Source organism: Cololabis saira, chromosome 11, assembly GCF_033807715.1.
Source record: "Cololabis saira isolate AMF1-May2022 chromosome 11, fColSai1.1, whole genome shotgun sequence".
In the NCBI taxonomy this organism is placed as follows: Eukaryota; Metazoa; Chordata; class Actinopteri; order Beloniformes; family Belonidae; genus Cololabis; species Cololabis saira.
In genome coordinates, this window is record NC_084597.1 from 29,130,890 (window position 1) to 29,202,978 (window position 72,089).

Below are 72,089 nucleotides of genomic sequence, written 5' to 3' on the forward strand. Positions count from 1 at the left end.
CACAAAAACTCAGTTTTCAGGACCTGTGGAATATTTCATCATAAATGTGGGCCAAGAAGGTCCCACAAGACTTTCTTCTCATTATAGGTCATTGTTACTACAGCTGTTCCTGTCCTGTACGAATATCTGGGATTTTAGTATTTGATATCAGTTTGATTATTGTTTTCTGTCTTCTGGCAGAGGATTCCTGCCTTGGCTACCCTTATCTGTCCTGCATGTATTAAAAACATTCACCTAAACCATTAGAGGTCTGTTTGCCTGCCTGTACTATTACCTCTTGTTACATACATCTTTTTCATATTTACCTTGCATGCAGTTCCTAAATCGAAGACTTATAACGGAATACGTATTTAGATTTTTCAGTTTAGGAAATACTGTGTTAATCTTCAGCTACATTAGCCACATGGTAACTGACAATGCAATTTGTACAACAAGCTACTGTACAATCTTCAGCCGCAGTCATGGTGCTCACTTGGCCTTATCATCACACCTGCATAGATGGAGCTAAACAAAAAACAACAAAAAAACACATAAATGAGTGATACACACCTGCTCTGCATCCGTGCTCTCATCTCCCAGTCCCGGATTGTGATAGCCAGCAATTCTTCTTAATGTTTCTGTCTTGATTTTTGACCCTGCCTGTTCTATGGCTGCCACCTTCTAGTAAGCATGTGATCTGGTTCCTAATAATCGGGTTTATTGCAGCTTTATGGTGGTAGTTTGTACTCACTCCAAGGGAACAGGCTTCCTTCTGTGATACCTCACATCTGAATCGTACCCTGCCTGCCCGTCATGTCTTACATCTGAGTCCTCTGTTCCTGGACAAATTGCATTACAGCATTTACCGTTAGTGTGCAATCATACTGTTGTGTAATGGCTTCCTAAATGGACTGCAATACACTGGAAAGGGCCGGACAAAGATATTTTAATGGATGGATCAATGGGTGCTGAAAACAGTTACATGAAATTTTAATTGGAAAAAATGTATTTATTTTTTTCTTTAAAGGGGACATATTATGGCATTTAATGTATATTTTATACAGGCCTTGAATGTCTTAAAAACAATCTAAAGCTTGTTTTTTCTACATTAATCAGAAATTCAGCCTGTGGACCATGTCTCTAGTTTTTCCGCTTCTAAAGCCTTTTTCTGTGATTCATTTTCAGGGCGGGGGGGGCTATGATAATGAGGATCTGTGCTGATTGGCTGCTTGAATGACGTGTAGGAGGGGAGGAGACAAAGCCTCGCTCCGGGGAGAAGAGCAGCGGCTGCGTAGCAAAGCGTGTCCACGATTCTGCGTTAAATCGACACGTACCCTACGCCGTAGGCTCTGCGTTGGTGTAACGCGGAACCATAAATCAGCCTTTAGTCACATCGTCTTCACACAGGAAGATTGAATTTAATTCTAAACGGGTACACCACAGTTATTTACTCCGATTCCTTATTTCATTTATGTTACAAGACAAATGAATCATGTTAACTGTAAAGAAATCACAACACTGAATTTTCACAAATGGCAACTTTATTGTTAAAATATATAAATAACATTGCTGGCTCAAGGAAGGACCGTGTGTTTTCTGAATGTGTCGTTGAACAGCTCCAGGTGCATTGCTTGGAAAATCTGAAACCATAAAGAGAAGAAAAATGTATTACGGTACTAATAGAGCCGCCGGAGCCCCGAGTCCGGAACTCCGGGCTTGGGATCCTCGACGGTCCGGTCCGTGAGCAGCTCCGGCAGCAGCTCCGGTGCTCCGGAGCTAAGCTAAATACTTAACCCATGCAAAGATCATACTTTTTAGACAAATATAAATAACATAAAAAAAATAACGTCACTTACCGCTGACTCGTGTGCAGTTGCCGGGTCCGTACTGTGGGAACTGATCCTTTTATGAGGGTAAGTGTCGATGCAAAACCTCATTTTTACTGTCCCCTCGCTGTTCAAACAGCCACCGCTTCTAAACAATGGCTGAAGCTCCAGCCGGCGGAGAGAGTTGTGGGCGTGGTTTCAGCAGCAGAGGCCGACCTATGGAAATCTGCTCCCGTCGTTACGTAACGACGGGAGCAGATTCTGAACGGCTCAAAAAAGTCACATGACACTGGGGGATTCTGCCGGGCGGGGGTCACAGACCTTGCAGAAATTCATGGGATTTCATCTCCCCTGTGTTGGCTGGGTGAGGGGAGACCACTTTATATATGTTGAAACAAGAAAAAACGTGTTTTTCATAATAGGTCCCCTTTAACGTTCGTAGAATAATTTTCCTTCTTTAATGATGAAACTGTTACAAGAAGCAGCTGTCATTTGTGACTAGATTTAAGAAGACTGGGGAACTAAAATTGAGTGTCTCCACAAAGAAAAATACTAACATACAGCATTAAGAACCATTATGCACATTTGGGGAACTTAAAAAAGGGTTAGCTCTTAGTTCATGGAATTCGTTGCAACCAGACACAGACAGCTTGTGGCAACATGGTAGAAATGTACATTTTATATTAAAGCTGCCATATGTTGGCATTGCATATCAAAATTGTTTTGATTTAAGAATTAGCAAAAATACTCTGCTGATAAGTGAGGACAGACCCTCAAATCATGTAATATCTCCTTCTCCTTCTACAAAGGATAAAAATCCTTGTAACTGTTGTACAGTCAAATGAAGAAAAATAAGTGATGATTGCTGAGGGTGGCTTTTGCTCATACAGTTGAAACAAAAAACTGACAAACCCTACAATCAAACACTGCAACAATCTTTTTTTTCTAACTGCGAGAATAATGAAAAAGTTTCTTCAAATGGAGAAGTTTACATACATTTCCTTAGACTGTATGACTAAGGTCACACATTTCCGGTACCCTTTCACAAGCTTCTCCTAGTTCCACCTGACAGAACTGGTGTAAGTGAGTTAGGTTTCTAGGCTCGTACTTGCCTTATCAGCTCTCCCTACAGATTTTCTACAGGATTGGGATCAGGGCTTTTGTGATGGCCACTCCAAAACAGTGACTTTGTTGTCCTTCAGCCATTTTGATATGAACGTGGTGGTATGTGTATGGTCTTTGTACATTTGGATGACCCATTAGTGCCCAAAGCTTTAACTTTCTGGCTGATGCCTTGAGAAGTTGCGTGAGTACTTTTACAGTACTTTTGATCAGATTTTATGCCTTTTCCAGCTATCACATACAGGCACTGTAACCAGCAGAAGGGGGAAATGTTCTGCACAGAAATCAATCAATCAATCAATGACTTTATTTGTCCCCAAGGGGGCGATTAGTTTCGCGACAGGAGAAGAACACAATGGGTAAATATACATAAAATATACATAATAAACTACAATAGTAGTATAGACCTAAGCTTCCCCCACTACCTTTTCCATCCCACTACCTTTTCACCCACTACCTTTTCCTTCCGGCATTTAAAAGAACAATAGCGGAGGGAACAAAGGAGTGTTTATATCGGTTTGTCTTTGCAAAAGGGAGTCTAAGCAGTACCTGATGGTAGAAACTGAAACTGTTGATGTAAGGGATGTGAGCAATCAGACAATACGGAGTTTCCACGGAGATTCCACGCAGAGACTTTTGCTTGGGTTGAGCTCGGGTTGAGCCGCGGACGTCCAGGACTTTCCTCGGGTTCCCGGTCCGACTCTCCCTGGGGCCTTTTCCCCCCCTGACTGACGCCTTGGGTGGGTGTGGAGCTTTGGTCGTCCCGCTGCAGTGGAGCAACGCTGGTGGGACGCTGAAGAGGAGCGAAGCTGGTGCTGCGGAGCTGGTGCTGCGGAGCAGAGCTGGTGTTGCGGAGCTGGTGTTGCGGAGCAGAGCTGGTGTTGCGGAGCTGGTGTTGCGGAGCAGAGCTGGTGTTGCGGAGCTGGTGTTGCGGAGCTGGTGTTGCGGAGCTGGTGCTGCGGAGCTGGTGCTGCGGAGCTGGTGTTGCGGAGCTGGTGTTGCGGAGCTGGTGGTGCGGAGCTGGTGGTGCGGAGCTGGTGGTGCGGAGCTGGTGGTGAGGAGCTGGTGTTGCGGAGCTGGTGGTGCGGAGCTGGAGGTGCGGAGCTGGTGCGGAGCTGGTGCGGAGCAGAGCTGGTGTTGCGGAGCTGGTGCTGAGGAGCTGGGCTGAGGAGCTGGTGCTGAGGAGCTGGGCTGAGGAGCGGAGCTGGTGGTGCGGAGCTGGTGTTGCGGAGCTGGTGTTGCGGAGCTGGTGGTGCGGAGCTGGTGGTGAGGAGCTGGTGTTGCGGAGCTGGTGGTGCGGAGCTGGAGGTGCGGAGCTGGTGCGGAGCTGGTGCGGAGCAGAGCTGGTGTTGCGGAGCTGGTGCTGAGGAGCTGGGCTGAGGAGCTGGTGCTGAGGAGCTGGGCTGAGGAGCGGAGCTGGTGGTGCGGAGCTGGTGTTGCGGAGCTGGTGCTGAGGAGCGGGCCTGCGGCTGGTGAAGAAGGAATGCCGAACAGAAGAAACAGTACGCGGGGCAAAGACATGACAACTGCAGATGACATGGAAGAGATTAAAAGATCTCTAAACTTTATGTCAGGTGAGCTGACAAAACTAACATCACAGCAGGAACGACTAATTGGACTAGTGGAGGAGGTGAAAACACTGAAAGCCATGGTAATAGAGAAAGAAAGAAAGATAATTGTGCTGGAGCAGAGGGTGGATGAACTGGAACAATACACAAAAAGAGACAATTTAGTATTAACAGGTCTGGAAACTCGACACCGCACATATGCTCGAGCTACTGCAAACTTGGAGACTACAGAAGACGCCCCACAGGAAGAACTGCTGACATTAGAGCAACAAGTGGTGGGCTTTCTGCACAGTAAGCACATACACATTCAAAATGATGCTATTTCTGTTTGTCACACATTACCAAGAAAGACAGAGAAGGCAAAACCTGCTATCATCATAAGATTCATCAGTAGAAAGCAGAGGAATGATTTATTAATGCAAGCAAAGAAGCTGAAAGGTACAAATGTATACTTAAACGAACATTTAACAAGAAAGAATGGGGACATCGCACGAGAAGCAAGGATGTTAAGAAAACAGAAAAAAATAATAGCAACATGGACCCGAAATGGCAACGTATGGATAAGAGAACAAGAAGGTTCACAGGCTAGGATGATAAGAGACCTTAAAGAGCTAGAAAAAATTAGAACAGGATAATGTAGCAAGGCTGATGTAACTGATATCAAATATAAGGTAATGGATTGAAGAATGGATACAGAATGTATGGATATACAGGAGCATGGATGATAATACAAACTTAGATGCAGATTTAGAGAGTAAAATATATGATGTAGATAAGGGTACAAACAAAAACATATAAATTCCTGTTCACAACAAATGTGAGTATTACACGGAGGAGCAATTTAATGATAAAATAGTCATGAATGGAACACTGTCTATCATCCATTTCAACAGTAGAAGTATAAATTGTAACTTATCAAAAATAAAAGATTACTTAAAGCAGTTCAGAAATAGTTTTAGTATAATTGCAGTATCAGAAACATGGTTGAAGGATGGGGATATGGATGAATTTCAGATAGATGGATATGAGTTATATTATGTAAATAGAAGGATTAAAAAAGGTGGAGGAGTAGCTTTGTACATCAACACTAGTTTGAAATGTAATGTCATTAGCAATATGACAACTGTTGTTGACAGTATTATGGAAATTATCACAGTGGAAATTATCAATGAAAAAACTAAAAATGCTATAATCAGTTGTGTCTATAGATCACCAGGTTCCTGCGTAGAGACATTTACAGACAAAATAATGGAGCTGTTTGACAGAAGCCAAAATAAGATTGTGTTTTTATGTGGAGACTTTAATATTGATCTTGAAAATCCAAATTCAATGAACACAACAAGTGAATTTATAAATTCAATGTATACCTTGAGTCTGTTTCCAGTGATAACTAAACCAACGAGAATTACATCACAGAGTGCAACTGTTATTGACAATATTTTTACAAACGCAGTTGATGGAAAAGTAGAGAGTGGGATCTTGATAACTGATGTAAGTGATCATTTACCTGTTTTCACAGTTTATAAAAATTATCAATGTAATACAACGGGAATCACCTCAGAAAAATTAATAAGAAACAGATCTAACGAAGCATTGGAGGCGCTGAAAGCGGACCTTAAAAAACAGAATTGGGATGGAGTGTATGTAAATGATGTAAATATAGCTTATGATTCATTCATGACGCTATTGATAGAATTGTATGAAAAACACTGTAGACTCAGGAGTATTGCCAAGAAAAATGCTATTGACAAACCATGGATGACCAAAGGACTACGAAATGCCTGCAAGAAGAAAAACTATTTATATAGATGTTTCTTAAAACTAAGGTCAAAAGAAGCAGAAGAAAGGTATAAGAAATATAAAAATAAATTAGTATGGATAATAAGAAGACATAAAAAAGAATACTATGGTGATTTACTAAATAAAAATAGAAACAATATAAAGGCTACATGGGGAATAATAAATGGTGTAATAAAAAATGATCAAATAAAATCAGCTCTCCCAAATTATTTTGTGAAAGATAACTATGACATTAATGACAAAACTGAAATAGTAAGCAAGTTTAATGATTTTTTTGTAAACATAGGCCCTAGTCTTGCAGCAAACATACCAACAATAAAAGACAATACAGATGAAAACACAATAGTGGATAATGTGAATAGCATTTTTCTTGGTAAGGTAGAAAAAGAAGAAATACTGAATATTGTAAAAAGTTGTGCAAGTAAAGGATCCACTGACTGTGCAGATATGGACATGATATTAGTAAAGAATATAATTGAATTGGTTATTGAACCATTTACATATATATGCAATCTATCATTTTCAACGGGGATATTTCCTGATAATATGAAAACAGCAAAAGTAATTCCACTCTATAAAAATGGAGATAAACATGTTTTTTCCAACTACAGACCAGTATCCTTGCTTCCACAATTTTCAAAAATATTAGAGAAATTATTTGTAGTTAGGTTAGATAAATTTATTGACAGATACAATATTTTAAACAATGGTCAGTATGGATTTAGAACCAATCACTCCACATCAATGGCACTTATGGAATTAACTGAAGAAATTTGCACTGCAATTGATAAGAGACATTTTTTTGTAAGTATTTTTGTTGACCTCAAAAAAGCCTTTGATACCATAAATCATACCATACTTCTAAAAAAATTGAGCAAATACGGTATCAGAGGGGTGGCACATCAATGGGTCTCAAGCTACTTGGAGAAGAGAAAGCAGTATGTGCAGATAAATAATGTCAAATCTGAATCACAATATATTAAGTGTGGCGTACCTCAGGGGTCGGTTCTTGGGCCAAAACTGTTTATTTTGTATATTAATGATTTTGTTTATGTTTCCAAACTGCTCAAATGTATTTTGTTTGCAGACGACACTACTTTATGTTATTCTGGGGAAGATTTAACATATGTGTTGAATGTGGTTAAAAAGGAATTTAAAAAAATAAAAACATGGTTTGAGGTAAATAAATTATCAGTGAATCTTGAAAAAACAAACTTCATGATATTTAGTAACAGAAAAAAAGAAACAGACACTTCAATTAATATAGATGGTATTGAAATTAATAGAGTAAGAGAAACCAAGTTTTTGGGTGTCATGCTGGATGAGAATTTGAATTGGAAATCACATATCAATTATACAAAGATAAAAATATCAAAAACAATTGCTCTGTTACACAAAGTTAAGGATTTATTGGACAACAAAGCATTGTACATTTTATATAACACTCTGATTGTTCCATATCTGACCTACTGTGTTGAAGTTTGGGGAAATGCCTGTAAAACATATATTCAATCAATTTTCATTCTGCAAAAAAGAGCCATAAGGATAATTAGTAGAAAACGATATAGAGATCCAACAAATCCATTATTCCTTCAGTTAAATTTGTTGAAATTTCATGAACTAGTAGACCATAGTATTCTGCAAATTATGTTTAAAGCTCATAAAAAAACTTTACCAATCAACATTCAGAAAAGATTTGAAAAAAGAAAAAGCAAGTATAACTTAAAAGGAACAGAGATTTTTATAAAACCAAGATGCAGGACAAAATTGATGGAACGTTGTGTTTCTGTGAAAGGAATCAATTTATGGAACAATCTGAACAAAGAAAACAAAGAATCCAAATCAAAAATTACATTTAAAAGAACAATTAAAACCTGTATGTTAAGGAAATATAACGAAAAATGTTGAGTTTGATTGACATACCCGTAGGCGGTGGTAATTTTATTTAATGTTATTTTAATTTTATTTTAGTTGTTTTTATTCACTTAGTTTTTTTTTTTTTTTTTAATTATTATTAAATGATGTTATTTGTGAAAGGGGCAGATCAGATAAGATTCTTCTTCTTTCTGCTCCCTTTTCATTCATAAGTTAGGAACATTTGTATTTGTGTTTGTATTGAATTGTTTTGTTTTTTGAATGAAAATAAAGAATAAAATGAAATGAAAATGAAATGTTTGCCTTCTTGATCAGCTGTTTGTTATAAAGATCTTGTAATGTTTGTTGAGCCGACCCAATGATTTTACTGCTTAGACTGACAACCTTATTGAGCAAGTTTCTGTCTTTGACTTTTAAAGATTGAAACCAACAAATGAAAGAAAAAGTGATGACAGATTCGATGAAAGAACGATAAAACATAGACATCAGGGAAGAATCAACCTGGTATTTAGAAAGTTTTCGGAGACAGAAAAGGCGCTGCTGGCTTTTCTTATATAGCGAGTCTGAATTTTTTCCAAATGACAGTTTGTTGTCAATAATAGTGCCTAAATATTTGTAAGACTCAACTATTTCAACTTCTTCACCCTCAATCACTTTTCTTACAGGAGAGGGCTGCACGCGTCAGTATGTAAGCACCACTTCAAGAGATGGATTCATAAAAGAAGAGGTAACAAGTGCATCAACATACCCTCTACCCCTTGCTCCCACCGCACATATGCAGGAATACTCCTTTGCTCTTTGTTGTGTCTCATGTCAGGGGCTGTCACATACATTTTCATATGCTGCCCCCCATTAGTCTGAAAGGACACACTCAGATGGTGTGCCTTTAAATGAATTATAGCACTTACAAGAATTATTCAATAGGTCATGGTTTACCACACAGTATTGTGAAGATGTATAAAAGTGATCACCACCGATGCATAACTTTCAACTATATTTATATATTTAGAACTTGTTGCATTATTGCAGTTTGAATATGTTTCAACCTCCTTTTGGTAAAGTTGGGCCATGTCAATGGATTTCATTTTTATTTTGAATATCCCTATAATATCACTACAAAACAAATCAGAACATGTAAAGAGAATAAAATAACTGATCTGATGTATATTTTTTCCATGTTCAAAACACGTCTTTATTCTGGTACAGAGTTGGTGTAATAGGGAGTTCTGCCATGTGATCTTCCCAAATCCTCAAGCACAGATTTAAGTCATTAAAAAAATCCTGATTCATACAGATAATGGTGTAGTAGTGCCTGAAGACGTGGTTAGACTCTTAATTCTAGCCTTTTTTGAAGCAGACCTAAAGGATGATCCCCTATTTCATAAAAGGTGACATGTAAGATTACTCTATTTATTTAGACAATGTGCAAGGAGTATTTGCACATTGTCCAGTTACTTTCACTTGATTGAGTAGTTGATTGCACACAATACAGCGTGGCTTTATCCCTGGCTGTCTGTCTAGACTGTCAAGCCCAGCCCAGACTTGTTATTAACAGAAAGAAAATTGTGCAATTTGGTTTGCAGAGACCACTGAATGCACATGTACCTCCATATATCTGCACTACACCACAGCATACAGATGTTGATATATCAGTTTCATTCTAGTCAGGTATAAAACTTCTTGCACAATACTCGTCTGTCCTCCTTGTCAACACCTCCAGCTTTTATGGGAGGACACTTCTTATGGGAGGCATTCTCCAGCAAGCCACAAGGCCTCCTGTCAACGGAACATGCTCAGTGGGTTTCAAGCAGCTGGGATTCTTATTTGTTCAGCCCATTTGCCTATTTTTTGAATTAAGTTTGGAATTAATGTATAATAACCTTTACATTAAAAAGATTTATGACTTTGAACTTTGACCTCTGAAAGGTTCACCATAAAGTAATTTGATGTGTGTGAGGAAGGAGGAGAGTAGCAGTCGGTGATACTGTCTGAATAGAACCTGCTAAGTGGATTTGTTAACCATGAAATCATTTTTGAGGGATTTTTTCCCTCCTGAGCAAGAAAAGCTTGGGTTAAACATGATGGAAACAAAAGGGAGATGTGAACTCAAAGAGGAAGAGGAAGAATAAATGAGGAACTTAACTTCCGTTTGTGAAATACTTGTGAAATACTCCTAGTGTAACTAAATTAACAAATACATAATAAAAATCCTGCTTCTGTTAAATGCTGACATATGACTCACTATGGATCACAGGGGATTCTTCATTCAAGACATCAGTGAAGCATGCAGGCAGTATGAGTAGGAGAAGTGATGCCTTCATCAACAATACCAAAGAACTCACACTATATATGTGCAATTACATTTATATGATTTTTTATTTTCTTTAAGGTGGCTTTCTGCTTTAATTCAATTCAATTCAATTTTCTTTATACAGTATCTATTACAGCACAAGTAGTCTCTAGGCACTTTCCAGAGACCCAGAACATGACCCCTAAGCAATTATTACTGTAGCGGCTAAGCCTAAAACTTAAAGCCACTGTGGGGCTGCATAAACAGGCTAAATTTAATCAACGCGCTTGCTGCTGCACTACTGAAACTTTGTGTCTAGTGAAACAAGGGTCTTACAGCTTCACTTCTTTATTGATGCTTTCTTTATTGATCACCGTTTCAGGATCTTCAATATCGTGCAAGGATCCATTACTAGTGCATATAAAAGTCCATTTATCTGTGACTTGTTTCACTACTACCATAACAAATGTGACAGAGCGGAGCGGAGCAGAGCGCAGCGGTTGAAAAACTATGTGCTCCTCCGTCTAGCAACACCTGACACCTGATTGAAAGCTCTCACCTATACAACATTTACCCCTGAGACAGTGAGGACACCTGCTGGCTCAATTTGGTACCTTACACACACACACACACACATAGAAATGGCTCCTACAATTAAATTAACAGAAAACATAAACAATGGCAGGTAAAAACTTTCCTATTGGGAGAAAAACCTTAGGCCAAAAAGTGGCAAGAAAAAACTCCCCTTTAGGAGGGGAAACCCGTGAGCAGGTTAATCACCTCATTGTAAACCTAATCAGCACCTTTGCATGGTGTGATACCTTGTACTATCTTGAGCATGATCAAAAAGTCTTGTACTTCCTGAGGAAGCTCCACTATAGACATCGTGACATTGTGTTCTTGATGGCCAGATTGGTATTGTGAATAATTGTGTTTCTTCTAAAGGGTGTGGCTGTCAGCATTTGATTTTAACACTACAGTTAGTTATGACCAGGTGCTCTTTGGGATGAGAAACATTCCTATTGTAGTTTTTTGGTCTATACCTGCCAACAATAAAGTCAGTGGAATAACAGTGATCATTTTCCACCAGAGGGCGCTTCTCCAGTTGAGACTCCAAAGGGAGCTATAACTTAATTTTGAAGTATCTCATCAGTATAATTGTGCTCCATTGTTCTTGTAGTTTATTATGCTGGTTTACACCCTATTTTTCTCTTCTGTACATGTTTGCAGGCCAGAGCCCTGCAGTCCCATGCCCTGACCATCCCAGCGTTAACCTCCATCGATCTATATAGATGTCTCTGTTGGATATCTGAACATCCTGACATGCAGTCCAACCATCTGACCATTTCAGTGTGTGGTGTCTACACCTGTTTATATAATGGTCTCTGTAGTCCATCAGCTAACCATGTATCATCTAGTACTCCCTGTTCTTCATACTCCCTGTCCTATCGTCCTCTTCTTTTCTTCCTTTACCCGACTGGTCTTCAGGAGGAGGGTCGCCCTAATGATCCAGGTCCTGGTCAAGGTTTCTTCTTCCCTAAAGGGGAGTTTTTTTCTTGCCACTGTTTGGCTTTAAGGTTTTTCTCCCACCAGGGGAGTTTGCCATTTTTTTATTTAATATAAGCTCGAGGGTCATGCTCCAGGCCTCTGATAACTGCCTACAGATCACTTGTACTGTAAAATACGGTATATAAATAAAATGAATTTTAATCAGCACCCCTTCCATTGTGATATATGCCTTATTTATTTTTTGTTTTCCCTGTCTTTTGTATTGTTTTTACAACAATCCAGCTCAGCATGACACATTTCTGGAGAAATGCCTTATTTCCATCAATGGGTTTTGCCACTCAACTATCCTCTCTGATGATAGTTGTCACATGTTTCTTCTCACTTTTTATGCTGTTGCATGATTTCTGGTAGTGTGCTTTAGGTCCTTACTGGAACATAACATACAATGACAAACAGGAAACAGGAAATCTAAATCTGATCTAAACCCTCTGAAGACTGCAAGAGACACTATCAGCTAGTAACTGAGCATATTCATTAGACCATATATAAATTACATCTTCTCAACACTGTTTTCCATTAAGTTGCCTCAGATCATGACAAATATCTCTTTGCTTCACTGGCAAATGGCTGCAGCATTTTGATAGTTCTGGCAAAATTCAAGTCAAATGATGAATGCTAAATGCCATGGTTTTGCAAGACCTCTTAAATTGGAACTGAAACTTGACTTGACTTTCCATTAAAACACATTTTTATTAAAACAAAAAACATTTATTCCAGTTCTGTTGACGTGGTGTAAAAAGGGTAAAAATCATAAAAACTGTTGTCAAAATCCTTGTGGACCTAATTGTAATTGCCTAACCTCAGTCATGAGCAATGATGTCGGGAACTGGCAGGGTTACATAGCCTGTGGTATTTACCATCACAAGACACTGACAGTTTACTTATGCAATTGCTCATTTTTTTTTTCATACAATAAGTGCCAAAAGTTAACAGAACAAAACTATATAAACATGGTACACACATTTTACAGATCTGTAATAGTTTTCCTCAGCAACACACACACACACACACACACACACACACTACAACCCAGCTTGCAGGGGAAAAGGGAAACAACACAAAACCCAGCTGGTATAAGGTAAGGTAGTTTATTCGTCACTCAAAAATGCCGGAATACCGGTTAACAGATTAACAAAAAGAACAAAACTAACCAAAGAAGAGGGCCGGTGGGTGCTGTTTAAATCAAAAACAAAAATATAACATAAAGACTCTCTAAGAGCTAAAATGGATATAACCAAACTAACTCAAAACAAAAAGGAAAACAAAGGCTGTCTACACTCACTAAAAAAAACCAAAGTACAACCAAAAACAGCACCCCTGCACCTAGTGTTTCTAGACATGAAGGTACTAGGTGAGGGAACTTAACGGAATCAGTCACAGGTTTTCAAACTAAACCCTGGCCACACTTCACAGGTTTAGCAAACTAAAAAAGCAACAACAAAGGACCACACGGTAGCTGCTAGCTAATGTTAGCTTTCTCTCAAACCAATGTTCTGTACAAAGAGGCGAACTGTCACACAATCAGCCGCCCAGACTGACAGACTGGCAGGGGTTTTGTAGCTGTTCACTTCTGATTGGGTGGCTGGGATTGGCCAGCCCCAGACACGCCGCACCAATCAGGAACCCAGGTGAACTGAGGGATGGACTGCCAGGAGCCTGGAGGCCGCACCAATCAGGTCAAAGAGGCCGGAGCTTCTGTGGTGAGCTGTGCAGCTTGGCAGAGTGGCAGAGAGAGAAAAATTAAGACACAGTAAAGGAGGAAAGGGCAGCGGCCGTAACAACATGTTTTAAATATATAACAGAATCAATATCATAATTTGGCACAAACTACAGTCTTGCAAAAATGAAACTATCAATGGCAGCACATATTTAGGGAAAGTTTTGTATCACATAAGACATGTATGTTTCTGCATTTAGATATTTTACATATCTAAACATTCATTCACTCCTCATTCATACTTGGTGGTGGTAAACTACATGTGTAGCTACAGCTGCCCTGGGGAATACTGACAGAAACGTGGCAGCCAGTCCACGCCAACAGCTTCTCCAACCACCGCCAGAACATTCATACGTATTCACACACCAGCGATGCCCTCACTGGAGTCAAGGAGGGTGAAGTGTCTTGCCCAAGGACACAACGACAGATGACTGGGGGAAGCAGGGTTTGAACTGCCAATGACCATTGTCCTTCCACCAGTCCTTCCGCTGCCGCTTTGGGATTTGTTGTAAGCTAGAAATCCCCAAATAGTGAAGAGATTCTACCAACCTGCTGCTGGAAGAAATTACTTGGTCTTTCATTGGAAGTATCACAAAATCATATTTTCCTGACAGTCATGTGCAAGAGGCTTCTTTGTTCCCGTGTGTGTGAAATTATTTCAGAATACTGCTCCTCAGTGTAAAATTGCAAAAACGTGTCAACAGTACATAATATCGTCAAAATAATCTAGATAAATCTGCAAAGGCATGGAGTCCCAGTGCTGAACTGGCCTGAGACATGTAGCTGCCATAAAATTCAAGATTGCCTCTCTTTTACCCTTACGATTATGCAACTATTTGCTTTCAAAATATTTTTTTTTTAATGGTGTAATATTTTATCGCTTCAACTTTCAGAGAGTAATGAGTCATCCTGCTTGTGTAGAAAACTTCTAACTAGCAGCCTGTATGTTGGATTTCTACTTTTATTCTGTAGTTCTAAACACATGCACGCACGCACGCACGCACGCACGCACGCACGCACGCACGCACGCACGCACGCACGAACGCACGCACGCACGCACGCACGCACGCACGCACGCACGCACGCACGCACGCACGCACGCACGCACGCACGCACACACACACACACACACACACACACACACACACACACACACACACACACACACACACACACACACACACATGTGTAAAGTGAATTTCCAGCACAATGATAGCAGCACAAATCACTTCCTGGTTGTCTGCTCAGTACAGCAGGGGAGGTGAAAGAGTGAAGCAGGCTCGATTAACTACTTACCCTCCCACTGTAATGTGTTGAGGCAAAGAAGTAGAAAAAAGTGGAAAATAATTATGTTTGTTGTTTAATTATTCATATGATTTGGTGAGTAATCTAGTCAGGGTTCAGGCTCCGCAGATATATATTGCGCTTCATATAGTTTGGTCTAGATTCTTCCTGTTAATGTCTTAAAGAGGGATGGGGTGAAGGTCACTAAGGCAGCCAGTTGCTCTCGATTGTGGTCTGAATTAGTGGGCCTCAGATAAAGTGTCAATCTGTATTAATAGAATACAGATTAACATCTATTTAAGACTCACATGTATTTATCTAAAATTCAAAGTAGCTTTAGAACTGACTCAGTCCTCTAGATCAGAGTAAATTTGGTTCTCAAGTAAATTCTCGCACTGACACACAGATCACACAGATCACACAGATCATTCCAGTTTGTGTTATCTCTGTGTCTATAATTATTTAATGTTCATTTTGATTTTCCTTCATACCAATCATTACATTATGCTGGAACAGTAACTTTGTGAAATTACTTATATGGTTGATGCCAAAAAGATGTGGTTATGTTTCTAATGTGTCAAACATTTTGGTAACATTGGCAATTTGCTAAAACCACAGAGATCCATATTTATATCGGGGCCTTGTCCCAGGCATCAATATCTGAGTAAACTTTGTTCTGAGATAAATGGTTGTCCTGAGAGCAGATCTTGCACAGTCTTTCCCTCCAGTCTGTGTGCAGTCTGACCATCCAATGTTGTTTCCATTTAAAATATTCAGCATATCGTTTCTTGTCTTCTTTAACCTGTTGCAGGTACTGCCCCATTTCTTTAACAGATTTAAATTCATCAATATGGATGAAGGAGTTTGGTGGAGCCACATCTTTGTAATGACTCATTGGTGGTCCCAGGACAACAGGCACGGCCCCGCCTTGGTAGGCATTTTTCCAAAGTTTCTCAGTGATATAATCTTTGGCCTCAGAGTTCTCAAAAGCCAAATAAAAATAGCAGCGAGAGATTGTTGGTAGGAGGTCTTTAGAAGAGAGAGGTTTCTGTTTCCAGTTCCCATAAACCTGCACAGGAACTACAGCACTGAGCTCTTTGAACACTCGGCTTCTTTTGTGGTGGCTCTGGTAGTTGCTAACCACCCAACAGACCAGGGAGCTCTTATTCACAGAGTTGTCTTCTACCAGACTTCCTTCAGACTCCAGAGGCAGCAGCTCCCCATATGGTATTGTGATGTCCGCATCCCTCCTGTAAGATATGGTCATATTGAAGATATTTGCAAACTGCTGCAAGTTCCCATTGTGATGTGGTGGCTCCAGGGACATCCAGGCCCACCTCTGGCCCCGCGGCCGTGGGAATTCAGTGGGCAGTTTCTGGCTGCCCTGTATCAGTTCTCTGTTGTGGAACACTACAACATCAGCTGAGGGGAAGAGGGAGCGCCGGTCCACCAGTTTACAGTGAGGGATGCGGTAAAGATCCCAGCATACATCACCTCCCAGACTGTATGGTATTTCAAAAGGCCAGTGCCACAGCAGGATGGTCAAATTTTTACCAGTGTTCCAGTGGCAGCAGGAGAAGCCCTCGTTTCCTTTTAGCCACTGAATTTGGATAAACAGCCAGAACACACAGCAGGGAACAGTGAGGATGATGCCACACTTCATGGGGCTGCAGAAAATCCTTTTAGAGTTAAACCACACCTGTAAAAAAACAGAATTGAGAATGCAATTCCAGTCAAGTTGCAATATCTAAACTAATGCTAACAGGATATATTATGATTACAATTTATTTTAAAACGGTGAATTTATTTTAAAATCTGTGAACCGTCAGTTTCACCTCCACTTACTGATTAACAATGCTCTGCAGTGAACACGTATTACAGGAGGCATGGGAAATAGATTAATGCCTGGGTTCAATTCTTTATGGACTCTGGAAACAAATACTAACTAACTATACTTTCTATGACATTTAAAAGAATTCTGGTGAGTCATAAAATGAATACAAGCCACTCTCCAGCAGAGGTTTATTATATGTGGCACACATACAATAATGTGTGACTTTATACAGATTCTCATATGCTTTGAAAGTAATCATTTCAAAAGACAAAACTATTTTTACTGCAAGACAGGCCTGTAGACATCAGACCTATCGATATATGAACAGCAGGAGTGAATAAACACCAAAACTAAAGGAAGAAAGTACGGTATCTGATTGAATTCAATTCAATTCAAAATACTTTATAAATCCCTGCAGGGAAATTGATTAGGATTGAATGATAATGTAATTTATACTGAAGGAAAAAGGAATGTCCTTTTTTTCTCTCTTTAATCACAGATACTAGTCCACCATATACACTGATTTAGAATAAGTGAATGCAATTCCTTTCTGATCATCACTAAAGAGCACTCACCATCAGGAACAGCCAGTGAAACCCAGATTCACAACTGTTTACAGATCATTGACCACAACTGCTCGTCATCTCCCGAGGAACTTGCACAAGCTTCTTTTTTTTCTAAGAACAAAGACAACATTAAAAAAGAAACTGAAATGGTTTTCTTCTACTTATTATTAATATTCTCATTATTATTATCTTTTTATTCTTATGTTTGTTTGTTTCATGACACTTCTGAAAAGTCTGAGTCCCGAAGAAAGAGAATAAAACCGTTTCTTTGGTGAAAAAAGCTACAGTAAGTTATTATTTGGGTGGCATGAGTTAAAATACAGGCTGTAGAAAAACTTTAAAAAAAAATGTTTAATTACAATTTCACATTTAACGCACTGTCAATAATATAATATAATATAATATAATATAATATAATATAATATAATATAATATAATATAATATAATATAATATAATATAATATAATATAATATAATATAATATAATAAATGAGAAACAAATGGAGCTGTGCAACAGATGTAAGAGCTGCAGCTTTGTGGTTTCAGTTTGCATTAGGTAAAGGAAAAGACCTCTTTCTGAACCAGGACAGATGAGGAAGTCCTCACAGTTGCAAGAAACTCGTGAAAACACCGGAAAACCAAATGTTTAAAAGTAGATTTTTGTACTATGCATTTTCCCGCCAGATAAGAACATATTAAAAAATGAGCTATTTTACAATACATCGCATCATTTAATATTATATCATCTAAAATTTGACAAAAATTTATGAAAAGAAGCAAAAGAAGTGTAGATAACAAAGATGTCACATATTCTGATACCAGTGCGTCTTTTTATTTTATTTTATTTCATCAAAAATCTTCTCCTGCAAAAATAGATACTTTTGAAGGAGCTTTTATAATTCAGTCTATTGGTGAATCGCAATAAATGGAGACATGCTACATGTTTTTTTTTTTGCAGATTTTGACTTCTGCCTCAGAAAGGAAAAGAAACATTTTCACTAATATAGCACGTCAGTATAGTGTCAGGACATAAACTCTTTCAGTTCTCCCTTTCTCTTTTTGGATACAATAATTGAATGATATTTAGCTACCACTGTCATGTTTTGCAATATGTTCATACTTTACATTTTTGTGACATAAAATAATCAGGAAACAAGCAGAAACATCACATTTCCAAATGAGAGCCTAAGATGAAAAAGGGAAAATCTACACTGAACAGGATGTGGTGAAAGATTTTTTGTATGCACTGTAGTTGGTGGCATTGCCCTCTATACCAGTTGCAGCCTCAACGAAAATAAGGGTGCGACTGGTATTGAGCAAGCAGTCAACGGTAACATACTGATTTTGTTCAGGTATTCAAAGTGACATAGAGTAAAATGAGAATACATGTAAACAAAGATCTTTCTGAGGTCAACCCACAGAGACCATAAAAACATGAAAGGAAAACCCCAAGTTTCCACCACTTACCTGAGAGCAAGATGGCTCACCTGCGGTCCTTCTTCAGATGATACCAGCACTAAATATTTTTTGCTGTCTGCTGCAAGATGGTACTGAGCTTCAAATGTGTGAAACACCCTTTCAAGGAAACAGAGGTGTGGTATCTTTAATTACACTTTTCAAGTTAAGTGTGATGCTATATGCTCTCATGCGTTAATGGAAAGATATTTTGCAAAAGCGTCTAACACTATGGCTGAATTGTGAAGACACGCACTGCATGAGTAAACTGTTGAGGAAAGGGGAAGTGCTAAACGACATCTGAAACATAGGGTTTGCTCAGTGGACACCACACAGGAGTGAACCAATCAGAAAGGTTTTCCTGTAAAGACTTTTTTTTTTAACACACAACACTTAGTTAAAATAATAGATACAATTAGATGGTAAGTGAAATAGTAAATTATATGCATTGTTTTTTTTCAAACTATTTAGCAAGTAATCTATTTTGGAAAGCAAAAACAAATAAATAAGTACTCTGAGCTGAAAGTGTATGACGTTTGTACCTGTAATGATAGCATGCATGGTGCATATTTAGCATCGGCCACTGAGTTAAAGTTTTATGATAGCAACTATCCATGGCTTGTAAAATGCCAGCACAGCCAATAAATCCATGCCTCTTTTTTTGCAAATCCCCCCCCAAAAAAACTGAAATTTATTGTTGTATGCTTTTATTATAATTTCTGAAAAAGGTTTTCTCATGCAAAACCCTAAACTGAAGCTTAAATGCATATGCAAAAGGAAGTTTCATCTTAGTTAGGTCACCAGTTCATCACAGCACCGCACCCAATGAGCCCAATGAGGCTAGCAATCATGCATGCTGTGTCATTTGCTTAAGGAAGATGATCTGTCTTATCTGCCCCCAAGTGTTTGTTCAAAAGAAGTTTTGTGGTCGGAAATAACATTTGCAATTTATACTTGAGACTTGTGACATACACATATACAACATGTGAAGCATAAATACAATACAATTATGATCATTAGATAACATCAAAAGAAAGGAAGAAAAAAAATGTCAAAGATCATTCTAAAATGTAAATCAACAGAAAATCTTGCACAGAAAACGCAACAAATCTGAAGAAATTTTAATTTGATTTCAGACGTTGGGGCAGACATCCTGTGTGGCATCAGCCCTTAACACAATCTTCAAAGAAAACACTTTCATTCTTACTTTACTTAGAATCTGATGCATTATGAAATCCTTTCGGTGGTTAACGGGTTTAAACGGCAGGCATGTCATTTTAGCACCAACGCTTTTGCCGGAATTACCGTATGCTGATCTTTTGCTGCAGTGTGTGACTTGTCACTTGTTAAAATACATAAGGTATTTTTTGCCTCAGTATGTTGTTTCAGAACTTGCTTGTCTTTCAGTGGCATTAATCACTGCACAGACTTGTGTGCTCATGCACCTCCATACCATCACAGATGCTGGCTTTGGAACCGCAAGATGATGGCCCTCTTTAGCTACAGTGAAGTGATGTCCATAATTTGTAAAAAAATGTTTTTTCATTCATTATCTACACCTGCTTACTCTTATTCTTAGTCAGAGGTGTCTTCTGAAGTGTCTGAGTTTTAACACGCAATAAAGCACCATGAATAATCATTATCAATATACACCTTAATTTATAAAACACAGTCTATATGTAAACCCTCTAAAAAGGCCAATATTAATATCCCAATATCTTCGTAGACAGCGTAGAAATTGAGTTAGTACAAATATTAAAATATTTAGGCATCGTTCTTTACTCACAGCAAAGTTTTAAACAACTGATTGTGAGTCGGATAAAATTCATTCTACCAAAACTGATGTGATGATTATCCCAAATATGACTTACTATGGGCAACAGCCTGTACATTGAAACCAACCGAAATTGTGTATAAACAAGCCTTTAAAGTATTGGATTAAAAAAGAAAAAAAAAAGAGAAAAGGCCATCACTGTCAGATCTTAAAGAAACAACTTAATTGAGATAATACTGTTGAATATTCTGTACTGGTCTATAGAATCCACAGCCAAGCTCCACCGCTACAAGAAGTTTTCAAGACGATATCAAATGGGCCAACAAAACCAGGCTCTAAAGGTGTAGTAAAAGTACCTTAGGTGATTCTACATTTGCTTTTTGTGCATCTCAAACTTTAATCTTAAAATATCAGCAACTACCAACTCCCTTTATTTACTAAAAGCCCCGCTATTGGAAGACCTGCTGTGGTGGTCGTCCTGGCCGGTGGAATTGTCGCCGCCACGGCTGGCAGGCTGCATAGGGCGGGGGTCCCCTGTGTCGTGGCCCTCAGTCGCGCTGTTGGGGCGCAAACTGGTTGGGGGGTTGGTGACTCGTGGCTGCAGGCCCCACCGGGGCTCTACTTAGGGTTGCCATCTTTCAGAAATTCAACTAGAATATGGTGTTAAAGGTTAATTTATTTCAATAATTCAACCAGAATATGGTGTAAAAGTAAATTTATTTCAATAATTCAACTAGAATATGGTGTAAAAGTTACTTATTTCAATAATTCAACTAGAATTTGGTGTAAAGGTTAATTTATTTCAATAATTCAACTAGAATATGGTGTAAAAGTTAATTTATTTCAATAATTCAACTAGAATATGGTGTAAAGGCTAATTTATTTCAATAATTCAACCAGAATATGGTGTAAAAGTTAACTTATTTCAATAATTCAACTAGAATATGGTTTAAAAGTTAACTTATTTCAATAATTCAACTAGAATATGGTGTAAAAGTTACTTATTTCAATAAATCAACTAGAATTTGGTGTAAAGGTTAATTTATTTCAATAATTCAACTAGAATATGGTGTAAAAGTTAATTTATTTCAATAATTCAACCAGAATATGGTGTAAAAGTAAATTTATTTCAATAATTCAACTAGAATATTGTGTAAAAGTTACTTATTTCAATAATTCATCTAGAATATGGTGTAAAAGTTAATGAAAATACGGTACAAATCGCTTCCCGTATTAGTTCAATACGGGACGCAACATTTTTTTCTCAAGACAATTCTGTATTTTACGGGACGGGTGGCAACCCTAGCTCTACTTTATGTAATTGCTATGTATCAATGCATGCCCACTTAAATATACACTTAAATATACTCAAAGGCCTACATTCATTCCAAACACATACTACACACACAACGCACACACTAAAATTAAACAACTGAAGAAAAAGGAAGACCAGCACTGTGACCATAACTTTGATTGTACAGCCATCCGTAGATACTGGAGATATATTTTATGTATGCATATTTGGTACGATAGACCCTAGTAGGGCTGGCAATAAGATCTCAAATCAATATCACGATAAATTGGGCAGTTTTACCTTGATAACGATAAATACGATAACCCTTAGCCTGCATAAAAAAAAAAGTTCTATTTTCAGATTGGCTGGTCGGTAACTCCAGACAGCTGCTCTGAGCTGAGAGCTCAGCGCTCAGTAGCGTACCGTGACTCGTTTGTAAAATGGGCTGTTGCAGTTACTGTGCAGTGAAGTTAATTTCTCAGCTGAAAAGATATGCCGTTTGTGGCTGCATGTTTTAGATGTTGCCTTGCATCAACACACCTGATTCAAATGAATGGTCGTCACCAGCTTGTCATCAAGGTCTGGACAGCTCTGTTGGTGACACAGCTCCTTTTATCACGGTGTGCTGAAGTAGGTAAACATCTAAAACATGCAGGACAGGGGCCCACGAGGACCAGAATTGATAACCACTGCCCTAGATTATCCACATATGTGCGTGTATTTAGTGCAGTGCATTACACACACCTGCAGGTGCAATTGTGCGCTATGAAACTGTGTGCAATATAGTTTGTGGACATTGTGCAATGTAGCCGATGGGTCGTGTGCAATATGATCAGTGAGAAGTGCAATAGTCTAATGGCACTGTGCAATCTTTAGATAATGTAATTTAGCTTTTTAATTTCTTTTGTTCCCCTTACGTCTGATTTACTATTCTGTGTACGGAAGGCTGCATGTTATTTTCTTGCTCTTTGTTACTGTTACCCTTTATTTCTACTTTTTTCTTTTCCTTTTAATTGATTAAAATCCACCTACAGATGAAACTAGAGATGACAATTCTTCATCTGGCTATAATCATATACTTTTGCACATGTAAATGTTAATATGTGTTGTCCCATTTTAAAAATAGATCATTCATTCATACTTTTATCCTTTCATTCATTCATTCATTCATTCATTAATTCATTCATTTGTGACTGCAATAACAGACCACATTTATTTCACTTCCTTCAGTTTGCTTCCTTGTTTTTCTTTGTATCACTTTGCTCCGGGCTGTTTAATTTTCCGATTTCTATCCAAGGTAGATACCTACTGCACGAGTACACATTTCCTCCTCACCAGGAATGTTGAGGAACAACGGAAAAAAGGAATTTGGCGTAAACACAATAATGGGACCCCAATCCAGAAGAAAAACAAGGAAATAAAGACATAGTTGGCAGAAATGAAAGAGAAAAATTAGAGCATATTATTTTAGGTGAGATCAAGTTGTAAATGATACATCTGTTGTGTAATGTGTTAAACACTGAAAATGACAATTTGGAATATATTTCTCTTTGCATAAAATGCAAAGACATTTACAAGGAAAAATACTTTCCTAGGATTGAGATGACAAAAGTGAATAAATGAATAAATAAATAAATAAATACATAAATAAATAAATAAATAAATAAATAAATAAATAAATAAATAATAAAAAAACAACAACACACAAACAATTTTTCTTCTGTATAACCTATAAATCAAAGGCCCTACCACTCTCTGACCAATCTCCATATTCGGCAGAGTTGATGTTGTTCCAGAGACATAATATTGAGTTCAATTCAACAATATTTTATTTGTCCCTGAAGTGAAGTTTCATAGACGTTTATATGATTAAATTTCATATATTTTCTTTTTTTATGGTTTCAAATTAATATCCATTTCATGATCTCCCAGTTTTTCTTGAGAAATCATTGTTCAAGCAGCTCGATGCTATAATACTCCCAGAGGGAGGAGCTGTCCTTTCAAAATGCATGTTTTATTTCTGGGCCTCTGCAACCAGAAACCTTACCTGTCGGCTAGACAGGACAGCACCAGTCGGGTTGCATTTTCCTAGGTGTAGTTTTGCTGCCTCCTGCGAAGAGATTGCGCAGGAGGACAGAAACAACTGATCCAGATTTGCTGGTTTGACTGGTAAGGCCAGAGGAGGTGTAGCCTGGCACTCCAAACTGGAAGGTGTGGTGGGAGATGTACAAAAAACAGAAACAGGTGGAGAGAAGAGTTGAATGAGAGGACATGGAATAAAATAATTCAGGTGGATCGCACGCAAAGAAGTGGTTTTGTGTTTAGCAGGAGCGTGGTCAAAGTGTGAGTAAAGACTTCAACACAGCATCTCACCACCAGGTACATCTTGAAAATCAAAGTTTTGACTTATCTTTGCGTTAACAGAAGGAAACCATAGTGCGGAGACAGAAGGACATTACAAGACGGAAGGACAGAAATGGCTGAGGCCCCAAAGATTGAGCTGTTTGTTAAGGTAAGATCTTCAAATACACAGTATGCGTTTGTAGTTATAAAAGAAATAACACACTATCTTTTATTCCTGTAATTCACACAAAAAATAGATGACAAGGGTTGTTCTCTTATATTTGATTGCCTAAAACTGTAGTGAAATATTCAGAAATATGTGGCAGAGATTACATGCAAAAGTCTTTGAAATTGATTGCTTGCTTGATATGGTTGTAATGCAGCCCCAAGCCTTTCTTCTGTGCTCACAGCTGTCTTTAGCAGAGCAGGCTCGACAACATCCTCTTCTTTGTGTATCAGAGTGCTGACTGCAGAACGAGTCGTCTTTGCAATGTTAATAGTGCAGTGTAGTAGTGTCCTACATAAGAAAATGATCTTGTGTTATGGTGTTATCTTTTTTTCCCATTTTTATCACTGAGAAATGTGTATATTGTCTTTATCTGTCAGGCCAGTGTTGACGCTGAGAGTGTGGGCAACTGTCCGTTCTGTCAGAGGCTCTTCATGATCCTTTGGTTGAAGGGCGTCAACTTTACCCTCACCACTGTGGATATGAGGAGGTGAGAGCATTATCTCCAAAATCGTTTTGGTCTTGGCTGCTGAGAAAAGGAATTGTGTGGAGCTGGTAACTTTGCAGGCATTTTTACACTCAGAAAAAATATAATATTACATGCTGAGGGAAAGGGGGTAACACATTTAAAAACTATTGTATGATCTGTTTGCTGTTAGAAAACAAATCCACATATTTGCCCTCTAAGCTAAGTATTGCAATTTGTGATAAGCAGACGTTAAAGCAGGCAGGGTCCATTACAAAATAAAAATGAGGGGCGGGTGTAGCCTCAGCACGTCTTCCTGTTTGTGCTTGTTTTCTGAATGGAATTAGGAGTACCAGTAGATATATAAGAGCCACAAGACCACAAGATATAGTATCGATAGGTTAAAAGCAGAGGATTAATTTTGGTGTGTTGCATGAGATACATACCGACAAATAAAGATTATAGAAAAAAAAAAAAACATGTCTCTCAATGTAATTGGCCAATAATTCCATTAGTGGGTATAAAATAATAATGAATATAATATGCATAGCATCTTCCTTAAAACCTCCAGGATTGGCCTTTTTTGTCATTGCTTGTCTGTAATGTAAGGTTCTGCCTTGTCAACATTGCTGCATTTGGCAAAAACTGAACAGACATTATATCTTTACATCTTTCTGAATTTATCAAGTTGCTTCTGTTTCCTGTCATTAGAAATCAGGCATGCCTGCACCATCACACTGCCCCCATGTGTCTCACAGACAATACTGCACCCTCTACTTATTTTATCTGAAGCGTGGGAATTCTAATTTAATATGTCATAAACTTCTATTTTGGATCTGTTTAAGATTTTTAAGGTTCAAATCCAATATTTATATTTAATTGTATTCTTGAGATGTCTGTTAAACCATCTGTATTTATATTTATCTATCTATCTGTCTATATAGTACGACGGAGTATTAGGGCCAAACTAGGACGAAAAAAAAATTTGGAAATTACGAGAATAAAGTCAAAACCTAATGTTGAGAGAATAAAGTTGTTATATTATGAGAATAAAGTCGTAATATTACGAGAATAAAGTCGTAATATTACGAGAATAAAGTCGTAATATTACGAGAATAAAGTCATGGCCTAATGTTGCCAGAATAAAGTCGTAATATTACGAGAATAAAGTCATAAAATTACGAGAATAAAGTCATGGCCTAATGTTGCCAGAATAAAGTCGTAATATTACGAGAATAAAGTTGTAATATTACGAGAATAAAGTCGTAAAATTACAAGAATAAAGTCATATTGTTGCGAGAATGAAGTCGTAATATCACGAAAATAAAGTCAAAACCTAATGTTGCAAGAATAAAGTTGTAATATTACGAGAATAAAGTCGTAAAATTACAAGAATAAAGTCATATTGTTGCGAGAATAAAGTCGTAATATTCCGACTTTATTCTCGTAGTAATTACGACTAATTTCCTTTTTTTTTTTTTTCTTAGTTTGGCCCTAATACTCCGTCGTAATATAGAGTTGGAGATAGAGTGATATCAAAAATGCAGAATCCGAGAATCCAAGTTTCCATATTATCTTGTCCTTGTGTGTTTAATCTCTGTATACTCCAGTGTCCTCCTAAAATCCCAAACATTGCACGTTATGTTGACTGGTGATTTGGTGAGCCATACCTCTGTGGCTATGTCCTAGCTATCACCTCAGTGACAAATAGGAAATGCTCCAGCACCCCCTGACCCTGACTGGTGCTGACGTTACTATGGAAAATAAATAAATGAATGAAGTGTACAAGATACATTTTACTGGCTTTTGTCTCACTGCAGGGCCCCTGATGTACTAAAAGCCCTTGCTCCAGGCTCTCAGCCTCCTTTCCTCATCTTCAGTGGTGAGGTCAAAACAGACACAAACAAGATCGAGGAGTATCTGGAGGAGAACTTAGCCCCCCCACAGTGAGTGGATTGTATCCAATCTTTATTCAAACATACAAACACAGAGATATGTTTGAAGCCACATGTTGACCATCAAAGCACATTAAAGGGATTATGGGTGGAGGGGAAGGGGCTGGACGGATGGGTGGTAGCAGCTGTTTTTATTGTTAGGCACTTTGTGTTGCATTTTACAGTACAAAAGGTACTACATAAATAAAGTTTGATTAACAACAATATTTATATATCTATTTATTTGACCAGGTACCCAAAATTGTGCTGTCGATACAAAGAGTCCAACGGTGCAGGAGAGGACATTTTTCGAAAGTTTTCAGGATACATCAAGAATCCCAATCCTGGACTAAATGAAAGTGAGTCAAATGTCCAATGTTTAAAATGTAAGATTCATATTTGTTATATTTTGATAAACATAACAAATATCCATTGTGACTGTGTTTCTAAGTGCTAGAGAAGAAATTCCTCTCAACTCTGGTGAAGCTGAACATGTACCTTGAGACGCCTCTCCCTCACGAACTGGATCAGAACCCAAATGCTAATGAATCTCCTCGTCTGTACCTGGATGGTGACCGTTTCACCTTGGCAGACTGCAACTTACTTCCCAAACTCAACATTGTAAAGGTCAAAAAACCATTTGTTCAGAATCTGTTCAGAAACCATTTGTGTCTAAAAAGAAAAAAAAAAGATTGTAAAAGTCATTGCTGAATCATTTTCCTCCAGTATTCATGAAATTTTCTTTTCCTTCAGGTTGTGTGTAAGAAGTACCGGGACTTTGAAATCCCTGCAGAGCTGAAGGGTCTGAAACGTTACCTAGACAACGCATACAAACAAGACGAGTTTCGCTACACCTGCCCAAATGACTCAGAGATTCTCATTGCCTACCAATCTGTGGCCAAGTACCTGAACAAATAAAGTACCTGAACAAATACATGATGAGTGAGTGATTAGTATATGTGCATGTAAAAAAAAAGAATTAAAAAAAAATTAATAATAATAAATTAATTAATAATAAATTAATTAAAAAAAGAATTAATTAAAAACATGGACATGTTGTGACAAGCTGTCCAAAATCTGTCCATGATATACTTAAATTGTACCAAAAGTACATGCTTTTTGATGACTATAGTATTTGTAATTGCATGTTTAATAAACTCATTAACTTCCAAACTGTTTGTATCAGTACTATTCCATTGATTTCCTAATGTGGATTTGTTTTTCAGGCCGTTACTTATAGATGTGGAAACATTTTTATTCTGACAGGCTGTAAGAGTTCAAAAAAAACAAAAAAAACGCTGAATATACTACATTATGTTTGTATGTTTCATTGTGCATGTATGTATTGTGACCAAGCATCATAAAAAAAACAACGTATTCATACTTTGGATTTTCAGGTGAACACTAATGTAAACATTACAAGGCAAATGGTCTTAGAATGCTTTATTCTTCCAGAAAATCGTTGAAGTTGAGAGCAGTTATCTTATTTGTTTAATGACAAGTGCACCTAATACACCTGCATGCCTTTAGTATGTAATACAGTATACCAATAAAAGTATGAAATATATTGTCTGTTGTTTCTTTTACGATGACAGTGTAAAAAGAAATGCATGGACAGATTGGTTGGTACACCTAAAAAATGTAATTATTACTGGCGTCTGTCTGCAGTATGTTAAGCAGCCATTTTCTCCATTTAAAGGGAGAAAGCTTATCACTGTAGGTTATCACATTAAGAGCTAAAGGATTGCTTGTTGGCAGTAGTCCCTGCTAAAGGTGTGGAACAAAAATGATGGGTGCTATTAACGTTACTTTCCGGCTATTTATTGTTGAATTAGACAGTTGTGTATTTTTTATTGTGATTTTTTACTTCATTTTTTTAATTTTTGTAATGGGACCAGCAAATGTGTTCACAACTGTGAGTCATCACTGTTACTTTAGTGGGGACTGGACTTTGTTTAATTACAACATACATTTTATATACAATTTATTTAAGAAAACTGAACAGGGAAAGATAATATTAGGGTTTTTTATATCAGAATCAGAATCATGTTTATTTGGCCAAATCAGGTCAAACAAGACAGGGATTTTGACTCAGTTATTTTCGCTCATTGTACAGTAAATAGACAAATGACAGCTCAATTTTTTAAAAAGTGAAAGGTTCAGCAGTATGAGGTAGACATGGTTATTGAAATGTGCATTGTTACAGCATATGATTGTGGTTATTATTATTATTATTATTATTATTATTATTATTATTATTATTATTATTATTATTATTATTATTATTATTATTATTATTATTATCATTATTATTATTATTATTGCACAGTGATTGATTACTCTGAGACTATGAGTGATGAGAGTTCATCAGAGCAACAGCTTGGGGGAAGAAACTGTCTCTGTGTCTGGAGGTTTTAGCGTACTGTATGCACTACAGCCATGAAAATCATGAAAAGGTTTCATGGTTTGATGTATTTAATTGCTTGAAATTTGTCTGAATTTTTTTTTTTTTTTTTTTAATATCTTTTTATTTCACAATAATTTTCACAATTCACATTTTCACATGCATGATTTCTATTATACCCACATTCCTACCCTCCCCATAATTACCCTAGGGGGAAAAAAAACATACATTAAGGGAGAACAAAATTAAATAAATATTAAAAAAAATTAAATAATTTGAAATTTGTCTGAAATTTTAATGATTTGATAAAACCGGTCTTTATTTCCTCTTTATTTGTTGTCGACCTACTCACTTCACTCCATAATTTTGCAATCTGTAATGGACAAATTGGTTAGTCTTGTTGACCGAGTGCAGGTTTTTCTTGTGATGCATTTACATTTAGCTGGTTTAACTAAATTAACAAACCCCAGAGCAAGAAAACCAGCAAACAAATCCCAAACAAAAACTGCTTGTGATCTGATTGGATACTTGGAACAGGAAACCATGGCAACAGGGGAGGGGGCGGGGCCAAGGAGGAGGAAAACATTAGAAAACTTTGTTAGCTCGTCGCTCACTTAGAAGGCTGCAAAGATGAAGTCAGCGACATGTGACAGCCTAGGCATCTCCACGGACTGAACCCTGTTCTCTGTTAATCATAGAGGATTTCATAATGCTTGAATATTAAGTTTCCTCTGGACATTTATCCGTAGTGCCAAGACGGCGAGGCTGCTAGCTAATGTCATTGAAGCTAACGTCGCTGACGCGGAGGATTCTCTTAAATCAGGTAAACATTAACATTAACAAGCTGTCACTTTGGGATTAACTTTCATTTTCTGTCGTGACATGGACCCTATTATTAAAATGTGGTCTCGAATATATATAATATATATTTGAGTGGTTGTCAAATGTTACTAAAGTACGTACAGCAGGTTCCTCTTTTTGTGTTTTTCTTTTTGTCCCGAACAATTTAAGATATAAAACAAATGACCCCCTGTAACGAAACTTTCTCTTGTGCTCATGGTTCAGGTTGTATTTCTCTGTGAATCTCATCTTTGGCAGATTTTTTAAAACGTGGTATTTTACAGGATGGAGTGTCATGAAGATGATGATGAGAACCCACTTCAGTGGACCACTGCAGTAAGATTAAACACTTTAGTAAAATATACATTAAACACGAGACATGAGCAGCGGTAACCTTATGTAAAGAGACAATTTCACAGTCAGATTAAAGCTGTCATTATTAAACTTTGATGAAAGTCTCAAAGTCTCAGAGTAACCAAACACGCTGCACCTCTCACTTTTTTATTTCTTTTGTACAATTTTTAATTTTTTAATTTGTATTTTTGCATAATTCTTGTCTGTAGAAATTGTAAATAGGTCATACTTATTCTCACTACCTCAAACTGCTGCACCTTAAAATGTTTATAATTTTTGTACATAGAAATTCCACATTTGTCTATTGTCTATTTGTCTATTGTTCATTTGTTTATTGTTCACCTTATACCATAGAGAGCGAAACTACTGGAGTCAAATTCTTTGTTGGACAATATTCGAACCTGGCCAATAAAGATGATTCTGATTCTGATTCTGAACTGCACATTTGAGCTAGTACTAGGGTCAATGACTAATAAGGATTTTCAACAGGTCAATTTTAAAATAATAAATAAAAGAATATCTATTGCAGTAGTTCAAACATTAAGAATGTTGTGTACACAAATTCATATACAAATGTGATTTCAGAGTTTTTTTGTCAAGATGAATTAGCCTTAAAAAACGTCATGTGGTGCAACCATGATTCATATTAAAATAAATTAATTTCCTGGAGTTTTCAGTATTATACAAAAATGGTTGTTTTTTAAATGGTCGCACCACATGATATTTCATCAAATGGACATAATCAGTCAAACTTTGTTTGCATATTATGATGGAAATATAAATACAAATGTGTTGCAATCTTACACACTACAAAACACTTGGAAATCTTGCCAGATAGAAGAAGATTGATTTAAATACATTTAGAGTGATTTCAAAAAGGTTTTCAAAACAAGTCTTTGGTCCTGGTCGGACGGTCGCACCACATGACATTTTGACGCTTAAAACAACAACAAAATCCCAAATAACTAGTATTTTTTGTAAAATTCAAGTGAGTCCATATGTGGGAAAGGTAGGTCATATATCTGGTATTTGTTTTATCCATTTAAACCTTTTTTGAATTAAAAAAAAAGTCTGTTTTTCAGAAAATATAGGTGTCACGTCACTGACCCACTAACCTAAATCTCGTTTAGATGGTGATGAACAGCAAGAGTAACCTGAAAGCACGAGTGCAGCAGTTTGTTGAGGACAGGACGCAAACCACCATGGTATGAAATACACATTTGTTGACAGCTTACGATTTGTTTAAGTTTAATGACAAGTGCAGCTAATAATTTTTGTCAGACTGTGGATTTCCGACCAACTTGTTTCAAGTAATATTGAGAATTGATGGAGGTAACTTGTTGTTTTGTGCATTTTGGGAAGCTTTTGTTGTAAAATTGAGATACTTATTCTAACCACTGCATTCTCAAACCCTCCTACATCGCTAAACATTGTTTAACTGACTTCATTTTGGACTAAGAAGGCTGATGTTATAAAAGCAGCAGTTTAAATATTTTGTGAGCTACAAAACTGTGTTTTCTCACACGACTGCACTTATTCCCCCCTCATCTGTTGTTTAGCTTACAGGTGTCTTGATAGGAGCTGCTATCACTATGTCGTTGATTGGGATTGTGGTGCTTTTCCTTTACAGGAAATTCAAACTTGCCCGTGAGTCTTTTAACATCGTTCTGACCATACTTTTTGTATTTTATTTATTTTTTTATTTTTTTATTTCTATATTTATTTGAACATACCTTACATAACTATCTACATTTTATGTCTGGATTCTCTAATAAGGTGAACAGCGGGCTGGTGTGCCTCAATATCGCTTTAGAAAACGAGATAAAGTGCTCTTCTATGGAAGGAAGATAATGCGAAAGGTATGATTCAACTTCAGATGACACTTATGATTTTCATCAGAAAGGGAAAGAATAGACTTAAGTATTTAGGCTAACCGTCCTATTATATTGTCCATATCAGACAAAATGTAATAATTTTAATTCAGTTCATAATACTTAATTAATCCAGAACGGAACTTGGGTACATAAGCCAACTTATATATTCATTTAATCAGGCAGTTTAAAAAGTATTTTACTCTTTACCTCTCAAGGCATTAGTTTGTTCCCTACATTGCCCCACCTAGAATAACAAACCTGATTGTGTTTCTCTTTTTCAAGGTCCAGACACTTTCTTCAACTCCTTCTCCCTCTACTACCTCAGTATCAAAGCAACCACGCATACGTAAAAGAACCAAAGTTCTGAACATAGCTCACAAGTATGTACTTATTAGTTCTATCAAAATGTATTTGAGTCCCATTATTATTGGTAATTTGGTTTTATTTGGGTTTATAAATACTTTTTATTCCAACAGAATCTTAAGGATCCGTAAAGACCCTCCCACTTTACAGCCTAAGGAACCCCCTCCCTCCTTGCTAGAGGCCGACTTGACAGAGTTTGATGTGCAGAGCTCAAACCTGCCCTCAGAAGTCCTTTATATGTTAAAAAATGTCAGGTAGATAAATATACAACTTTCCCCTCAAATTCGGCCTCCTCAGTATTTTGTTTTATGATGTTTTTGTTTGGCAACTTCTTAAAGGGTTTTGGGCCATTTTGAGAAGCCATTGTTTCTGGAGTTATGTCGCCACATGGTGTTGATAGAGCTGCAGGAGGGGGAAAGTCTGTTCAGACCAGGAGATGATGACGACAGCATCTATGTGGTCCAAGATGGTCGACTTGAGCTCTGCATACAAGAGAATGTATGTGACAGCCATTTCGGGTTGACCTTCCTCTTGGTTAATGAAGAAATAGATTTGGCTTTTTATTATTGTATTTTTTTATTTATCAAGTTTTCTACCAATAGTTGTAATACATTAGAGACAGCTCTTTCACATATTGGTGATTTTTGTGTAGGTATGTGCTCTTTTTTTTTTTTTTTTTTTTTAATTTATTTTTATAAATGCAGTGATTGTTTGTGCTCCCGTCATTGTTCCAGTATCAACCTGCATAGCTTAAAAAAGTATGAACAACAAAGGGCACCAAGCCTGTTTTTAGTCAGATATGTTCTCCATTTTTTTTAAGTTGTTTTATCACCCGATTGAAGTACTGTGTGCACATATAATATACTGTATTATGTTTAAATGCATTTATATTTCCTCTTTTTTTCTTCAGGATGGTACAGAACCAGTGGTGAAAGATGTGCTCCCAGGAGACAGTGTCCACAGCCTGCTCAGTATTCTGGACATCATCACTGTGAGTTACTACTGTATTTATTCCTGTATTGCAGATCAGACTAGAGACTCTCCTCTTATCTTACCGTGTCGGTTCTGTTGGCTTACCCATTTCTTATCATAATTGACATTTGTTCAGGATATGCATACTTGGTCACGCATTTAGAAGGCCATGACTAAACGCTGCTAGATTATTTGGGCCATACTCTGACTCTAACCTGGACTTTACTCCATCTCCATTGTCTTCATGTGACAACTTGATCAATGACATTAGTCGTTTAGTGACGCAGATTATTGATGACATAGCGCTTATTAAAACCAAATTAATTTCTGGCAAGACAAAAGCACCATGGAGGAATGTGAAAACAGTGAGGGCCCTTAAAAGGAACTGCCGCAAATCCGAGGGCAAGTGGCGCAAGACCAAACTGCAGGCAGACTATAAGATCTATAAAGATATGCTCAGCACTTATAACAAAGAAATAAAACAATCTAGACAGCAGTACTTCTCTCAAATCATCACTGACAATTCACATAACGCTAAGTTTCTCTTTAGCACAATTGACAAACTCATTAATCCTCCAAGACCAATACCCACTGAGTTCCACTCCTCTGATAAATGTAATACATTTGTATTATACTTCAAATATAAAATCCTGAACATTAAGAATAATATTGCGGTTTCCTCTGCTGGTGGACGTGACCACTCTCCCTCTGCTCAGCACCGTAGTGCCAGCACTCTTTCCAACTTCACCCTTACTCAGTGCAGTGACATACAGGAAGTAGTACAACAGCTGAGCTCTGCGACCTGCTCTCTTGATCTTATGCCCACTAAACTGTCCAAAGATGTTTTTAACTGTATTGATGATGATGTACTCAAAATTGTAAATACCTCCCTACAGTCTGGAATCTTTCCCTCATGTCTCAAACATGCTATTATAACACCATTGATAAAAAAGAGTAACCTTGATCCATTCACTGTTGAGAACTACAGGCCCATTTCAAACCTTCCATTCCTGGGGACAATTCTGGAGAAGGTTGTCTACCAGCATTTACACAGGTATCTGTCATATAATAGCCTGTTTGATGCCTACCAGTCTGGTTTTAGAAAAACCAGAGTACAGAAACTGCCCTTTTCAGAGTTATCAATGATCTGAAGATTAACACAGACAACCACAAAGTCTCTATTCTGTTACTTCTCGACCTTAGTGCAGCTTTTGATACTGTGGACCATGTCATTCTACTTCAGCACCTGAATCTGATAATGTCAGCATTCAATATGGAGTCCCACACAAGGGTCAATTCTAGGTCCCCTACTTTTCAATTTGTATATGTTACCACTTGGGTCCATCATTCGGCATCATAATATTCAATATCATTCTTATGCTGATGACACACAACTATATGTATCTGTTACTGCCAATCATTTGAGCCCAGTCAATGACCTCATTCAATGCATTACAGATATCAAGTATTGGATGGCAACAAACTTTTTACAGCTAAATGAAGAAAAAAACAGAGATTCTTTTAATTGGTCCAAGTGCTCTGAGGCAACATATTCTCCCTTTATTAACTCCTCTGTCAGTAAAACCTTGGGTGTTATGTTAGATGCTGATCTTAACTTCCAGAAACACATAGCTAATGTCTCCAGGACTGTCTTCTATCATCTCAGAAATATATCTAAAGTAAGATGCTTTCTGTCACAATCAGACTCTGAAAAGTTGGTTCATGCCTTTATCTCCAGTAGATTAGATTATTTTAATGCACTTTTTGCAGGACTGACAAAGCAAGTGTTACATAAACTCCAGCTTATTCAAAATGCTGCAGCCAGAATTCTAACAAAAACCAGGAGGTATGAACACATCACTCCTGTTTTATCCTCTCTGCACTGGCTCCCTGTTAAATAAAGAGTAGATTTTAAAGTACTTCTTATTGTCTTTAAATCTATGAATGGCTTAGCTCCCTCCTACATGGTTGACATGCTGAATACATAGACAGATCCCTTAGATCATCAAATAAGAATCTTCTCATCATACCTAGAATTCACACTAGATCTGCTCATGGAGCTTTCAGTCACTACTACACTCTCTGGAATTCCAGGAACTAAGGTCTGCTCCAACAGTGCCCTCTTTCAAAAGCAGACTAAAAACTAACCTTTTTGCACAGGCGTTTGAGTAAACTCTACATGGTTGGCTGGGTGATCGCACTTTTATTAAAATGTAATTATGGTTGTTGTTATTGTTTTTCTTTTGTCATACTTGTTATCTATTTCTGTTATTGTAAACTTGTAATTTTGTTTGTTTGTTTGTTTATGTATTTTGAGCACATTGAATCCATGCTCATCATGTTAAATGTGCTTTATAAATAAATTTGCCTTGCCTAAATCAATACATTTACATTTGCTTAGTGCCATGCTGTATTTTATGTCCACTCAGGAAAATGTTTTTATTTAAAGCTGGAGCATTTATGCTAGATCCCTGTCATGAAAATTCTGAAAAGGATAATCCCGATTTTATCCTGAGTCTTAGGCCCTTGGTTTGGAACAGAAGGTTCTTAAAAAAAGAGTGATTAATTAAAACAAGTACAGCATGGGGAAATCAAGCTTGGAAAGGTTCAGGATCAGACTTTAACAACCTTCCTAGCGTTTTAACATTTTAAAGCCTTTCTTGCTTATTTGTACTAAAAATCAGGTATTTAGAAACACCAAGTATCTGTACATATAACAAAATGGAATAAGACACATCTTTTTGGTCTATTTAACTACTAAAGCACATATCTAAGTAGATGGTTATCAATACTGAACTCACAGATAGTCATAGAAGACAGATTTTTTTTTTTAATTATTATTATTCATGTGACATCACTCTCCATCCCTGAAACTGAATGTGCTGGATTTCCAGGGTTATCCAGCTCCATACAAGACTGTGTCAACTCGGGCAGCAACTCGCTCCACCATCTTACGTTTACCAGCAACAGCATTTGAGTCAGTTTTTAGGAAATACCCAGAGACACTTGTGCGTGTAATTCAGGTAAGAAATTATCCAACAAAACTATTTAGCGTAAATTATTCACTATGATGCTGGTCAAGATGAATATATCATATTTTTCTCTCTGTTTAGTGGTGTTTTCCTTTTTTTTTATGTTGCAGATAATAATGGTGCGTCTCCAGAGAGTGACCTTTTTGGCCTTGCATAACTATCTTGGCTTAACAACTGAGCTCTTCAATCCGGTAGGAGGGAAATTAATTAAATGCAATAATACTTTATAAATCACTGAGAGAGCCACATGCATACTTAGTCACACACAGACATAAGCTAATTTGCCAATCTTCCATGCTTTTTTTTTTTTTTTTTTTTTACTTTGTTTGGTGGCTCTTACACAATATTTAATTATACTACTACTACATTTAGCAGATGCTTTTATCCTAAGCAACTTACATCTGAGAGAACAACGCAAGCAAGATATCACATATCCAGCATGGATCAGTGCTGGTCAGACTGCTGTGAGTCCAGTTGGACACAGGTGCTGCCATGCTAGTACTGGAATTATTTATTTTTTTATTGTTACCTTCCCGCACAACACAACAGTCCCTTTATACAAGAAAGCTACGTCTTAAAAGACGCCATCATACGATCATCTTGTTATAATAGCTTTATGTTTTACAAGAGCTTCACTTAAGGCTAATTTTATTTTTATTCACTAATAAAAAGAAATCAATCAGTTACTCCCTTTTGTTGGAAAACAAATGTTTTCACCTTTTCACCAAAAATGAGCCCATGTTTTTTTCAGAAAGTATTTTGATTTTTAGAATTAAATGTTTCAGATGTTGATGTATTATAAATGCAAAAAAACGTGTGTTTACCATCTCCATTACCATTTTGTTGCTTAAATGGCAGGTGGGCCAAGCTGTGCCTTTGTCCAATATAAACAATGTGATGGCTGAAGCAAGTTCTGGAAAGAATATTCGCCGTCTCCATTTCCAGGATGAGTTACCCGTTGGGACCACAGAGAGCAGTGCAGAACCAGGTCAAGTATACACATGGAAGGGATTCCAAACATGCACTACCCACAAACATTTCTAATTAAACTTTTCACTTTTTGAAATTAATCCAGACCTGACATCTTACAGATGGTGCAAAGGACAGTCCTTCAAGCAGCTACAGGAGGGTGCGATCCATCTCAGCACCTATCGACAGCACAGGTGGGTCACTGTGTTGGACAAGTCTGATCAACAAATTGCTTGTGGCTGCATTAATTATCATGCACTGAGTTATCACTGTCACTAATTTGTAACTCATAATTTTCATTATTCCATCTTTCCAGTGACAGGAAATGACCTGAACATGGCTTGTGAACGAGCTCGAGTCACTATGGAGGAAGCTCCATCCAGTCCTGTCACTCACAAAGTAAGATCTTGCTCTGGTACTTCATCTGCTTACACTGAGGTGACTGATGTGTAGACATAATACAGGGTTTCCGCGGGGTTTTAAAAAGTATTAAAAAGTGATAAATGAAAATTGCCAAATTTAAGGCCATTAAAAGTGTTAAATTCACTGTCAGAGCAGAGGTATTATTTTTTTTTTAATTGGTATTATTTTTTACTTTTTACATTTTAAGCAGTCTATTTTATTGTCATTCACAAAGTGAAATAAATGTGAAACATCTGGTCAACATCACTGACTACGTTTACATGCAGTCAATAACTCTTTTAAAACCCGAATATTGGCAATAACCCGAATTTGCACGGCCATGTAAACACTTTAAATACGGTAACCCGAATTTGCTCATATTCCGGTTTTTAAAAACCCGAATATTACCCCTGGGTTACTCCTTTTAAAACCCGAATATTCAGTCATATAAACGCCAAATGGAATATCCCGACCAAACGGAACAGGAATTTGTTTTCTGCGCATGCTCTGTTCGCAAGGAATCCTGGTCTTTTGAGTCCAGGACGTACTTCTAAACCAGCCTTTCTCGACCGGGCTGTCGCGGCACCCTGGTGTGTCGTCAAAAAATGACCTATTCTGACATTTCATATATAAATACCGTATTTTCGCAACCATTCGGCGTGCTGTGTGGAAAGGCATACCCTCATTTTTGTGTGTCATTTGTATTTAAAACACACACACACGGCGCGCCGTCTACACACTAACACACACGCTCCGCGGAACACACACACAAGCACGCAAGTGTGCGTTTATAAAAATAGAGCCGGAGCAAAACTTAGTTTGATTGACTTTATTTCAGTTTTTACATTAATCAACCCCATCGAAGTCTCATCCTCTGTTTCGGCATTAAAGAGCTCCGCTCGCTGTCAGAGTGTCTTTCTGTGGCGGCGCCTCGAAATGCTGGCTTTTGCAAAAGCTCGCAAAATAGTCCCAGCAGACACCTTAGCCCACGGATCAACAATCTATCTGCAAACTGTGGCATAACTTGCCCCTGCGCTGCTTTCCACTCCTGGAGAAACTGTTCCCCCTCAGTCATCCATCGCTCCCACGCCGCTGCAGCCTTAAGGCTGATTTATGGTTCCGCGTTAAACCGACGCAGAGCCTACGCCGTAGTTTACGTAACCTCCGGCGTAGGCTCCGGCGTAGGATCTGCGTCGATTTAACGCGGAACCATAAGGCTTCACTTTGAACGGCCGGTTCACACCGACGTCCAGCGGTTGGAGTTACTTTGTCAGACCTCCCGGAATAACAGCAAGCATAGTGTTCATATTTTTCACTTCTTTTTTTATACTGTCTGTGAGAGATGGGCGCATAGAGTCACAGATCAGCAGGGATGGTGATGTGTGGAAAAACCACCGGGTCGCCGCAAACATACACCTGCCTCAGCCACTCATCATCACCCGTTCATCCATCCAGCCCTTTTTGAACATTTTGGCATTTGTGGACGGTAGAAAGTCCCAGGATAGCGAGATTTACATGAAGTTGGGAGAAAAGTTGCGTGAAGCAGCATTTGTTTTGAATTTGGATACAGGAAGAAGAAGCGGAAATGACGGTAATTGCGTCATCACGTTCTCCGCGCATCGCTGGTTTGATCGGGATATCCCGAATGATTAATTACCATGTAAACAGGGATAACCCTGTTTGCTCACGCATGTAAACGGAATATTCCAAATGTTTCAGAAACCGGAATATTAGCAATAACCCGAATTTTGACTGCATGTAAACGTAGTCAATGAGTCTATAAATCTGTTCTGTATAGTGTTCTATAGTTCAAAATCTGTATTAATGTTAAAAGGTACGTGATTAACACTTAATGTTGTGACATTTTTTTTTTTTTTAAATCTGAAGGTAGTGAAAAAGGTATTAAATTGGTATTAAATTTAACATAAGGATTGCTGTATAAACCCTGTAATACAATATCCCAACAACTGCTGCATCTTGAGGTGCTACATACCTGGTCCTCCCATATAAATCTCTCCCTTGTGCCTGTCTTTGTAGTCCAATCTGAAAAAGAATGTGACAATGCAGCCCATCCCTTCTGAAGTGTTTCACTATACTGACAGTGGAAGGCAGTCTGATGCGATCCACCTTAGTAAGAGCAACACAATCCTCCAGGCTGCTAAGAAGGACCTGCTGAGAATCATCCAGCTGCAGGTAAACCAGTCAACGTAGATATTGTTTTTATTTATTTATTATATTTATGGATATTTTTGTGACATGTTTCATGGAAAAAGTCTGATGGCGCATTTATGTCACGAAAGCATATTGTCTCTTTATAAAGCTGTAATAAGCCGATGTTAGGTATTTATTTTTTCTCTTCCAGGACCCCAGTCTACTTGAAGGAAGGGTGACACTTCATCATGTGAAAGCTGGCTCTGTTGTAGCTCGTCAGGGAGACCAGGTTAGAGAAAATAAATTACGTCGTTATGCTTTCTCATTTTCATGACTGTCCTGTGTAAGGGTTAATTTATTTTTATTCCCATTATATTCTCAAAATTTAAATTATTTTGTTCACCTATGTTCAACCATATATGCCTCCAGAGGAAAAGTGTAGAAGTATTGTATCACATTTAACTTCTAAATTAACTCACTATCTGAAATTACCTTGAACAAGCAAGTAGTGCTTTGAAGCTTTTACAGAAGCGGACTGTATTCCTATTCATGTGCAAAAGATGGCAAACAGGTTATGCTCATCATACAAACACAAGTAAGACTGAATAATTTACTTTGAAAAATAACAGTATTGTATTTGTCTAGCTTGTTGTTTCTGTCAACATAACTGAAATTATATACATTGTCCTACATCAACATATAATTTTCAGACTTTGAAAATAACAGAATTGTACACTGCAACACATAATTTAATTAATTCATCATTTACTATCAGACTGTGTAATGTGCATTATTCTCTCATTTGTGCTGCTCTTGTTTTTTAGGAGGTGAGCATCCAGTTTGTGATTTCAGGCCTTCTCCATGTTTACCAGCGGATGATTGACCGTGGAGAAGAGACTTGTCTGTTTGTGACACATCCCGGAGAGCTTGTTGGTCAACTTGCTGTGCTGACAGGAGAGCCCCTCATATTCACTGTTAGAGCCCAGCGAGACTGCAGCTTCCTCTCTATTTCAAAATCCCACTTCTATGAGTGAGTCAAATGGACACTTCCACACAATGAGCTTACACAATTACTTGATGTAATTTAAAAAATGATAATTATTACCCTATTTAGGTTAATATTTGTAGTTTTAAATGATCTTAAAGATATAAGAATGCAATCACACATGCAAAAGGTTACAAATTCACTTATTTTAAGAAAATAAAGAAACAAACAGAAAAAAACTGGCAGATGTCAATTATTGTTTGTAAAGAGTTTGGGAACCTTATCCCAAATAGTTGGCTTTTTCCCTTTTGGGTGAAATCATCTCTGTGAAAACTTTCAAACAATCTACTAGTTCCATAAACTTTTAACTTTATAATATCTGAACAGTTTCTTGCACAAACACCCCATATCAAATACCCCAACACCTCAATATGGGTCAAGATGCAAGTTTTGACAAGGTCATTCCAAAGAAAAAATATTTCTGGCAATTCGTTGATGTTATCAGAATATAATCTAGAATATAATTGTAGTCCTGCAGCATGGTCCAGTGCACATACTTAAGCTTCAGTTTTGGACAGATGGTCTAAATCTCCCCCAACACAGTAAAGAAATCATTGTGGATGTAATGGTGGTGAGAGTTTTTTAGTAAATTTATTTTTATTATTAGGTTGGTTGTAGTACCTTAATCTCTTTCTTTTTTTTCATAAAATGAACATCAAATGTCCACATATTTACCAAACACAATTGAATGCAATAAAAATGTTCTAACTGAATAATGAAAATAATGTGTTTTCTTTTCTCTTCCTTTAATTTAATTTTTGTTAATTATTTAGGATAATGCGTGTGGAGCCAAAAGTTGTCCTGAATGTTGCTCACACAGTGTCGAGGAGGATGTCATCATTTGTCAGACAGATAGACTTTGCTCTGGACTGGATGGCTGTGGAAGCTGGGAGGGCCGTTTACAGGTGTCTTTCTTTAAACATTCGGCAGCCCTGGAGACAATACTGTAAATGAGCAGACAAAGTTGTAAATGCTAGGAATCGAGGCACTAGAACTCATGTTATCTATTTATTTTTCAGGCAGGGAGAAAAATCGGACAGCACTTTTATAGTGCTTAGTGGTCGACTGCGATCTGTTATCATGAAGGAGGATGGAAAGAAAGAGCTTATTGGAGAGTATGGACGTGGCGACCTGATTGGAGTGGTAAGGATCCTGTCAGGAATGAGGAAGACTGTTAATAGCTGGGACAGAAAAGAAGTTTCATATTAATGACTGGAGTAGTTATATGTTTATCGTTTTATTCCACTAAATAATTGTGCAAAATTTTAAAAATCAATGAAGAAACTACTGTATTTGCTAATGGTGATTTGGAAATTGACAGTGATAATGGACCTGCTAGATCTGTGCCTACTGTCGGTTTTGGTGTGTCATTCATTTTCCTCTTTGCTGCTTACCTCATCCCTGCCGCTTGGCTTCAGAAAAAAAGTGTTGTTGGAAGCTGGGAGCACTCAGAGATGTATTTAGCCCTGCTTTATGGACATCAGCTCTGTTTCTAACCTCTGATACTCTTGAAAATGATCAGGTTTCTTAAAGTCGGTATATTATTATAAAATATATTACAGATTTTAAAATGATAGAAAATGACAATTTTTATGCAAGTTAACATGACCAACTCTACTCACTGATTTTGACTTACTGATCAATTCCCCACACCCAATCATTGCACAGGTTGGTGGAATAATTAGAAAAAAAAACATGGTTGTAACAGACTGAAGTTTTTTGATAATTTCTGAAACATTGGCCTAAAAAAATAAGGTTTTCTAGCAGGAGGCTAATTTCCTCATATGTCCCATTTAAACTACATGCATATTTTTGTGTATTTGGTGCAAGTTTGGTAGCCTATGAGCTATGTAAAATAAGTTTAGTTTTTTTGTTTTTAAACCAGCAATTTTTATGCTTTATGTTGTAAGGTGGAGGCCCTAACCCACCAGAACAGAGCGACCACTGTCCACGCTGTAAGAGACTCTGAACTGGCCAAGCTACCAGAGGGAGCTCTCAGTTCCATCAAGAGGAAGTTCCCACAGGTATCTAGAGTTAACTTCAAGCTTTGAATTTATGTGAATAAACTGGTTATATGAATGACACTCCAGGAAGCATTCACTTTAAATTGGGATCAGAACACCAGTGTAAAAATCTCTAAAAGTCAGCTTGGACAAGGATTTGTTTTTAAACTTGTTTTTAAATTTTTATATCTGGAAGGATCATTTTATTCTAATACTGCAAAGGAAGCATTTAACTCTGCAGAATTTACCGAAATACTGATGAAATCTTTCTGCCTTTCAGGTCGTCACTAGGTTGATTCATTTACTGGGTCAGAAGATCCTTCAGCAGGTCAATGGTCCTCTGACAGGTGGGTGAGCATTGCTTTATAACATTTTGTTCTGCATACATTTCTTTGTGCTTATATATATATATATATATATATATATATATATATATATATATATATATATATATATGTGTGTATATATAAAATTGTTGCTGTTGAGGAAAACTATTACAGATCTGTAAAATGTGTGCAGCTCGTACTTTGGCCCTCAACACTCCAGGAAGCAAGTGGGATGCTGGGAATCAAGCCTCCAATCTGTCCACTGTGGCAGTCCTGCCAGTATCAGAGGAGGTGCCTTTGACTGCCTTCACTCTGGAGCTGCAGCATGCACTCGTTGCTATAGGTAAGCAAAAATATACAGGACTTCAAATGTATCCAATGTTTACATTTCAAAAAACTGTTTCCCAATATAATTAACTAGATTTAAAGAGAACTGTTGTTTTAAAAAAAGAAAAAACAGTTCAAAAGGCATATTCCCATTAATTGTTTTAATGCAAACAAACTATGCTGCATAGTATCATCAGATAAACTATGTCATGCATCGCTGTAATACATAAACTCTTAAGTTCCTGGCAAGAAACAAAACCCGGGGGCAAAAAAAGATGATCATATCCGGAATCGAGAGGTCTGCAAGATTGTTTTCTTTGGTTTTGTTGTTTTGTTTTTTTACTGTTAAAGTTGTAATCACTCTTACATGTCACCCTGTTGTGTTTCTGAACTTAAAGCAGGGTTAACTGTTTTATTAGTTATCGCTCAGTCACTTTTCTCCCTGCACTGAAACGTCCCTACAAAAGGTTGACCACCTCCAGTGCACACAGTCTCATGTGTCATCGTCCAAAATTCAAACTCCGGACTTGCATGACTTTTGATCTTATGCGATTATTTCACCCAGCTATGATATAAATGTTCAAATGAATTATACTAGATTTTTGTTCATATCTTTGGTGCGGAGCTGTCACAGGAAGAGGTCTGTTTGTGTCTGTGTGTGCATGTGCTGTGGGTAACTGAAGAAAGCCAAATTACCTTTTGATTAATGAAACAGATTTTCCCTACAGTGAGTTTTTAAGGCTTTGTGGTGTGACTAAGAAAGGTGGCAGTCTGTATGCATGAATCAGTTTCCATGTTTGTTTTAATTAAATATATTGACTGAAACTGATACAAACTGATTATGGTTGAAAAATAAAAACAATGTGACTGTAGGATTGGTAATGACCAGTCAGATTATTTTGGATTTGTTTTGATGCTGGTGCTTTTGGGAAGACATTGATTGTTACCTTGCTTTGTCATACAGGACCCATACTTCTGCTGACCAGTGGTATTATCAAACAGAGACTTGGAGCTGCAGCACTAGACAGGTATGTTTTGTGAGAGAGTGACTTTTCTTGATACTTTTATTTGTAATGCTCTATTATTTCATCAGCATAGCTCGGATGAAAATAATGTTTAGTGTTTGATTTTCCTGCTATCACCCTGCTATTTAAATATTTTATTTTATTTGGGCTCTCTCTGTACTTTAAAATGCTTATTAGATTCGGTTCAAGTATGTTTTATTGACACATGAAAAAATTTATCTACTGTGTGTCATGAATGGGAATCTTACCTTTTCAGTGTCCATGAGTACCGTTTATCCAGCTGGCTGGGTCAACAAGAAGACATCCATCGTATAGTTCTTTACCAGACTGACTACACACTGACCCCATGGACACAACGATGCATCCGTCAGGCTGACTGCATCATTATCGTGGGACTAGGGGAGCAGGACCCTGCAGTCGGGGAGGTGAGCTATGAATGGCCAGTTACCAGTAGAGATCAGGGAAGAGGCAGGTAAAAAGTTAGCTCATGGTAACACAATGTTGGCTTCCAGCACACTTAAGTACTGCATTTAACAATTATTTATACCGTCACAGTTAAATGTTTTTTACCTCAGCCCCCGCCCCCCCCCCACACACACACACGTACTTTGGATAAAACATCCTGCTGAATGTAATGTGATTAAGACTCTGCATTGGGGATAAAATGGGATGTCTGTGATTTTGGCCTGGGTGCTGATGCCAGAAATGCTGATTTGAGTATTTATGTTGTTACTAATCTATAAAGATTTCATCACTGGTTTCATTTATGCTTTTTCACAAGTTGAAAACAGGTGGACCACCTTGGACATATCACAAACCCAACACAAGGCTAATTGTGTGAAAAATAACAACTATGGAAAACTTAAAGTCACTACCTCACCTACCATGCCAACTTAAAGGGGCATCTAATACCTATTTTAAACAGGCCTTGAATGTCTTAAAAACAAGCTCTTGATTGTTTTTGCTAAATAAATTAGAAATTCAGCCTCTGAGCCATGTCTTTATCTTCCCATTCTCTAACCTCATTATCTATGAGGGATTCTGAGTGGGCGGGGAGGCTATGATAATGAGGCTCTGTGCTGATTGGCTGCCTGAATGACGTGATACACCACTATGAAAAAATGGCGGAAGCTCTGTCCGGTGGAGTTAGTTGTGGGCGTGGTTTCACGCATCGGAGGACAACCTATGTAAATCGTGCCCGTCGTTACGTAACGACGGGAGCAGAATCTGAACGGCTCGTAGATCCACAGCACACTGGATGGCTCACCGGGCGGCTGTACAGACACTGCAGAATTTGGTTGCTTTCCTCCTTCTCGGAGTTGGCAGGCTGAGGGAAGACCACTTTATATATGTTAAAGCAAGAGAAAACATGTTTTTCTTAATAGGTCCCCTTTAAATGCCAACTTAAGCCTGAAAACACCTGCATTTTTTTTTTCAGTCATTATTTGCATTTGATTGCAGTCACATACAGTACCTGTATCATTTTCACGTAAATGTGTCGTCTGTATTGGTTAAGAGTTTTCACTGCTTTTCAGAGCATGCTGTCAAAATTCGTATTGTTCCATTTTTGCATTAACCGCAAACTCAGATAAAAGTTGAAAAAGATACAGTGTTTTGAAACATCTTTTCTTCTAATCTAGCTTGAGCGTATGCTGGAAGGAAGTGCAGTGCGTGCCCAGAAGCAGCTGGTGCTGCTGCACAGAGAAGACGGCCCACCACCCCAAGGGACTGTGGAGTGGCTCAACATGCGGAGCTGGATCTCTCGGCACCTACACCTCTCTTGTCCACGAAGGGTCTTCTCCAAAAGGAGTCTGCCAAAGCTGGTCAGAATAAAAAATAATGTATATTTTTTCTCCCCAATTCCCAGTCGGTTATGTTTTACATGTAGGTTGGAGTACTTCACTTTTTTCTATTTGGCTCATCAACTCTTAGACAGTAATGTATTTTTTGTTTTAAAATGTAATGTCCTTTCACTGTTTATCTTATTATCTATCCAGTTCCTTATTTTCCCAAAGGCTTAGCCATTATCTCTACTTTTATAGTTGCTTTGTTTTTTGCAGATGGAGCTCTATCAACGTGTATTTGAAAAGCCAGCAGACCGCCACTCTGACTTCTCACGTCTGGCTCGCGTTCTCACAGGGAATGGCATTGCTCTTATCCTTGGAGGAGGGGGTGCCAGGTGAAATAAATATAGTCTGCTATTCATTGTCTGGCTAGTCTCGTTTAAAGACGATACATTACAATTATGTAATCAAAGACAAAAAAAAACAACCTTTTGTCTATTTCTGGCACATTTACAGAAATGTTAATTAATGTACATTTTCCCTACCAAAAAAATAAATTAATAAAAGCTATAACATAAACTTTATTCCCTTAAAGTGCAGACAGATTGTATTAACTTTGGCCTGAATAGACCTCCCCAGTTCATCAGAATCTTTGATTTTTAACAACCTGCCACCTTCATGTACCCTTTTTTTTCCACCCCTTCCTACATGATGTTTAAACAGTTATATGAACTACAGTGCCTTGCGAAAGTATTTGGCCCCCTTGAACTTTGTGACCTTTTGCCACATTTCAGGCTTCAAACATAAAAATACAAAACTGCAATTTTTTGTGAAGAATCAACAACAAGTGGGACACAATCATGAAGTGGAACGAAATGTATTGGATATTTCAAACTTTTTTAACAAATAAAAAACTGAAAAAGTGGGCATGCAAAATTATTCAGCCCCTTTACTTTCAGTGCAGCAAACTCTGTCCAGAAGTTCAGTGAGGATCTCTGAATGATCCAGTGTTGACCTAAATGACTAATGATGATAAATGGAATCCACCTGTGTGTAATCACGTCTCCGTATAAATGCACCTGCACTGTGATCGTCTCAGAGGTCCGTTTAAAGTGCAGAGAGCATCATGAAGAACAAGGAACACACCAGGCAGGTCCCAGATACTGTTGTGGAGAAGTTTAAAGCTGGATTTGGATACAAAAAGATTTCCCAAGCTTTAAACATCCCAAGGAGCACTGTGCAAGCGATAATATTGAAATGGAAGGAGTATCAGACCACTGCAAATCTACCAAGACCTGGCCGTCCCTCTACACTTTCAGCTCATACAAGGAGAAGACTGATCAGAGATGCAGCCAAGAGGCCCATGATCACTCTGGATGAACTGCAGAGGTCAGAGGTCAGAGGTCACCTACAGCTGCGGTGGGAGACTCAGTCCATACGACAACAATCAGTCCTATACTGCACAATTCTGGCCTTTATGGAAGAGTGGCCACAAGCCACCTGGGAGACACACCAAACATGTGGAAGGTGCTCTGGTCAGATGAGACCAAAATCCAACTTTTTGGCAACAAAGCAAGACATTATGTTTGGCATAAAAGCAACACAGCTCATCACCCTCAACACACCATCCTCACTGTCAAACATGGTAGTGGCAGCATTGGGCCTGCTTTTCTTCAGCAGGGACAGGGAAGATGGTTAAAATTGATGGGAAGATGGATGGAGCCAAATACAGGACCATTCTGGAAGAAAACCTGATGGAGTCTGCAAACTGGGACGGAGATTTGTCTTCCAACAAGACAATGATCCAAAACATAAAGCAAAATCTACAATGGAATGGTTCACAAAAAACATATCCAAGAACTGAAAACTGCTGTTCACAAACGCTCTCCATCCAACCTCACTGAGCTCCAGCTGTTTTGCAAGGAGGAATGGGCAAAAATTTCAGTCTCTCGATGTGCAAAACTGATAGAGACCCCAAGCGACTTACAGTTGTAATCGCAGCAAAAGGTGGCGCTACAAAGTATTAACTTAAGGGGGATGAATAATTTTGTACGCCCAATTTTTCTGTTTTTTATTTGTTAAAAAGTTTGAAATATCCAATACATTTCGTTCCACTTCATGATTGTGTCCCACTAGTTGTTGATTCTTCACAAAAAATTACAGTTTTATATCTTTATATTTGAAACCTGAAATGTGGCAAAAGGTCACAAAGTTCAAGGGGGGCAAATACTTTCACAAGGCACTGTAAGCCTTCAGGTTCTGTTGTTAAGTCATAAAACTAGAATGGATTAAAAAGGAAATATCTTGGAAAATCTAAAAAAAAAAAAAAAAAAGGAGACCTTTTCCATCAATCTTTGTTAATGGGGAAATTGAAACTGAATGATGGCTGCTGATGGAGAGCCTGCAATGTTGTAAATGTTAAATTCAATGTAATGGGTATTGAAATAATTTGCTTTTCGAATTTTGGGAAGAATTGAATTGAATTCTTATTCTTTTGGATTTTCTATCCCCACTAATATTTTTGATTCTCTGTCTATATCTCTTACTTTTTAGTCATAATTAAATGTAATTGTTATATTTCATAATTTGTCTCCATCGTCTTAATCAGGGGTTGCTCGCAGGTGGGCATACTGAGAGCGCTCTCTGAGGCTGGCATCCCAGTGGACCTAATTGGCGGGACCTCAATCGGGTCTCTGATGGGGGCGTTATACGCTAAAGATCGTAGCTACAGTCGCATGAGGATAAGGGCCAGAGAGTGGGCAATGGTGAGACTCAGCGACACTGGTTGGATCCAAATCTTGTCAAAAGACATTATTTGAAAGCACAAATAATGCTTATTTGACATTATGTCAAATAATGTCATGTTGTAAAAATAACATCTGAAGTGTTTTTACCTGCCCTTTACATGAGGGCTCATTGAGGTAACAAAAAAATTTAGGGATAAATAAACATTCTTTTGATGCCTTAACTAAACCCTGATACTGCTCTATTAGATTGGATCTTGTGTATTATCATGTATTATGCCTCGAAGTTAAATGAACAAGAAGCAACAAATAATGGCTAATTATTCAAGATTTTTCAAATTTTCTTTATAGGAAATGACTTCAGTGTTTAAGAAGGTTCTGGATTTGACATATCCAGTTACTTCCATGTTTTCTGGGGCTGCCTTCAACTCAAGCATCAACAATGTTTTCAACAGCAAACAGATTGAGGTGAGTGTGAGAAGAATAACAATGCTGTCCTTTTTCGAACAGTTTGGGCTGAAATGGTGGGGCAGAGGATGAGAGAGTCACCTTGTATGTCATTTACTCCTCTGATTATCTGTTTTGGCATGTTTTGTGCACAGGACCTTTGGATCCCATATTTTAATATCACTACAGACATCACTGCTTCAGCCATGAGAGTACATACGGATGGTAAGTAATATGGCAATTTTTTCACTTTTGTTTTTACAATCATTTGTGTTGTTTCAAAAAGTTACTTGAATCAAAGTTAAAGTGTTTTTTTTTTTTTCACATAATGATATTTATTTGTGAAATAAAAGTGCTCCATGTGCTCATCCTTTGAAATCGCTGAGATTTAATATTTATTCAAGAAACAAAAGTGATCAAAACTGAAGAATGGATTGTTTTTTCATTTGAGGGTCTCTATGGCGATATGTTCGTGCCAGCATGTCTCTATCAGGATATCTGCCTCCTCTCTGTGACCCCAAAGATGGACACCTCCTGATGGATGGAGGCTACATCAACAACCTTCCTGGTTTGTAATACTTCTCAGTTTTACTGCTTCATAACGGATGGTATAAGTATGCCATTATTCCTCTCGATGCATTGATATGCTCAGTCATGTTAATTTTATTTAAAGCAAATTTATATTTAAAATTTAACAATGTTTTCTTCCTATCCTACCCTCTGGTTTTGCTTTTTGACCCTGACAGCTGATGTTGCACGGTCCATGGGAGCCAAGGTGGTGATAGCGATTGACGTGGGCAGCCGAGATGAAACCAACCTCACTAACTATGGGGACTCGCTCTCTGGGTGGTGGCTGCTATGGAAACGCCTCAACCCCCTGGCTGAGAAAGTGAAGGTAAAGAATAGATTCACAAATAAACTGCAATAAACTGTGCAAGAATATTTCCAAACTAAATTTGAATAAATATTAAAATGTTTGAGGGTTTTTATTCTTGTTTTCTTAAATTAATTTCAACAGGTGTTGAACATGGCAGAGATTCAGACTCGGCTGGCCTATGTTTGCTGTGTGAGGCATCTTGAATCTGTCAAGAACAGTGACTACTGCGAGTATATCAGACCTCCCATCGACAAATATCGTACTCTGGAGTTTGGCAAATTTGATGAGATTGCTGTAAGTCCACAATTGTTTAAAAAACATATTTCGGACATATCAATTTTTAAATCGCATTGCCTGATTCTTAGCAAGTAGTGTGTAAAATGAAACTAATATGTACATTTTTACTGTAGGAAGTGGGATACCAGCATGGCAAGACTGTGTTTGATGTCTGGAGACGCAGTGGTGTCATCGACAAAATGTTGAAAGACAGACACCAAGAGGAGTTCCCCAACACTCAAAACAAAAACAATGTAAGACTGGAGGTCAATACATGGGAATCCTGTTAAATATAGGACAAGAAAGTAAGATCATGGAAATAGATTCTATACTACACTTGTTTCTCGGCAATGTTCAGGAAGAAAAAGCATATCATTTAAATGAGAGAGAGAGAATGTATTTATCTCATTGTTGGGTGCAGGAACCATGATGGCCCAGGCCATCATGTTGCATTGTGACTTGAACAATAACAATGACTTAAGTGAAGGATTTTCTCACATCTCCAGACTCGATACCACAATTCTGATATTAGTTGGGGCTTATGTAAGGATTTAAGTTATGCATTAATGTGACAAATTCTTCTTTTAGCACTGATTGAGTACCTTGAGCACTAACCAGTAGAAAGGATTCCTAAATTCTGAATTAGCTTGTTAAATCATCCCTTGGATGTTGAATCTAGGTTTGAAAACTTTTGGTTTTGCCAGCTAAATGTCAATTTGAGGATTTAACAAAAGAATCATAAATCAAGGGCTGATGTCATAGTTACTCCATAACCTTCATCTTTTTTTTTTTTTTAATTCTCTTTTTATTTAGAACAGCAGGATTCCATCTTACACGTTTTTACATTCAATCTTTAACTTAAATGATTTTGTCCCTACTGTCCTCCATGTGTTTTTTATGAACAGTAATCAGAAACAATAACAGAAAAATAAAAAATAAAACAGAACCAGGGAGCGCACCCATGTTTACAATCATTACATCACATAAAAAAGTAGTTCACATGAAATCAGATGTGATTGGTTTCACATACTCAGTCCATTTGGACCAGATCTTATAAAAGTTTTATTTCTTAACCTTGAGGGAGGAAGAGATCTTCTTTCATAACATAGATCTCGTAGAAGATCCCAATCCAGTCACCTTCATCTTTTTATATCCAGAAAATGTGTCTGTTTTTTCAGGTGGTGACTTGTCCCAACGCTTCCTTCACTGACTTGGCAGAAATCGTGTCCCGCATTGAGCCAGTTAAACCTGTTCTGGTGAACGGTAAAACTTCTGACACACATTTGAAACCAGTCGCTTTCGACCATACGTTTTATGGACACACCTTTTATCTTTTTTAAGACTCTGGATTTTCTTTTTCGAAATAAATATTGTTTGCCTAAATTTGAGGAAATGAGAAAATAAACTCCTGCATCAATTTTAACGTCGTCTAAAACGCAGTGTTGTGCATGAACGAGTTCAAATGAACGCGTTCATTGAACACGTTAATTTCTGTGAGAACGTTGAACTGAACGCAACATATTTACAAATAAAGAACTTGAACGTGAACTTGTTCATTCTGCAGATAACGAACTGGAATTTGAACTGTTCAGATTATGTGAGTTTCAGCTTCACTGTTTAGGTCCAACTATTACAGAATAATCCTCCTTCTCATTTCACCAGCGGGCGGCGCGCACATTTAAAATACTCTACAAGACAACGACTTCACACTAAATCACCCAAAATGCAGTGCACACACTAGCATAACAACGGGCACCATCTCCATGGCAACGGCGGGCCGAGCCCGGTGCATCTTTACATGACCAGTGAAGAGAGAGACGTTGCAGACGCAGCGTCAGCGATCCGTCAGATGATGATCCGCTTATGATTATTTGCGGGAACTTTACACATTGTCTCCCAAAGAGTCCGACGGTAAAAATCTAACCTGTGCAAATTATGTCCACCTGCACCGAGAAAACAAGTCAGAGCGTCTGCCTCGTCAACTTCAAATTTGAAATCGTTATGTGGAGTTAAAGCATCCGTCCAGTGTGAGAAAATATCTGCGAGTCCTTAACAATCAAAAAAAGTCGTCAGGAAAGACCAAGAAGACCCAACAGCCCCAAACGATCCCAGTCACACCTGCAGCCTTCAGGGGTCTGATTTCCTGATGATTGTTTACAGCAGGGTCTCCAATCCTGGTCCTCAGGACCCCTGTCCTGCATGTTTTAGATGTTTCCTTGCATCATCACACCTGATTCTAATTAATGGTTGTCATCAGCTTGTAATCCAGGTCTGCACAAGCCTGTTTATGACACATTTTTATATTTTATATAGTAATTTTTATCACAGTGTGCTGAAGCAGGGAAACATCTATAACATGCAGGACGGGGTCCTGAGGACCAGGGTTGGAGACCACTGCTATACAGTGAACAGTTTTAGGATAGGGTGGCGTTTCATTCGTACTTCTCACCTAAAAATATTGAAATGAACTGAATTTGAACTAGTTCAAAATGAAAATGGTGAACTATGAACGTGAACTCTTCATTTTTAAACTATGTGAACTGAACTTTGAACTAGTTCATGAGAAGTATGAACTTGCACAACACTGCTAAAATGTTTGTATTTGCTACATATGAATGTAACATAAGCATGAAATAGAGAAGGGAAACAGGAACTGAGAAACTTGAAACTCCATTTAACTTGAAGTGAAACCTAAAATAGCAGCCGCTAGCTTTTTTTTTCTTCAACTGTCTCTAGACTTCTCCTTTTACCTGTTTCCGTTAACAATAGCTTCATCACTGGTCACTCAAAGGCACTCACTTAATTTCACAGTATTTGCACTTTTTGCAGTTCTGACTGATTCACCTGCTCATCTACTTGCATCTTTCACCTCTTCCACACTCTCCATATTCCATCTTATTCACCCACGATGTGCTTCTGTGCATCCTGTCCTGCACTGTTTTCTCTTCAGAGGAGTCAGACTACCACACTGACTATGAAGAGGAGGCTTTGGAAAGTGCTTTGTCAGACATGGAGATGTACAGTCACTATGGAGAGCACACTGAAGGGGAGGAGACTGCTGACACGGTGTGAATCTTGCTTATACCTTTGGGTGGTCATCATTATTATTATTATTGTTATTTTTATTATTATTATTAGCTATAACATTTTAGTCATGTGTAAGACAGGTTTGTTTGGGTAAATTGTGTATCTATATTTTAGAATCCTTTTTTAGTGATTTTTAGGTGAATGCATAATTGAATAGACAAGTCAGATGCCAGCAAATTGAGAGGAGAAAAAAAAGTTACTCGATGGGAATAGAAACAACAAGATATGCAGAGGTCATAATGGAAATAATGCCATATAAATATATGGTGAGTAAAGAGAAATATAGTGCCCAATACATCATGAGAGGTACCTCAGCAGTCTAGTCCTTCCGCATTACTAATTTTGTAATTTGCTGGGAAAAATGTCTTTCTTTTTTTCTTTTTTTTTTAATAAATCATTTCACCCACTCTAATTGCTCTCCCGTGGGTTTCAGACATCATTGAAAGTATGTTTTCCTGTCCAATTTAATTTTTTTCTTCTGCTTTTTAAGGATGAAGAGCTGGAGGGTAAACATGAACTGTCTGCGACTTCCCTCAGCAGCTATCACCTTTCAGCTATTTCCAACAAAACACCAGAGGACGTGACAGACCAGCAATAACACCAGCAAGTCCCTCAAGCTAAATAGAAGCACACAGAAAGTACCCAGCATTTGTGAAGTCATAGGTCATCCAACAGCTGTGAACCTAATTATTTCTCATATTGAGATAGTTGAGATTTAAAGCTTTACATGAATCACACTTGAAGGGATGAGACATTAATGTGAGGGATTGTGGTCCATAACAAAAGCGCTGGGTTCCTTGACTGATGAGACACCTTAACTGTCAGGACTTTTGTTTTAGTGTCAAACACAGACTGAACAGCAGCCCATTTAAAGTTGAACTGTCTGTAGACTTTTGATTTCCAATTATGATTTATATAGGCTAACTTAACTATAGTTAAAAAAAGAATTATATAAAAAAAAATACAAAACATGTATACTATTCAACGAAAGCCTAGTTGATTATATGCAAAAGTCACAAATTTGGCAATCATTCCAAAATGAAGTTAAATGCACAACTGCCAGAATCATGATGTGGCTTCATGTCATATTTACACTATATTACATATATATAATACTATAGATCTGAATCATAACTTTGGCTGGAGCCATTTATTTTTCAATATCAGTTACTGTGATTATTTTTTGTGTGGCAACTAATACACTAATTCTATTTTTGATGAAACATCAAAAAATAGATAAAATGTAGATCATACAATTCTAGCGGTACATTTTTTTTTTTTTTCGTCTGACCAGCAGTCAAAGACCCAAAGATAATGATATTATTTTAATTTTGAGAGAAGAAAACCAAACAAATATAGTGGGATTGCTAAGAAGATAATAAAAGATACTAAATGCAAATGAGTGTTAATCTGTACAGCAGAAACTGATTACTTAACAAATAAGTTGTGACTAGCATCCACTGTTACTTCTCTGTACTGATTGTTGGGAGAAAAAAAAAACAACAGTTACTGTATATTATCTATCCCCAAGTTTAATATTTTTGTTTCTAAAGTTTATTTAGCATATATATAAACTAAACTGATATCAGCAAACCCGTCAGGATCTCTTCAACACTTTTGTTATAAATCTTTGTGATTTTACAGGGTCTTGTTACCACAAGTTATAACTCCCTGTAACACTGTAACTGTGTATTTACCATCATATATACTGGTGCAGTACCTGCGGCCTTTGTAGACGCTAAATAAAAACCTAATCATGAAGGGAAATTATAATAAGGTGTTTGACAATTACACAGTTTTTTTTTTCTTTTAAATAAATAACACAAGCACAATTAGTAATCTGACAGACTGAATGTTTTGCTACTTTATTAAATAGGAAATGGTGAGGGGTGAAATAGTGCCATGATGTTAAAGTTTGAAAACAAAAGCCTTAGATTCCTATGTACAAGAAATAAAGGACCCCCCCCCCCCACTGCTGCCTGTATTTGACACTTGTTTGAAATATTCGGAATTCAGAAATTACCACTAAGTCTGTAACTTGAGATCATATGTTTATTTTTGTGATTAGATCTTATTAATATACAACTGTTTGTTGTTGTTTGTATTATCCTGTTTACCACAGGCATTGTACTTAAATAGGACTGTGATGGATTATTTTGGACTACAATTAAAAATGTTTAATTATGACTCAGTTTATTTGGTTAGTTTATTTGATGATTACCCATATCACACGTTTATATTTATAAACTGGATTTTCTTTTTTTTTATTTTTTTTTATTAATTTGTTAACATACAGTACAGACAGCGACAAAAGACGACATCAGTTACAATGATACGTATCTAGGTGTGTGTGTGCGTGTAAATAATATGATGAAAGTAGATACATTTAAGAATATTAATTTGAGAATAAATAAGTAAACAAATATATAGAGTGGTGTAGCACGATATAATATAAATATATCATAATAATATAGTAATATCCTAATATAACAATAATTTTTATATTATAACATAAGAAAATTATATCACCATACTATAATATATAACAATATAATACTATAGTTTAACATCCCATGAGATTTCATAACTTAATATAATAATACACTATGAAACAATATATTATGATAATGCCAAGAATAATTATTAGAATTAGAATTGGTAATTTCTATATTGCAATGAGGGGTGAGGTCAGACCGAAGCAGGAGGCCCCACCAGACTCCAGTTGCCCGACCGGGAGCCCCAGCAAGAGGCAGGTAGGACGGCAGTGAAAGGAAACCCCTCCTCCCTTTTTGATTTTAAGCATTTTTAAATTTATATATATATATATATATTTATTTTTTTTAAGATTTATTTTTAGATGAAGAATTGCATTAAATATCACAAAAGATTGTTTATTTTATTGTGTATTGTTGGCTTTATCTTGAACAACAACAAATCACCATCAAATTAAAAGTGTCAAAATATTTTAAAACAATTTAACAGTCTTGTGCGGAAATAAAGAACAGCAAAATAATGTGTTCGAGAGGGAAGAGGAGGAAGCAGAACGCTTATTTAGTCCTGTCCATTCCTCACAATATTATATCATATGCCATAGAAAATATTAAAATTAAAATAATAAAAGAAAGGACAAAATAACAAAAATTAAATAAATACAACACAAACAAAGACTAAGGCATAATTAAACTACTGTAGCTTCCTACAATATCCCAGTCACTACTTTGATGATCCATGACCCAGCCATGAATGCAGGTAGTTACATTTGTATCATAAATGATGTATCACATAAGGAACAGAATGATAATGAAAGAAATACATACAGAAGGTAAATTGAGTTCTTTAGAGGTCCTTATTTTTATATTTGTCAAGAATTGTTCTCTTGTATGTGTTTTTAAACTGTATAGCGTTAGTGCTTCATTTGATTTCTTCATCAAGTCCATTCCACAAAGTTACCCCACAGACTGATATGCACATGCTTTTAAGAGTAGTACGTACACAAGGTTGTTTAAAATTCAGTTTTCCTCCTAGATGATATTTTCCTTCTTTATCTTGAAACATTTTTTGAATGTTTTCAGGCAGTGCATTATTTCTTTTTTTTTTTTTTATATTTTTATCCCCGATTTTCTATCCATTTTATCACCCAGTGCTCCTACCTAAGTCAGGCCTGGGCATTGCCATCCTCTACCAACCCCGGGAGGCCCTGCCCTGAGCTCAGGTCTCCTTAATCTGAGGAGTGAGCAGGCCGCATCTTTTCACCAGACAGGACTGCTGCATGTTTTTGTGAGGGTAGCTCACATTAGCTACCTAAGGGAACACGGGGAGAACATGCAAACTCCACACAGAAAGGCCTTTTCGCCAACCCCACCCAGGGTGAGGTTTCTTATATTTCTTATATTTAACCTCCGCCTCTTTCATTCTATGATTTATAAAATGCCTATACAGAGCATTCTTTTTCTTAAAGGCGTTTTGCAGTCCCTTCGTCATCCAGGGGTTTTCAGAATATTTCTTGTTACTACTACATTGTTTGAATTGACAGTTTGTGTCATATGCATTTTTGAAAATATATAAAAATAATTAATATGCTTTATTAACATCAGTTATTTCCAATTATAATTCATTAAGTCATTTCTAAATGCTGCTATCGATTCCTCAGATCTTACTCTCCTGTGTTCAACTTCATTACACGGCCAGTTCCTTTTGCAGTTACATTCATGAATCACAAAGACAGGCAGGTGATCACTAATATCATTAACTAATAATCCGCTTACAGTATTGCTCTCCATAATGTTTGTAAAAATGTTGTCAATCAGAGTGGCACAGTGAGATGTTATTCTGTTTGGTTTTATGATTGTTGGAAATAAACCCATACTATACATTGCCTCAACAAATGTATCTCTCATTTCATCCGATCATTGTACGTTGCTGGTTGGCTATATTTGTCAGTTCGTCAGACATCATGCTCACAGCATTTTTTAATTCCTCAATGTCTTTTTTAATTTCCTTAGTGGCCATCTTGCCACCAAAATCAGCAATTTCAAAATAGAAAGCAACTGCAGGCCCTTTGGCCTAAGCTGGTGGATGGGCTGCTGCTGGGCCTGGGCTCGCTCACTGCTGCTCACAAAGTGCATGTTTCAGCTCAATGGCTGTTAACTTGAAAGCTGGATTGAGTAATGGGTCACCCCACCCTCACAGAAACTCGATAGAGACCTCAAAATAGTAATGAAACTTGTATGATAGGTACAGAGGCTGAACATCTCTGAGGCATGAAGTCTTGTGCCACACTTCTTTTTTTCTGTAATGTTATGTAAACCAGTACCATTAAAACGTGTGTTAGTTGCGAAAAACGTGGAATCTATGCAAACCAGAATAGTATATGTATATCAAGGACCCACGGCTAGTTGGAAGAAAAAAAGTAAACAAAAGAAAATGGATGACAAAAATAGCTTAGCATCATATTTAGCAAGCCCAAACAAAAAAGCAGTGCTCAAATGTGAAAAGAAAAAAAGAGTCTGGATGATGTTAAAGCAAAAATAACAAATTTAGAAATGTTTTTTACTGCAACCAAGGAAAAATGCAGCATCCCGCTGGAGGATAGCTTGTCAGCTACCTCCAAAAATGAAACGGCATTGACCCGACCGGCGGGGGGCCGGGAGGAGACTTCCCCTGCTCTGCAGGGTGACTGTGGCCAGTCACAACATTAACCTACATGGCGACAATAGCAGTTCTCTGTAGTGGCTGTGCACGTGTGTGTGCATGAGGTGTCCGCTTTTGTTAAGGACAGGGGCGGGGAACAAAATCAGTTTCCTTTAAAGTAGTACGCTCAGTAAAAAATTGTTTAGTTGGTTGTTTTTGTTTAGTTTTCTTTTTTTTAAGACAGTAGTAACACCTGTTAATCATTTAGCAGCTGTTGGATGCACAAATCTTGGGTTTTGGCTTCAGAAATGTTGATTATTTTATTTATTTTACTGCTGTCCACAGTAAAGCCATTGAAATGTACAAGGGACAGTTGAAGCAATGTAGTCAGAGGATGTGGCTCTGTCCTCTGAAGTCCTGGGTACTGGTTTGGTTTGGCACAGCAGTAGAGGCAAAGTTGACCTCAAACTCCTGACGCTGGTCATTCATGAGGTTCACAGGTGGCACGTTGAGTTGAGTCTGCGGCACCCATGTTGTTTGTTAAGGCCCCGCCAAAACTGTAAGATAGGAAGGAAGCTCTGTCTGGCGAGGCGTCACACACAATCGCTTCACCTGCTGAGTGTCTTCAGACACTGACACACAAGAAAATGTGATTTCCTGTGGGTCTACTCTAATAATGTGATCCAGTATTATCACACGTAATCTTGTTGATGAAAACATGAAGTCTCAGTTCTTTTGTTTGCCCTAAAATCAAACACATGTAAAAATGTGTGTTTGCTCTGACTGAGCGCACAAACAGACACACGGCAGCTGATGTTTATCACGCTTCATTTCTGTGAGTTTTACTTACAGCGTCTCTGAAGAACACAGCACATTGTCTTCGGGTATGATTTGAAAAAACTGTAGACACACAAGGTTTGATTAAAGAAGCTGCAGTGATGTATTTCATTCACCGGGTGGCTTTTAAATAAAAGTTTTTAAAAAAAGAAGCAAAATCCTTAGAGACTGATTTAATCACAACATCTGAGTCTTTCTATATTTATCAGATTCATTTAATCTTCTTTGAAGTAATATTCATTTTCTTTTCATCAGATTATTTGAGGTTTTAGAAGAGTTGTTTCATACTTGCTGATAGTTTTGGCTGTGAACTCCAGCTTTCTTCAAAATGCTGATGTGAACAAGGCTGGAGTTCACAACTGAAACGGTCAGCATGTATGAAACAACTCTTCTAAAACCTCAAATCTTTTTGATGAAAATAAAATGACTCATATCTGAATGTTCCTACTTTTGGTTGGAGATGAACAGTGTGTTTTCCTTCACTAAAAGATGAACACCAACTCAATTTATAAATTGAATTAATTCTTTCCTGTTCTAAATCTAACACTGAAGCAAATATTTTGATGTTTGACAGCTTGTCATGATGCATTCAAATGTTTGAAATCTGTATGAAAAGATGCCCCTACCCTCAACTCTCTGTCTAACCTGTCCCTGGCTATGAACACCTGCCTGCCTGGATAGGTGAGCTGGCTGTCTGGTGATTGCAGCAGCATTTACTGCAGATGTTCGCGCATAAGGAAGTTCTCCAAAAGGCAAATATGCATCGATTGTTCTGGTATGACTTCCGACTGGCGGAAGGAAGATGCTGAAGTTAGGCTCAGCCGGGAAATACATATATATATATAGCCTGGATAATTTGCTTATAATAAAATTTAATCTACTCATTTTTAATTTAATGAAAAAATATGCCATGTTTGCTTCCTCTGACTAAATAAATTAAAATCTCAATGTAAAGCATGTAAATAAATCAATACATAAATATCAAACATACACCCGGACAAATGGAAATGTTTTCCAAACGGCTTAGCTCCGCATTATTTGCAAGACCTGATAGTGCCTTATGTTCCTGTCAGAGCTCTCCGTTCTCAGAGTGCAGGTTTACTCGTAGTTCTTAGAGTATCCAAATGTAGATTTTGGAGGGCGGGCGTTCTGCTATCAGGCACCATTACTTTGGAACCAACTTCCAATCTGGGTTAAGGAGGCTGACACCACCTCCACCTTTAAAACTAAACTTAAAACATTTCTGTTTAGTAGAGCCTATAGTTAGTGTTTAGTAAACCTCTAGCTGGTGTTGGTAAATCTCTAGGTAGTGTAAACTTTAGTGTGTCAGAGTCGCTCCTGTAGTTTCTTGTGCTGGCCCCCCCTTCTCCTCCCTTTTCTCTCTTTTGTCCATGTTGCAGCATCCTTTGCCGGACACCGGAACCTGCAGTGTGGGAGTGAGGGGGGCAGGGTAACGGCCCCTTTTGGGCGGGGGAGAAGGTTCGTCCCTCAAGACTCCTCTCCCTGGCCCTGCCCCTTTTCAACCTTTCCCCGACCCTGCACCCCAACCTGGGACTTGATGATTGGGCCGGAGCTTCGGGAGCTGCGTGCTGGCCTGCGTCCCCACCCCTGGTCATCCCGTTGCTGCTTCCACCTGCCTGCTGTGCTGTTGCCGTCCCTGACCCACCAGTCTGGCCCTCGGCAGGAGGGTCCCCCCTTACGAGCCTGGTCCTGCTCAAGGTTTCTTCCCTCCTAAAGGGGAGTTTTTCCTTGCCACTGTTTGGCTTAAGGTTTTTCTCCCACTAGGGGAGTTTTTACCTGCCCTTGTTTATGTAATAACTGCTCGGGGGTCATGTTCATGTTCTGGGTATGGGTCTCTGGAAAGCGTCTAGAGACAACTCTGTTGTATTAGATGCTATATAAATAAAATTGAATTGAATTGAATTGAATTGAATTTTGCAGAAACAAATGTTTGCATTATTTCAACTTACAGTTACTGAACGTTAGAAGTTACTGACGATCCTTAGACACTGAATTGAACATTTCCAATGTCCCATGTGTCAATAAATGAGTTATCACTGACATCTAGTGTCCAAATTTGTGCAGTGTTTTAGAGGCACCAAACGTGCATCAATATCCATCCCTCGCTGCTTACTCCAATTCAGTCATAAAGTTCTGCTGGAACCGTACATCTCAAACAAGACGCAGGGCCACATCTAAACATACAAATTCACTGAAGTAATCCCATTTCAACTAAGCCTCTCCCTTGATGGAGGGATCACCACAGCAGAATTGGAGACAAGAGCATCAACCAAGCTGCATGAGCAGCATGTCTTGACAACCATTCCTCTTGAATTTAGAATAATCAATTAACCTGACATGCATGTTTTTGGACTGCAGGAAGAAGACCAGAGTGGAGAAATCCTACACAAGTACAGAGATCATTCAAACACCACGCTGAAAGACTCCTGCAGGGAGTTGAAGCAGAAACCTTCTTACTGTGAGACAACAGTGCTAATCACTAAGCCTCCTTGTCATAATTCACTTTAAAATGCATGCCGATCTCTTCTGAACTTATCACATGGAGTACAAAACAACTCAGTTTTCCACAGAGGATCCTGGTTTCATCTTTTCAGTCATATAACTTTTGTTTTCAAGTTCTTACTTTTAAGGTCAGCAAAGAAAAACAATCAAAACCCCTGCAGTCTGGTCATTTTCACCTGCAGTATTTTGTTATTAAAGTCTAACTTTCATGCAAAACCCCAAGAATTTTACCCTGCCACATTTAATGGATACACATGAGTTTTTCAGTGAAAAACACATCCTCATCATCTTATCCAGTAAGACTGTTGGTAGCAGCATTGTTTTAATACACCGTAAACACAAATTGAAGCCTCAACTTAAGCAGTCAAATACTTTAGCTCTTTTTTGTGACCTGGATTTACTGATTAAGTTTTTCCCTCAAAGAGAGAGGTAAACATACAAAATATTTCTTAATTGCTGTATAGTTGTGTTATTTTACTGACTGTTTTTTTAATGTATTTTCTAAATTACTGTCTCTAACTACTTTTTTTATTACAAGCTCAAATTGAAAAATAGTGGTTGTTTATACAACCTACAACCAGAATAAAAGGAAACTATTTTACTTTACGATATCAACTGTCACTGTGCAAAAGTGTGTAACCCAGTGTTAAAATGTGGTTGTGCCACTGCACTACTGAACAGGTGTGTGTTACCCACTCTTCTACACTCATCAGCTCACCAGCTCACTCACTCACTTACTTAATCACTCACACCAGGTTCCACTCAGTGATTGCCACTACACCACACCCACAGGTTAAAGCCAGCACTCTGCCACTGGCTGTGGCCGGTCTGTATGCTTTCTCTCTCCAAACATTTCATCATTTGAACTAAACATCCTAACGATCAATCTTCACATTTTAGACTCCATTTACTCCTAATGACCGGCTGATGTTACTGATGAGCTGATGAGCTATAGAGAATTGGTGAGTTCATCTGACTGTTTTGAAATGTTTGTTTGATTGTTTGATTTTGATTGATTTGCTAAAACCACTGTTTGATTTGTATGATTTATAGAACTGGGGGGTATTCCAAGAAGGAGGTTTACTGGCTAAACTGGGTATGTTAACCCAGGGTAAATGGTAAACCTGGGTTTTCCGTTGCAAAATGGTCAGGTTAAGTAAGTCACCATGGTAACATAGGCTCTGAACCTAGGTTTAATGCTGGTTTTGTTCAGGTTCTATTCAGATAACCCAGTTATGTTCAGGTTATTAAGCCCAAGTTCAGGAGGGCTGCTGCAACTTGTTACACATAGAAGCCCAAATTGTCCGTGCAATTCACCGTGAGAGGGTGATAAGACCACGGTATGACATTTTATCTTTCCCCGATGAGTATTTGCGAGAGCGCTACCGTTTTTCAGCAGAATCCCTGATTTATTTGAGTAACCTTCTCCATCCATACACTGTAAACCCTAATAAGTTCACAGAACTCAAGAAAAATTTTGTAACTGATTACCCAAAAATATTAAAATATTTTTAAATGTTTTAAGTTTATATAAAATAAAAATTACAGTTGCCTTAAATTATCTTAATATTATGTTTAAAAAAGTAATATTCCACAACTTATAGTCTGTGGGAAATGCACTCAAAATTAATTCTAAAATCAAATACTGATGCCAGCCCACTACACATATAATCAGCTTAGAAAAAATTAAAGTGACACCACTGTTACAATTCAACCATTTTTAACGTTTGCAATAAACGTTACGCATCGTGGGTCTGCCCTCTCTTCGCTGCAAACAATGTGCATCGCTCTCCGTTTTTTTGCATCTGGGAGTTTCTGTACAGTATTGGAGACGCTGAACATATAATATACAATATCGGGAAAGCTACTGTCGGTCGGTGTGTAAAGTGTGCCTTGCGCTAAAGCGCTTCATGCACAACTTTAATCGTTTTCCATCCTGGCCACAAACCTAGGGTCATGACGGAGGGTCATTAAGACGGAGTTCCACCAACTGGCAGGTCAGCATCGCTTAGGTTTCTCAAATATGCACAGAAATCTTTGCTGGTGAGATTACATTTAATGAGCATTGGCTATATTGCAGGCTTTCCAAACTTTATTGGATGGATCGATGGGACGCATACGCCAATTATAGCACCATCCCAAAATGAGGCTGACTTTGTTAACAGGGGGGTATCCAAGAAGGAGGTTTAACAAACACTGAGTTAAAGTCTCATCTTGAGGTTCCAACACACCGGTTATGAATTAACTCAGTTAACCCAGAGTTGTGCGCGTCCCCGGTGACCATATAAAGACATCCATCGAGGGTCGAAAATCGAAAAGATGGCCCGTTGAAGAGCAACATATTTTACTGAGCTGGAGCAGCAAGTCCTCCTCGAGGCGTACGAGGAGGAGAGGGCAGTGATCATGAAAAAAAGTAACACTAATTAATCTGCCAGAGCAAGTGATATGGTTTGGCAGAGAATTACCGATCGCGTCAATGCGTAAGTTTAGGCCATTATGTGAATTTTATATTAAATTAAATCCTGTTTTCTAATTAATATGATGCTTTTTAATACAGACTACTTGACACTGAATTATTTATTAGATGCAACCCCGGTGGGCAAAAAAGAACCTGGAAACGGGTCAAAATGAAATATAAGAACATTGTCCAAATTGGTAAGTATTCTTTTCGATATACCATGTTTCCCATATGGGCCTTTTATTGTCATGCTCCAACAAGATGCATCTATTTTAAAGCTAATAAGACTGCAGAGGCGAGAAGGACGGGCGCAGGGGTAACTGAGCCCCTCACCCCTGTCGAGGAGCTGGCAGTCTCTGTGAATCGGGGCCGGCTGATGATGGAGGGGATTCCTGGGGGGACGTCATCAGAGCCGGCCACCTCCCAGGAGGAGCACACCCCTCTTGTCCAATGTATTGTTCCTAATTACGCCTAATAATCAGCCCTTCATGTATCCAGTATGACCTATTGCTGTTTCCTAGGCTTATTTAATATAAAATATTCAATTGGAATATTCGATTATTATCTTTTCAATTACCATATTGTATAAAAAAAAACTCCTTGTGTGTTAAGTGTTGCTTTTACACGAAAATGACCAATTTGTCAACCTCTTAGTTCAAGGTGGAGTACTGCTGGTGGAGCAGCCACCACCCATAGATGCTGATCCTGCTGCTGTAAGTCCTTATTTCAGTGTTTTAGGCTATTAATTAAGCCCACAGCCAGTAGCCTATTTTTTTTTTTTTTTTTTTTTTCTATAGGAAGATGATGATCAAACACTGTCGGCCATAGAGGAGCCACCAACACTCTCTACAGAGGTAAAGCCTTTGCCGTGATCAATTTCAAATTATTCAACCTACAGTTCAGTCTTCACTTAAGTGAAATTAATATGTACTTCAGACTGCTAACGAGGCAGATGCTGAGGAGCCTGCTACAAGCTCCAATCAATACAACAACGTAAGAAATAATCATAGTTCATGCGTAAGTGGGCCAAACTCCATCAAATGCTGAACATGGCTGCTTTGTTATTTTAGATGCCGGCAGAGGAACTCTACAGGGTCCATCTGCAGCGCCAGATAGCCAAGGCTGATCTGGAGATGGAATATTTAGAACTGAAAATTAAGGTAAAGAAATTATGTGCAGAACACCCTCAGTGATTCCATTATTATATTTTTAATACAATGTTTCTCTTTTCAGGAAATTAAACGAAAATGAATTGAAAAATCAGTCAGCTGAGGTGGCTTGGGCATCTGTACCGGATGCCTCCTGGACGCCTCCCTAGGGAGGTGTTCCAGGCATGTCCCACCGGGAGGAGACCCCGGGGAAGACCCAGGACACGCTGGAGAGACTGTCTCTCGGCTGGCCTGGGAACGCCTCGGACTCCCCCCGGAGGAGCTGGAGGAAGTGTCTGGGGTGAAGGAAGTCTGGCCATCTCTGCTGAGGCTGCTGCCCCCGCGACCCGGGAACGGATAAGCGGAAGAAGATGAGTGAGAATGACTGAGAATTGAAAAAATAAAAAAATAAGTGAACACTGTCAACTGTGTTTCTTTAACTGAAATGATTTAGACATATTTGGTCACGAACGCTATGACCATCCGCCATGTCAACCTGCTGCTGAAATGGTTCCGCCAATACCGGCTCCTCAACGACTGGAGTGAATTCATTGCGCAATGTGGCAATGTTGTGCAATATGGCACATGCGACAATGATATCACATGCCCTGTCTGGGCAGACCCTCAGCCTGCGCAAGCACTGGAAGCTTTCTTTGAGAATCCCGAATGTCATCTCGATTTTGACCCGGGTTCTGCTGTGAGCCACGTTGAAGCGCGTTTGCGCTCCAGCATCCGGATCAGGGTACGGGGTAATCAGTGTGGGGAGGCGCGGATATCCTCTATCCCCCAGGAGATAGCCATCAAATTCTCCTGCAATTGCACATATAACACAAAGTTAGACACATGAATATTTGCAAAATTGATCAATATAATATTAGTAATATAACGCACTCTGTAGAAATTTGGTGCTCAAATTTTATTCTCTGTACAGGCCACCTGGTCCGGGCCGGACATGTGGCCAGGAGGCCCTCACCCCCCCAGGCCAAAGACCCCCAGCCTGCCCAGAGAGACAGAGCTGCCCCGGCCGCCAACGCGGGCAGGCGCACCCGCCCCCACGAAAGCGGCCCTCCAGGACCAGAGGGGCGCCCCGCCGCAGAGGCAGTGGGGGGGACCGGAGATGGGCCCGGAGAGAGGGAACCCCCCAACAGGGCGACACCCGCACGGGCACGACGATGGAGGGCCCCAGACCCAGGCATCCCATTCATCCATCCATCTATAATAACAATGATAATATTAATAACCATCTTCGTATAGTAATATCAATAAATTATTACATTTTGTTGTCCTGCCAATGGAGGCCCAAATCCTCCATGGCAGGACCCTTCCATACCGCATTCTCACCAACAAAGACGCACATTGCCGAAAAACAATATATATCCCCCCCCTCACAAGAGACATATTTTTTCATCAACAAAACAAATTAAAAAAAAATTCAAATAACAATAACATTTGAACCATTTTTCAGACAATAAAATAACTAACAATGTAAAATGTAATGTATAAAAATGTAAAATATGCTTTGTTAATGAGAGAATGTTTCTCTATTTTTCTTATTTTTGTGAGGGGGATATATATTGTTTTTCGGCACTACCTTGTTCTCTATAGCTGATATAACATGAATTACTCCTATGTGGGATCAATAAAGTTCTTATTTTTGCCGTCTGAGAAAATTAAATATATTATATTTGGTGCCTAACTGTTTCCCAAGTATATTAGTGTGTGTGTGAATGAATAAATGAGACGTAAAACGTAAATTTCTTTGTAGAAAGGTGCTTTATGAAAATAAGTCAATTTACTTGTATTAGTTTGCAGCCCAGTCTTGCCACATCCAATATGGCGGCGATGTCAGTAGGCGATGCAATGTGCTGATTGGCTCTCCAGAAACGCTTTGAAATCCGTGCCAAAGATCGCTGATTGGCTCTTAGTTTTGACACGTCAAAACACTGCCATAACTCGTAGTTGTAAAAAAAAGTTTGTAGCTTTTGTAAAAAAGTTTGTAACTTTGTATCAACAAGTACAAATATTTTTTGCAAGTGCAAATATTTTTTTCACACGCACAAAATATTTCTACAAGTACAAATATTTTTTGCAAGTACAAATATTTTTTGCACACGCACAAAATATTTCTACAAGTACAAATATTTTTTGCACACGCACAAAATATTTCTACAAGTACAAAGTTTATTTACAGATACAAAATACTTACCTGGAATTAATTTGAGCTCATACGCCCGGGCTGAGACCTGAGACGTGCACCGAGGTGTGGACCGGGAACTTCTTCTGATTCTGATCATTTCCCTTAATGGGAAAAATGTTGATGCTCCAAGAACTTGGAGCCAAATAAACCTGATTCTGATTCTAATGAGTTGCAAACATGAACACACTAATGACAGTAGATTCTGACACTAGTCGTTGCCAGATTTCTCTTAATTTGTCCATACTTATTATGTAGTTTAATGTTATGTTTAATTTAATGTTTAGAATCAACTTGTGGTACATTTTTTCCTTTATTTGCTCTTTTGTATTGCACCAATCACCAGAATAAATTCCTTGTGTGTGTTAAACTACTTAGCAATAAACTTGTTCTTTTTATTATTTTACCTCTTTTCTTACCATTTTTTTTGTTATTTACTGTTTAATTGTGTCTTACCGCTTTTAATGTTGATGAAAAGCACTTTGAATTACCTTGTGTTGAATTGTGCTCTACAAATAAACTTGCCTTGCTTTCTGATTCTGATTCTTCTGATTGGAAAAATGTCGATGCTCCAAGAACTAGGAGCCAAATAAACCTGATTCTGATTCTAATTCTAATGAGCTGCAAACATGAACGCATGCACATGCACTCCCATCCACTGCCAATCCAGGAAGCAAGAGCACACGGAGGCACACATCAAGCACTGGAAATCTGCAACAAAAACCACAAACGAAACTTATCCACATTCTCAATGTAGGAGCATCCATATCTTATGTTTGTTGTAATGTTTAGAACCAACTTGTTGAACATTTTTTCCTTTAATATTATTTGCTCTTTTGTATTGCACCAATAACCACAACAAATTCCTTGTGTGTGTTAAACTACTTGGCAATAAACTTCTTTCTGATTCTGATCATTTCTCTTAATTGGAAAAATGTTGATGCTCCAAGAACTTGGCCAAATAAACCTGATTCTGAAGTCTGGTTTATGCTTTCACTATACCGTAGATTCTGACACTAGTGGTTGCCAGATTTCTTTAAATCTTTCCATGCTTATTATGTAGTTTAATGTTGTGCTGTTGTGCTGAACCTCGGATTCAGGAGGAACAATGCGGTTTTCGTCCCGGTCGTGGAACACTGGACCAGCTCTATACCCTCCGCAGGGTGCTTGAGGGTTCATGGGAATTTGCCCAACCAGTCTACATATGTTTTGTGGATCTGGAGAAGGCATTTGACCGTGTCCCTCGTGCCATTCTGTGGGGGGTGCTGAGTGAGTATGGAGTCCGGGGCCCTCTGTTAAGGGCTGTCCGGTCTCTGTATGATCGGAGCAGGAGTCTGGTTCGCATTGCCGGCAGTAGATCAGACTTGTTCCCGGTGCATGTTGGACTCCGGCAGGGCTGCCCTTTGTCACCGGTCCTGTTCATAATTTTTATGGACAGGATTTCTAGGCGCAGCCAGGGGCCGGAGGGAACCTCAGGATTTCATCTCTGCTTTTTGCAGATGATGTTGTCCTGTTGGCTTCATCGGACCGGGACCTTCAGCATGTGCTGGGGCGGTTTGCGGCCGAGTGCGACGCGGCAGGGATGAGAATCAGCACCTCCAAGACCGAGGCCATGGTTCTCGACCGGAAAAGGGTGGCATGCCTTCTCCGGGTGGGTGGAGAAGTCCTGCCTCAGGTGGAGGAGTTCAAGTATCTCGGGATCTTGTTCACGAGTGAGGGAACAATGGAGCGTGAGATTGACAGGCGGATCGGTGCAGCGTCCGCAGTAATGCGGTCGATGTACTGGACCGTCGTGGTAAAGAGGGAGCTGAGTCGAAAGGCGAAGCTCTCGATTTACCGGTCAATCTACGCCCCTACCCTCACCTATGGTCATGAACTTTGGGTAGTGACCGAAAGGACAAGATCGCGGATACAAGCGGCCGAGATGAGTTTCCTCCGCAGGGTGGCTGGACGCTCCCTTAGAGATAGGGTGAGGAGTTCGGTCACCCGGGAGGAGCTCGGAGTCGAGCCGCTACTCCTCCACATTGAGAGGAGTCAGCTGAGGTGGCTTGGGCATCTGTACCGGATGCCTCCTGGACGCCTCCCTAGGGAGGTGTTCCAGGCATGTCCCACCGGGAGGAGACCCCGGGGAAGACCCAGGACACGCTGGAGAGACTATGTCTCTCGGCTGGCCTGGTAACGCCTCGGACTCCCCCCGGAAGAGCTGGAGGAAGTGTCTGGGGGGAGGGAAGTCTGGGCATCCCTGCTGAGGCTGCTGCCCCCGCGACCCGGTAACGGATAAAGCGGGAGAAGATGAGATGTTGTGCTGTCTAATTTAATGTTTAGAACCAATAATTGAACTGGGGACGTCCACTCATTGATTTGGTGAATACAGTTACTCAATGAGAGTAGGGGACTGTAGTCATGTGGTGACACTGAAATATAGAGCTGTGTGTCATCGTATGGTAGGAAATGTTGTGATGTTCCATAATCTGAGCTAGGGGTAGCATATAGATGTTGAATAGAAGCGGTCTGAGAATAGACCCTTGAGGAACCCCACATGTGATCTTGGTTCTCTTAGACTCATGGTTCCCAATTGACACAAAAAAGGCCCTATCTTGCAAGTAAGATTTAAACCATTGAAGCACAGTGCCGGTAAGTCCCACCCACTTTTCCAATCTGCTGAAACTGTGTCGATACAGCACTGAGATCCAGTCATACCAGAACAGAGGATTTGCCTGCATCATTATTCAGATGAATATCATTTAAGACTTTGATGAGTACAGTCTCAGTGCTGTGGTGTGGCCGGAATCCAGACTGAAATGCGTTAAAGAGGTTGTTTTGCATCATAAAAGCATGGAAAACGACCTTTTCAATGAGAGAGAGAGACAGAGAGAGAGAGAGAGAGAGAGAGAGAGAGAGAGAGATGGATTTATTGTATGCATGTATGCTTTCGGCAACAATGGTTATCATTCATGCCAATAAAGCCAAATTGAATTGAATTGAGAGAGAGATGGAGAGAGAGAGCAGAAGAGAGAGAGAGAGATGGAGAGAGAGGGAGGGAGAGAGAGAGATGGAGAGAGAGAGAGAGAGTGAGAGAGAGAGAGCTGGAAAGAGAGAGAGAGTGAGAGAGAGATGACAACTCAGTCTCCTTATCCTTAGTCTCCCTGCCTATTAATGTAAAATAGTTATCTATATATGTGTATATATATATATATATACATATATATATATATATATATATATATATATATATATATATATATATATATATATATATATATATATATATATATATATATATATATATATATATATATATATATATATATATGTATACATACGTGTGTGTGTGTGTGTGTGTATGTATGTATATATATATATATATATATATATATATATACATATATATATATATATATATATATATTGTATGCAGGTGTTAGGTATTTGGTGTTGGGTATTTGTTGTAATTGTATTGGTGTTTCGTATGTTGATTGTCTCGTGATTTATTGTATGTATGCTTTCGGCAACAATGATTACTATCATTCATGCCAATAAAGCCAAATTGAATTTGAATTAGAAAAAATTTGAG

General features: G+C 38.3%; 3 protein-coding genes across 4 annotated transcripts; 2 read left to right on the forward strand and 1 right to left on the reverse strand.

Annotated features, from left to right (window-relative positions):
- Positions 1–12,746: 12,746 nt before the first annotated feature.
- LOC133454695 (alpha-(1,3)-fucosyltransferase 7-like) lies at positions 12,747–19,038 on the reverse strand. Of its 2 annotated transcripts, XM_061733423.1 has the most exons (4): positions 18,899–19,038; positions 17,440–17,541; positions 15,833–16,729; positions 12,747–13,742 (listed from the first exon to the last, which is right to left on the reverse strand). In XM_061733423.1, the coding sequence occupies exons 2-4, from the start codon at positions 17,440–17,442 to the stop codon at positions 13,707–13,709; spliced, it is 936 nt and encodes a 311-aa protein (XP_061589407.1). In that variant the 5' UTR covers positions 17,443–17,541; positions 18,899–19,038; the 3' UTR covers positions 12,747–13,706. The 2 variants fall into 2 exon arrangements, with proteins under 2 accessions (XP_061589407.1, XP_061589406.1); XM_061733422.1 differs by lacking the exon at positions 12,747–13,742 and having other exon boundaries at positions 14,884–16,729.
- Positions 19,039–24,144: 5,106 nt separating this feature from the next.
- Positions 24,145–28,490, forward strand: clic3 (chloride intracellular channel 3). Its single transcript, XM_061733424.1, has 7 exons — positions 24,145–24,297; positions 24,379–24,466; positions 24,904–25,013; positions 26,810–26,935; positions 27,176–27,282; positions 27,375–27,550; positions 27,677–28,490. Exons 2-7 carry the CDS (start codon positions 24,431–24,433, stop codon positions 27,839–27,841), a joined length of 720 nt encoding a protein of 239 aa, XP_061589408.1. The 5' UTR covers positions 24,145–24,297; positions 24,379–24,430; the 3' UTR covers positions 27,842–28,490.
- Positions 28,491–29,891: 1,401 nt separating this feature from the next.
- On the forward strand, positions 29,892–56,406 carry pnpla7a (patatin-like phospholipase domain containing 7a). Its single transcript, XM_061734310.1, has 36 exons — positions 29,892–30,150; positions 30,452–30,503; positions 31,652–31,726; positions 32,081–32,168; positions 32,298–32,380; positions 32,678–32,775; positions 32,872–33,012; positions 33,097–33,256; positions 33,669–33,749; positions 36,625–36,753; positions 36,873–36,953; positions 37,621–37,750; positions 37,854–37,925; positions 38,048–38,130; positions 40,171–40,326; positions 40,496–40,573; positions 41,109–41,314; positions 42,103–42,234; positions 42,349–42,472; positions 43,240–43,353; positions 43,613–43,679; positions 43,852–44,001; positions 44,950–45,013; positions 45,267–45,435; positions 46,651–46,833; positions 47,071–47,189; positions 49,403–49,559; positions 49,890–50,006; positions 50,141–50,210; positions 50,437–50,553; positions 50,732–50,880; positions 51,004–51,156; positions 51,273–51,392; positions 52,317–52,401; positions 54,089–54,204; positions 54,716–56,406. Exons 2-36 carry the CDS (start codon positions 30,453–30,455, stop codon positions 54,821–54,823), a joined length of 4,026 nt encoding a protein of 1,341 aa, XP_061590294.1. The 5' UTR covers positions 29,892–30,150; position 30,452; the 3' UTR covers positions 54,824–56,406.
- Positions 56,407–72,089: the final 15,683 nt, after the last annotated feature.

Coding starts and splice junctions, on each gene's coding strand:
- clic3 (XM_061733424.1), top strand. CDS start 24,431: ATGGCTGAGGCCCCAAAGATTGAGCTGTTTGTTAAG. Junction 25,014..26,809: donor ACCACTGTGGATATGAGGAG/GTGAGAGCATTA, acceptor GTCTCACTGCAG/GGCCCCTGATGTACTAAAAG. Junction 26,936..27,175: donor GAGAACTTAGCCCCCCCACA/GTGAGTGGATTG, acceptor TTATTTGACCAG/GTACCCAAAATTGTGCTGTC.
- pnpla7a (XM_061734310.1), top strand. CDS start 30,453: ATGGAGTGTCATGAAGATGATGATGAGAACCCACTTCAGTGGACCACT. Junction 40,327..40,495: donor TGAGAATCATCCAGCTGCAG/GTAAACCAGTCA, acceptor TTTCTCTTCCAG/GACCCCAGTCTACTTGAAGG. Junction 46,834..47,070: donor AAAGGAGTCTGCCAAAGCTG/GTCAGAATAAAA, acceptor TGTTTTTTGCAG/ATGGAGCTCTATCAACGTGT.